The following is a 72,089-nucleotide window of genomic DNA, read 5'->3' on the forward strand; positions in this document are numbered from 1 at the left end:
TCAGCTTGGTACTTTGTGACCACCTAGAAGGGTGGGTGGGAGGGAGGGAGGGAGACGCAAGAGGGAAGAGATATGGGGATATAGGTATATGTACAGCTGATTCACTTTGTTATAAAGCAGAAAATAACATACCATTGTAAAGCAATTACACTCCAATAAAGATGTTGGAGAAAAAAAGAGAGAGAAACATCTTCTGTGCATGTGTCTTTTCAAAGTATATTACATGCAGACCAGTGTGGTGGACACATTCATTCATTGAAATAACACTGTTCTCAATCACGTACGCACTAGCATTCTTAGAAACACCTTTTGATGTCACCTTATATTTTGGGAAGGGTATAAAAAGGAAGAGAGAAAAGAGGTGAGTGGAGGACTCTGGCAGCCAGAGTGACAAAGTCTCCAATCCATGGCAGTACAGCTTAGTGTTTAAGGGTTTGGTTTCTAGACTCAAAAAGACTTCACGTTTAAACACTTCTGTTACTCTAACACTGTGACTTTGGACAACTCACAGATGCCTCATCTATAATGTGAGTATGATAATCATATCTAGCTGATAGATAATCATCCATCCCCACAAACCTGGGGGTTTTGTATAAATTTCTTGGCGTAATGTAGGTAAAGTGTACAGAGCCTGACCGATACTACGTGCTTAGTGAATATTACCTATGATGTGAACACATCTGTGACTCTGTGATGGTATGAATAAAAACAACTAGAAAGGGTAAGAAAAGTTGATGATTAAAGAAAACCTAAAAGATAAGGATGAAGATGCGGATCACGGCTTACTTCTCAAGGAATAGCCATAGACACTTTCTTTACCGATATTATCATTTAACTCACACAAATTATAGTAACAGCTGCATAACTGGACTCTCAAGATCCAGTCTCCCCCTAACTTCAGGTATCCACAATAATTTCCTACCACAGAATCTGTTGGAGTAGGGCCAAAGATATAAATAGCTGCATTTTTTAACACCTCCACAGGTAATCCTAATAACCATCCTTGTTAACAAATCACTTCCCTAATGAAAATGCATAATCATGACCTTTTCTGCTCTTATCATCCCAGTCCATCCCCACTGCCTACTTAATAAGATCAAACACATAACATTGGTAACAAAAGCCCTTTAAGATCCATTCTCAGACTACATCCTCATTGACAAAGAATGGCAGAAATAATATAAGTGGATAGGATATTTAAAATTCTCTGGTCTGCTCCTTTTTTTTAATCAGTAAAGAAACTAAATACTAGAAGATATAAGATTTGCCCCAAGTAACACACCTAGGAAATGCCAGAAATGAAAGGCAAGTCTGTGTCTGAGTACATCACCCCTACAAAAACAGCATGACTCTTTCAAAAGTACCCACGCATAGCTTCTTCCACATTGCTTACCACTTGATTTCAGTTTTAAAGATCTTACTGTATGTAACCAAGTTTCATGAAGCCTTTGCCAAGACTTCTGTCATTTCTGTGAATTCCAACAACAATTTGTTCTTATCTCCTCATGGCACCTCATGTATTGTGGCTGCTTGTGACCATCAAACCAAATGACCTCTAATAGTTCATAGCTCATTCATCTTTTTCATCCCCAGTGATTCTGAACATTCATAATCAAATCTCAGGAGAAAATACTTGCAAATATATTAAATTTAAACCCTTAATTTTTAAACAATTCTCATCTCTAAAAAACAAATTGGATAAAACTTAGTATTAGGACAAATAACAGAACTGTGTGAACAATAACATTAAGGTGGAGGAATTACTTCTGCTGATACTAAGGCCCAGTAATTTTCATTCACTATTTATTCATCTCAGAATTTTTTCATACAAACACTTCATAATAATACAGTAACATCAGAGGCAATATGATTAACTAATCAAGATTGGCCCCATTAGAATTGAACAAAATTTAACTTCACCTTATGTTCAAAACTTATTACACAATTTCTCCCAAATGAAGTACCTTAGTTTTCTGGAAACACATATTTTCCAGAAACAGGTTACTGAATATCCTTGTTTACATGAAAGCCAGACTCTACTTACAACTATTCTACTCCAACTTTACATATTCTTTGCCTAAAAGATAATTTCCATGTAATGTATTGACCTATGGAAAGCTTCTGATTTGCTATACTGTTAGGTTTCAATGTTGATCCCTGGATATTAATGCCCGTTTCAACTTTTAATATAATGTCATGAAAAGAATGAGGGTGGACATGTGCATACAGAACAAATTTCAGTTCTAAATAGCATAACACAAAGCTATGACAAAGGCCTACTTTTCTTTTGTCTTAACCTCAGTAAACTGACACATAGCCTTTTGGTTTAAGTGGCCAATTAAACACACACCTATCTTCTCACCTATTTAAGGCCCCACTCAAATGACACATATAAAAATTATATAAACTCAGATGAACAAAGAGAGTATAAAAAGGGACAAAGTAAGCAACAGTACTATGGAAAATGGAAAGCAGAGAGGGCTAATTTGCACAAGAGTCTCCCATAAAGACTGAATGCTTAGAAGTAGTAGGTAAAGAAAAGAGGGGGAGTGTGCCTGGGCAGGGGCAGAGAAAACAGGAAGTTATTTTGAAAGTCCATCTATGACACAGTACACCTCTACATTCACACCAGATGCAGAAAGCCATCAACAGACACCTACTCATCAGGGATGAGAGAAGAAGATAGATTTTTTTCTTAGAGTCATTGACTGGGAAAGACTGAGGTCTTAGATACAGGGGCAGGGCATGGCAGGGTACAGGGGTGAGGCAGGGGACTAGAAACAAGGGTATTATTTACAAACCTAATTACAGAAAAATTCATCTGCCCCTCACCCACCCTTAGAATTCTATAATCAATCAACTACCAATCTGAAACAAAGGCAAAATGAAGACATATTCAGACATGCAAGGACATGAAGTTCATCTCTCATGCTTCTTTAGAATGCTTTTGGAGGATATCCTCCAACAAAAACTACATAATAGAGACTTCCCTGGTGGTGCAGTGGTTAAGAATCCACCTGCCAATGCAGGGGACATGGGTTCGAGCCCTGGTCCAGGAAGATCTCACATGGTGCGGAGCAACTAAGCCCGTGCGCCACAACTACTGAGCCTGCACTCTAGAGCCCGTGAGACACAACTACTGAGCCCACATGCCACAACTAATGAAGTCCTCGCACATAGATCCCGTGCTCTGCAACAAGAGAGGCCACCGCAATGAGAAGCCCGCGCACTGCAACAAAGAGTAGCCCCTGCTCACCACAACTAGAGAAAGTCCGCACGTGGCAACAAAGACCCAACGTAGCCAAAAATAAATAAATAAATTTATAAAAAAACAAACAAAACCTACAGGGTAAACCAAGAGAGAAGGGTACATGGGATCCAAGAAACAATGGATCCAATCCAAGAAATTAGTGAAGAGAGCCATTACCTCCCTTGAGTGTTCTAAAATATCCCAGACCATGAGGTGCTTCACACAGGCAAATGCAAATCTTCTCTGGAAGAATTCACCTTCAACTAGGCTTCAGAATTCCTCCAATATAGTTATTCAAAGACAAGGAACAGCATAGCATCAAAAAGTAATCAGTCAAAGAGGGAAATAAAGCACCATGATAAACAACCAGCAGAAAACTATCTGGAGCAAATACTCCAGATATTGAAATTATCAGACACAAATTAAAAAATAACCTGCTACACCTTCCCAAAATCACTTTGAGCTTGGGAAATAAGCCTTTCAAACCCTCTACTAGCATTGCTTCTTTAAAAACTGCTATGTAGAAAAATCTGAACTCTATTTCCTTTATAAAAATATGAATTCTTCAACCAGGCTCCTCGTGACAGACTTAGGTTTCCTTTAAGTCCAAGGTTATTTTTTGTAGCTTTCTTTTTTCCTTTTTTATACTAAACAAAAGCTAGTGATGACTTCCCTTGAAGTATTCACATGAAAAAAAAAGACCACATTTTCAAGAAAAAATAATAAAATAACCTGCTTACTATGAAGACAAGCTTGAAAATATCATCCATGAAGGGGATCACACACAATCTAGCATTTCAAATAGAATAAAAGGTCTACATTAGCTTTGATATGTAACATTTCATTACCATCAGTTTTCTGCAGGGGTCAATGATGCATTCTGTATATAGTCCCATAAGGTCAAGTTTGTTAACCATGATTTTTTATATCATACTGACTTTTTGTCCAATGACTCAAGTTAAAAATAAAGCAAGAAAAGATAAAGGGCTAAAACCACATAGAAACAAAGACACATGGACACCCTTAAATGTGCCAAAAGCAGTGACTCTTGAGCTCCATTCAGAGATGCTCCTTAGACTAGGTTGGTTGTCAGGGAATTCAACTGTGAAAGAAAAGGATGTGTACAAAGGACTGAAACACATCCTTGAAAACTGGGTCTAAAATGTAAGACCCAGTTTTTCACTTTTTAAATCTTCATTGAAGTGAAAAACTTAAAATCTTCATCGACATTCTTCCCAGCATTAAAATCAAGTTATAAGGCTTCCCTGGTGGCGCAGTGGTTGAGAGTCCGCCTGCCGATGCAGGGGACACGGGTTCGTGCCCCGGTCTGAGAAGATCCCACATGCCGTGGAGCGGCTGGGCCCGTGAGCCATGGCCACTGAGCCTGCGCGTCCGGAGCCTGTGTTCTGCAGTGGGAGAGGCCACAACAGTGAGAGGTCCATGTACCGCAAAAAAAAAAAAAAAAAAAAAAAAAAATCAAGTTATAATTATCCTCGTAAGTAAAGTGAAGAAAGATTTTGAGATAAATTACTTCAGAAATACATAAATTTTATTGTCTGTGTTTTAAGGTCAATCTATATAAACATATATACATATATACACACATATATATCAAGCTATAATAATTCAAAGTACTGCTTCATAGATCATAGACCAATGGGACAGAATGGTCCAAAAAGACCAAAATATGTGTGAAATGTGGTAAAAGATAAAGATGACATCTTAAATCAGTGGGGGGAAATATGGCTTAATTAATAAACAATGTTGTGACATCTGGATAGCCATCTTGAAAAAATTTAAATTTGTCCTATAGTCTCACATCTTACACCAAAATTATTTCAAGGGCTCAAAGATTTTAAAGTAAAAAATAAAACTGGAAAACAGTGGACAATTTAAAAAGTAATCTTGGTGTGGATAAGTACGTTTTACCTGTGATTTAAAACTCAGAAGCCATGAAAGAAAAAATTAATCAATTGTGTTTAAAAATAAAGCTTTGTAACAAATAAAAACACCATTATGTACAAAGTTAAAAGACCAAAAACAAAACTATAAAATACATTTGCAACTCATGACAATGGGCTAATCGCCTTGTTATGGAAGAGAACCTACAAATTGATTTCTAGAAACCAACAAACCTAGAATGAGATATACAGTGGCTCTTAAGCACACGAAATGATGCCCAATCTAATTCATAGTAAGACAGCTGCACTCTCAGTTATGAGTAAGTGCCAGGATCTAATGTTCAGCATGGTGAATGAGTTAACAATACTGCATTTTACACTTGAAAGTTGCTATGAGAGTAGAGCTGTAATGTTCTCACCATACAATGAGAACAACGTGCTAATTATGTGAGGTGAATGCTGTGTTAACTAACCTTATTGTGGTAAACATTTTGCAATATATATGTGTATCAAATCATCACATTGCGCCTTTTGGCCATCTGTATGTCTTCTTTGGTGAAATGTCTATTTAGGTCTTCTGCCCATTTTTTAATTGAGTTGTTTGGGGTTTTTTTTGATATTGAGCTACATGAGCTGTTTGTATATTTTGGAGATTAATTCTTTTTCCATTGCTTCATTTGCAAATATTTTCTCCTATCCTGAGGGTTGTTTTTTCGTCTTGTTTATAGTTTCCTTTGCTGTGCAAAAGCTTTTAAGCTTAATTAGGTCCCATTTGTTTATTTTTGTTTTTATTTTCATTACTCTAAGAGGTGGGTCGAAAAAGATCTTGCTCTGGTTTATGTCAAAGAGTGATTTTCCTCTAAGAGTTTTTATAGTGTCTGGTCTTACATTTAGGTCTTTAATCCATTCTGAGTTTATTTTTGTGTATGGTGTTAGGCAGAGTTCTAATTTCATTCTTTAACATGTAGCTGTCCAGTTTTCCCAACACTACTTATTGAAGAGGCTGTCTTTTCTCCATTGTATATTCTTGCCTCCTTTGTCATAAATTAGGTGACCATATGTGTGTGGGTTTATCTCTGGGCTTTCTGTCCTGCACCATTGATCTGTATTTCTGTTTTTGTGCCAGTACAATACTGTCTTGATTACTGTAGCTTTGTAGTATAGTTTGAAGTCAGGGAGCCTGATTCCTCCAGCTTCGTTTTTCTTTCTCAAGATTGCTTTGGCTACTCAGGGTCTTTTGTGTTTCCATATAAATTGTATGGAATTAGAAAATTAGAACAAAAATTTTGGTTCTAATTCTGTGAAGAATGCCATTGGTACAGATAGACAAGAGGCACATGAAAAGATGCTCAACATCACTAATTATTAGACAAATGCAAATAAAAACTACAATGAGGTATCACCTCACACTGGTCAGAATGGCCATCATTTAAAAAATCTACAAACAATAAATGTTGGAGAGGGTGTGGAGAAAAGGGAACCCTTTTGCACTGTTGATGGGAATGTAAATTGATACAGCCACTATGGAGAACAGTATGGAGGTTCCTTAAAAAACTAAAAATAGAACTACCATATAACTCAGCAATCCCACTACTGTGCATATACCCTGAGAAAACCATAATTCAAATGGACACATGTACCCCAATGTTCATTGCAGCACTATTTACAATAACCATGACATGGAAACAACCAAAATGTCCAATGACAGATGAATGGATAAAGAAGATGTGGTACATATATACAATGGAATATTACTCAGCCATAAAAAGGAACGAAATTGAGTCATTTGTAGAGATGTGGATGGACCTAGAGTCTGTCATACAGAGTGAAGTAAGTCAGAAAGAGAAAAACAAATATCGTATATTAATGCATATATATGTGGAATCTAGAAAAATGGTACAGATGAACCTATTTTCAGGGCAGGAATAGAGATGTAGAAGTAGAGAATGGACATGTGGACACAGGATGGGAAGGGGAGGGTGGGGCGAACTGGGAGATTAAGATTGACATATATACACTACCATGCATAAAATAGCTAGTGGGAACATGCTATAAAGCACAGGAAGCTCAGTTCAGTGCTCTGTGATGACCTTGATGGGTGGGATTGGGGGTGGGGTAGGAGGGAGGTCCAAGAGGGAGGGGATATAGGTATACACATAGCTGATTCACTTCACTGTACAGCAGAAACTAACACAATATTGTAAAGAAATTATACACCACCAACAAAAAAATCATCACATCGTACACCTTAAACTTACAGAATGCTGTATATTGATTATATCTCAATCAAGCTGGAACAAAAACCCACCTTAAGACACCCTTTTTATCAGATTGGCAAAGATCAAAGAGTTAGCTATTGTTCTGTGCTGGCAAGTTGTGGGGCATGGCCCCCACCTCCCATGGCCCGTGGAATACACACAGTACAGCCTCTAAGGGGGGCTAGATGGCACTGTTTTGCTAAATTTAAAAATGCGCACACCCTTTGAACCTAGCAGCTCACTTCAGGGAGTTTTTCCACCAGAAATACTTGCATGAAATGGCACATATCTAAGAACATTAATTGCAGCATTGTTTGAAATAATGAAAGATTGAAAACAACCTCACTGCACCTCAGTTGGGAGCACTGATTTAAGTGTATTATGGTGCATCCATGTGTCGATGAGGCCAACCAATAAATAATCTATAATAGGAATAGAAAACAGTTTTATTTGAGCCAAACTGAGGACCATAGCCCAGAAGACAGCCTCTCAGATAACTCTGAGGAACTGCTCTGGAGAAGCATGGCTTTCAGCACAGTTTTATATCTTGTTAGAACAAAGAACATTAAACAAGTCAGGGATACATTCCTTCAAGTTTTCAAAAAACAGATCAGCACATACACAGTAAGTCAGTATGGCCTTGGCACCTGGGAACCGGCCTTATCATAGAAGGAGTACCAGCATTGGTGTCCTAGGAAGGGAGGCATTTAATCTTTATTTTTAATATGGACATTACTTTTGGTCAATGTGTCCTTTTCTTTAATAATTAAAGTAGATGTACAATGTATGTTTGATAGGCCACAAACAGGCTGTTTTAGTTAGCATCAAATTCAAGTTAACACATGTATAAGCCAGAATGACTTCCCCATACTTCAATATGTGAATATTTCCTTTATCACAAGCAATGGAATATTTTGCAGCCACCGGAAAGAATGAGAAAGTTCTATATGTACTACAACGAAAACATCTTTGAGATACGTTGTTAAATAAAAGCAAAACGCAGGACAACATATCTAGTATCTGCATTATAAAAAAGTTGGGGGGTGCTTCCCTGGTGGCACAGTGGTTGAGAGTCTGCCTGCCGATGCAGGGGACACGGGTTCGTGCCCCAGTCCGGGAAGATCCCACATGCCGTGGAGTGGCTGGGCCCGTGAGCCATGGCCGCTGAGCCTGGGCCTCCGGAGCCTGTGCTCCACAACAGGAGAGGCCACAACAGTGAGAGGCCCGCATACCGCAAAAAAAAAAAAAAAAAAAAAAAATTGGGGGGCTGTATATGTATAGACTATCTCTGGAAGGACACATAGAATCTGGTAACTGCTGTTGCCTCTGGGGAGAGAAACTGGGAAGGTGGAGGAATGGGAGAGAGGCAGTTGCTTTTCACTGTACAAGTTTTGAATTTGTACCACGTGCTATCAAAAAGGAAAAAAAGAAACCACATTAAATCACTTTAAAAACAGTGATATATCTACTGAATAACACTCAGAGGATAACGCAGCCACTCCTCCCACTTCCTTTCTCCTCCCCAACATTTATACACAGGGTAGCTGGCTAAGTACAGAATTTTCCCTTATAATGTAGCCCTGGGAATAGAAGTGCATTTTATAACCCATAAGCCAACTGAAGGCATTTTACTTTAAAGAGATATGTCATAAACCATACAGGCCTCAGCAAATTATTTGTTGGAAATAGTGAGGATCACCTGTTTACTAATTTAACACATATCTGTTGACACCACTATGTGCTCAATTTGAGTTGGGTTCTGGGCCCGGTTCTTAACATTAGCTCACAGCCTTCTTGGGGAACTAGACAAAGAGATGATGATAACCCAATCTGGCATGCCAGGAGCTACTGGCAGTTCCATTTTTGCAGGGTAAGGTAGGGAGATGAGGCTGGAGAGTCTACATGGATCTGGTTGTGAAGGGTCTTGAAGGCCTTGCTTTTAAGCAGGTGAGACCTCACCATCTACAGGGTGGACACATCACTGGTTGCTGGAGTGGAAGATGGACTGGAGCACACCAGAAAATTGGTCAGGAGCCTGGGGCAACTTACCAGGGGGAATCTGGCATATGCCTGCCTGAAAATATATTTATAATTCTTTATTTTTTGTATCTAAGAGCTAGAAATTATAAAATAACATCAGGTAATAATCAGGGTTGTGTCAGAGAGCAACCCTGTACGTTGGTTAAGGTGTATTGCTGAAATAAATTAGCAATTGAACTTTAGGTGGTTAAATAGTTTTTCCAACTTTGGAATTTCTTATTCATTACAAGGGAAATTAATTGGGAAAGAAAAAAATCAGAAAAATTTACAATCTTTTATGCTCTAGTAAAATTTATATATCAGTGGGAACTCTCTGTAGCTTAGAAGTTTGAAATGCAAAAGCTAAAACCTGGCAGTAGCTTCCTTTGTGTTAAACTGCCAAAGCTCATCGCACAGGCTGGTCTGGCTGTGTGGTCTCGCCTCTTCCCATCCAATCTCATCTTGCTCACATGGTTCCCAACTCTCTCTACCCACACGCCCCACTTTTAAAAAACATTTATTTATTTTTGGCTGCGTTGGGTCTTCGTTGCTGCGCAGGCTTTCTCTAGTTGCAGCGAGCAGGGGCTACTCTTCCTTGCAGTGCATGGGCTCATTGCGGTGGCTTCTCTTGTTGCAGAGCATGGTTCTAGGCGTGCGGACTCAGTAGTTGTGGCACACGGGCTCAGCAGTTGTGGTTCACAGGCTCTAGAGCTCAGGCTCAGTAGTTGTGGCACACGGGCTTACTTTCTCTGTGGCACGTGGGATCTTCCTGGATCAGGGCTTGAATGCACGTCCCCTGCATTGGCAGGCAGATTCTTAACCACTGCACCACCAGGGAAGCCCCAGACCCGTTCTTGAGATGTCATAGTCGTGGGTGTGCTGGGAAGTGTTTGTGCCAGTAGGGAGTAGTGGGGGATGTGCTGGATGTGTTAAGCACAGCACATCTAACCCTGGAGTGTCCCAAACAGTGGTCCTCATCTTCTGTCATGGTGTCTATCAGTAAAACTAGAAAAGCGAGGTGCAGAATGAACTGCTCCTCCTAGGAGGTTGGGGTAGAGAAAAGTCCCTGTCAATAATTGCTCAACTCTTGTTAGGCACAGGTAAGACAATTCATACGAATATATTTTTTATAAACTAATTCACCAATATAAGCTTAATATTATCTACATTACTTTAGACTTTTTCTATAACAAGGTATTCACGAAAAATACTATGAGATAAAGTATGTTAAAGAAATTTAAAAAAATAAATAATTGCTCAATTCTTGTCTAATACCATGCAGATCAGCTGGCAGAAGAAAAGGTGGCTGAAGGACTTTAACTCAGAGTTCTCAAAAACGCACTTTTGGGGGGTTAAGCCAAAGGTCAGACTGTCAGTGTGGAGAACCTACTTCAGATTTAAAAAGTATGAAATAGCACCCAGGCAATTTTTGGCTCACTTAGTTGAGGTGGTCATACCATAAGGTGTTAATCATATGGCATAATGTAATAAAGCCAATGCTAATGGTCTGGTCAGATGAACAGTACTATCATAAATATATCCAAGTTGACTCAGGCATTTCTAATAGGCCATTTACTTTTTGCCTCCCCAGCCAGGGGGCAGCTCAGAGGCATCTCAGAGGTCTAATTTCATGAAGACCCAAGTCTGACAGTGGTGGGCTCAGGGAAAGTGGACTGTAATCATATGGAGGGCCTTCACACTGCACTAATGCTGGTGGAAGCACAGCTGCTGGAGCTGCCACTGGGATGAGTGGCAGAAGGTCTTGGCCTTAGCCCAAATGCAAGCACATTCCAAGGGGCAGCAGCTCTCATTAAAAACAAAAGGAATGGGCTTCCCTGGTGGCGCAGTGGTTGAGAGTCCCGCCTGCCGATGCAGGGGACATGGGTTCGTGCCCCGGTCTGGGAAGATCCCACATGCCGCGGAGCAGCTGGGCCTGTGAGCCATGGCCGCTGAGCCTGTGCGTCTGGAGCGTGTGCTCCACAACGGGAGAAGCCACAACAGTGAGAGGCCTGCATACAGAAAAAAAAAGGAACAACAAAGTTAGCTGAGAAATATGTTCCTTGTGAGGGATTCAAGGCAAGGAGGTAATAGTGAGGACAAGGCGGGCCATAGGGATAGTACTGAAGGCAGATCTCTGTAGCAGTGAGCAGCTTTCCAAGTTTATTGTGGAATCTGGAGTTGCCAGCCATGTAAGGCTGCAGATGAACATGTGTGGGCCCAGGGCATGGAGAGTTTCAAGCAACCTCTTGAAATGCTGCTTCACCTGAAGCTCAATAGGGAAGAAAGGATGAGTTGCTGATCTAACAGGAGATGCCTACCCACACCGGTGGCCTTTATTAGGTGGGAGCTGAATTTAGAGAACTTGGGTATTTAAAGTTGCTGGAAGCTTCCAAGTCCATGTTCAACCTGAAGTCCTGATTCCACCATGACAGACTATCCTCTCCTGTAACTTGGAGCTGAGGTGCAGCATTCGTAGGGGCCGGCAGTTCCCCAAATTGATAGAGAGCACTTCCACAGACCAGGAACCTGTCACACTGCTTCCCAGACAACAGTTGACTTGCTCTTCCACCTTCATGCTGTAGTATGCTCCAGTCTGCAGTAGTGCAGGCTCCGCATTCTTTGTGGTGGGGAAGGGGAGGTGCCCCCAGAGGCTGTGTGTGAAGGGACACAGATGTTATTTTATCTGTGACTTCTACTGACAGCACTGAAGAATTAAAGATAGTGAAGGAACTGTACCTGCAGGACTAGAGTATTATTAAGACTTCTGGGCATGGACACTGCCCCTGCCAGAGAATGTCATGGTGCTGTTGACTACTCAACACGCTGCTCACCACTGTCAGAACGGGGTAACCTTTAAGTGGTGGAATACCCAGGTGGAGGACATGAAATGGCCACTTCCAAATGCAAAATCAGAAATTCAAAGCTCTCTGTGTTTTCTGTGAACAGAGTTGATACCTTCAGAAAAGTAGACAAAGCAGGGCAAGAACCAGGATGCAGCAGTTCAATATTCTGGGAGTAACAAATATACACTAATGCAGTGGACACAGAGGATTGCCCAGCCAAGGGAAAAAGTGGGTGAGAGCCTTTTGACAACTCCCTTGAGACTCTAACCTCCCTTGTCAGATGCACATCAGGAAATGGCAAGTCATAGAAGTAGCAGTGCCCAGAACATCTCTAGGTGGCTGGGATCATCACACCGGAAGCTGAGCATGCCCCTGACTGCCGTGTGTAGCGTAACTACAGTGCAGAACAACTGGCGGGGGGAATGTATGCACAGATTAAGCCCCTACTTTAGGGATTATCCAAGGGTCAGAGTCAAACTGAAGCCCAGAGGACCTGGGTTACTCAGGAATTTTTATCAACCTCTGCCTTCCAGATAGGGGTCCTGAGTTCTGAAAGCTGGGTTTGGAACAACATCCAGAATCATGGACTGTGTGTGAGGTCAGATAACCACAGTCTTCAAGGGCAAACTGGGTGGTAGTAACTGACGTGATGTTATCAGTTAGGAGTTGCTAAATCAAAAAGGGACACACAGTTCAAATGAATTGTCCCAGGAGAAGAATACAGGTAAGAAGCCAGTGGACACACGAACCAGGGAAATCTGACAAAAGTTGGTTTGAAGCAGAAGGTGGGAAGCATAATTTAAGTAACTCCTGGGCCAATGCACAGGTGACTGCACTTTCTTTACACTGGGTGTAAGCAGTGGGGGTGAGGAAAACAAAGGGTTCCCTTAAAGGTAGAAACCCTCCTATATAAGAGAATCAAGTACAGTAAAATACTTATAGACCATTTTCTTACTTTTTTGTTCCTGTGCTTCTCAATTTTTACAATTTTATAATTTATCTTAATGGTCAACTAATTTCTATGTTGTTAATGAAGGTCCATGTTGGTTCTGATACTTGGTAATTCAGACTATTCAACTGAGGCAGTTCTGAATTATGAGTGTTTGACATTCTTAAGTTCTCAAAACCCACACTACTGTGAACCTTGACTCTCAGTAAATAAAATGACTATCTTCATGTAAGCTTTCATGGTTATTCTGTAGAATGGAAATTCTCTTGCATTCAATAATTAATACACTTAGTCTCAAAGCTCTTCCATATCACTTTTCTCCAATATGATGTCTCTGATGCTGAATGAGGTTTGCAGTCTGGTTGAAAGCTTTCCCACATTTATTACATTTATAGGGTTTCTCTCCCGTGTGAATCCTCTGATGTTGAGTCAGGTGTGTACTTCGGATAAAGGCTTTCCCACAGATTTTACATTTATAAGGTTTTTCTCTAGTATGAATTCTCTTATGTTGAGTGAGGGCTGAATGGTCACTGAATGCTTTCTCACATATATTACATGCATAAGGTTTCTCCCCAGTATGAATTCTCTGATGCTGGGCTAGGGCTGATTGGTCCCTGAAGGCTTTCTCACACAAACCACATCTGTAAGGTTTCTCTCCAGTATGAATTTTCCGATGTCGAGCAAAGGATGAATTATCCCTGAAAGCTTTCCCACATTCGTTACACTTATAAGGTTTCTCTCCAGTATGAATTCTTTGATGTTCAGTAAGGGAAGAGTTCACCCTGAAAGCCTTCCCACATTCATTACATTCAAAAGGCTTCTCCCCAGTGTGAATTCTCTGATGCTGAAGAAAACTTGTACTCTGATTGAAGGCCTTCCCACATTCATTACATTTATAGGGTTTCTCTCCACTATGAATATTCTGGTGTTTGGTAAGATGTGCCCTGCACACAAAGGCTTTGTCACATATGTTACATTTAAAAGGTTTCTCTCCAGTATGTATTCTATGATGGTGGGCAAGGTGTATGTTTCGGATAAAAGCTTTTCCACATAAGTTGCATTCAAAAGGCTTCTCTCCAGTATGAATTTTCTGATGATAAGTAAGTGAGGAGCTCACTGAGAAGGCCTTGCCACATTCCTTACATTCATACGGCTTCTCACCAGTGTGAATTCTTTGGTGATGGATGAGGTGTGTGCTCTGGTGAAAGGCTTTTCCACATTCTCTACATTCATATCGCTTCTCTTTAATAAGAATTTTCCGATTTGCATTAAGTTTTTCAGTATGAATCTTCTGATGTTTATTGAGGGTTGAACTCTTAGTGAAGACTTTTCCACACTCATTACACTCAAAGGCTTTTTTGCTAGATTGAAATCCCTGACTCTGAGCAAAGGATGAGCTCATGGTGCAGTGCTTCCCAGATTCATCACATTTCTGATCACCAACCACAGATGAAGTTTTCTCATGAGCAAGCATCACTTGCTGCAACTTTATCTCCTGGCTTCCATGCTGCCATTCCAACAGTGTATCATATTTCCAGTGAGTATCTTTAGTGAATTTTTCCTTTATCATCCACTGACCCAATTCTCCTTCAGGAATATCTGCCTTGAGAGTTGATTTCTTACTCACAGGTGTAGTCATCCAATCTGAAAGACATCAAAAATTCAAATGTCTTTTTTATCCTAGTAAAACATCTAGTTGGGATAAGAACGTGACCTTGTTTATAATGCTAACAGAGAGGTTGTAATTTTGAAGATTTCTTGAAGTGAAGATAAAACAGGAAAAGGGAGAAGAGGTGAACAGAGGACATGGCAGGAAGGGGTTGACAACTATACAATGTATGAAGCAGGAGAGCTTGGAGCTGGCATTCAGAAGTCACAGGCCTGAGCTGGGATCCTGAGTACAATATTTATTTTCTTTGTGATTACAGAGAAGTTTCTTGAATTTTGAAGCCTCAAAAACACCTGTAAGACCACACTATGCTAACAGATAAGAAAAAAATGTACCTTATCTGTTTTAGTGATATGGTCTTTAAAATAACCTAGATGTGACCTTAAGAAACCATTGAAACTAGAGGTCAACACTTGGTAGAAAAAAAGTTCAGCTTTGGAGTAACTACTAAAACCAGCATTTATGTTTTATAGATGCATTCAGATGGAAAATAAAATTTAGGCTACTATAGAGCCTGTGAAACACTGATACCTACTAATAAAGTTAGAACCTCCTGCTACCAGTGAGGAAGCAACATCTTCAAACCTATATGAATAATGTGACATCGATATAAGGAAAATGTACGATGAGGATGTATATGTGAGCATAAAAAATTAGGAACAAAGCAGCAAATCTGCCAGGATATATCCAGTATGTCTTGGAGGCAAGGCCCTGAATTTGGGGAAAGGAGTATAATAGTCATTAGAAATGGGATTCTGCTACTGGGATCTGGGCCAAGGTCCCATGAATTGTCTGACAAAATGATTCCTCTCCCAAAAAACAAATTCCACACTTACTCAACAACAGTCTCACTTGGTCTCATGGGTATCCTGATATTAACAAGTAGAGTTCTGAATGCATACTAGTTTTCTGTACGTATTTGTGAATATCTGTCTTTTGTGTTAAGTCTATTTAAGACTTTGTACTAAGAACTGCAATGATAAGGACTTGATACTAACACAGATGATGCAAAGATTCCTGGGAAAGCCTATCAAGAACAAGCCTCCCGCAATGCTTTTTTCTCCTACTCACTCCAGAAAATCTATAAAGAGCTATAATAATAATAATAATAAAACTCCTTGTACTTACCTGGAAAAGAAAGTTAAACAGGTGCACTTTAAGGCTAAAATCCTTGTGAGCTTAGAATAATATATCCTTGCTCAAAACAAAGAATGTTTAAAGTTAAACACCAGTTTTGCCAAATCTCAAAATCTTAAGAACTGACTTTCGCTTCTGGACCTGACAAAGTAGCCTGTGGAAGACCAGATTCTTGCAAAAAACACCCGAAAAATCTGAATTGAAAAAAAAAAAATCTGTCTAAAGGCATCAGATATCACTTGAGGCCAACTTGATAGTCTAATATTTGGGATAGAAGGGAAATATAGAGGTGATTCTAACAGTGTTTTTTTTCGTCAGAGAATTTGCTGAATTCTTAAACTTCTCAGGGCAAGAGACTAAGCTAAGCAGAAATTCAGAATTCTCTATAGTCTTAGAGTACTGTTGAACCAAAAACTGGCGTTCAGGACCTTCTGGGGGGCTGTGGGGTGAACAGTGGTCAGAGTAAACATGTAAAGCTCTTGGTTGGGACTCCTGGAGGGCTACAACCTAACAGCAAGGGCAAACAAGAGATAGGTAAAGCTTCATAAACATTCAACCCAATCTCCAGCTAATGAGTACCTGGGTGGATGGATTAGGGTGGTTTGCTTGTACTCCAGCTGTCTACCAGAGGGAAGGAAAATCTTCTCTGGAGGAACATAACCTCATCCAGAGCATATTCACTCTTTCACACATGATGTCAAGGATTCAGTCAAAAAGTACCAGGAGTACTAAGAAATTATTGAATCAAGAGAAAAAACAGACAATAGAGAAAGACCCTCAGAACTCAGATACCAAAATTATCAGACATGGGGTTTGAAATAAGTGTGACTACATGTTCAATAAAACAGATAAGAGGGGCTTCCCTGGTGGCGCAGTGGTTGCGAGCCCGCCTGCCGATGCAGGGGACACGGGTTCGTGCCCCGGTCTGGGAGGATCCCATATGCTGCGGAGCGGCTGGGCCCGTGGGCCGTGGCCGCTGAGCCTGCGCATCCGGAGCCTGTGCTCCGCAACGGGAGAGGCCACGACAGTGAGAGGCCCGCGTACCGCAAAAAAAAAAAAAAAAAAAAAAAAAAAACAGATAAGAATGAGAACTTTAACAGAGAATTGGAACCAAAAAATCAAATGAAAATTCTAGAACTGAAAAATATAACTGAAATTAAGAACTCAATAGATAGCTTTAACAGTATATTGGACACTGGGACTTCCCTGATCATCCAGTGGTAAAGAATCTGCCTTCCAATGCAGGGGACAGGGGTTCGATCCCTGGTCAGGGAACTAAGATCCCACATGCCACGGAGCAACTAAGCCTGTGTGCCACAACTACTGAGCCTGTGCGCCTCAACTAGAGAGCCCGTGTGTCACAAACTACAGAGCCCATGTGCTCTGGAGCCCAAGTGTCACAACTAGAGAGAGAAAAAACACGCACGCCACAACTAGAGAGAAGCCCACGTGCCACAGCGAAGAGCCTCTGCACTGCAACAAGAAGATCCTGCATGTCACAACAAAGACCCGACACAGAGAAAAAAAATTTTTTTAATAAATAAATAAAATGAATAAATATTTTAAGAAACAGTATATCGGACATAGCAGAAGAGAGGAATAGTGAACTAAAAAAAAAATACATAGGCAGAAAATATCCATGGTAAAACCTGGAGGAAAAAATTTTAAAAGGCATATAAGACATGGTGAAAACATTTATTAACACATATGTGACTGGAGTTCTGGAATGGGAGGAGGAAAAGAATGGGGCAAAAAACACTACTTTTTTTAAAAAAATGTTGAAAAATGAATTTGAGAAGCACAACAGACTGCAAGCAGGATAAATTCAGAGAAAATCCACCTAGGTACACCATAGTCAAACTACTGAAAACATAAGACTAATTTGAAATTTCCTTGAGAGGAAAAATATATTACCTTTAAAAGAGAAAAAAATAAAACTGATAGCTCTCTTTTCAACCAAAAACAAGGGAAAACAGAAGACAATGAAATAGGAACTTCCCTGATAGCACAGTGGTTAGGAATCTGCCTGTCAATGCAGGGTACATGGGTTCAAGACCTGGTCTGGGAAGATCCCACATGCCGTGGAGCAACTAAGCCTGTGTACCACGACTACTGAGCCTGCACTATACAGCCCATGAACCACAACTACTGAGCCCTCATGCCACACCTACTGAAGCCCACACACCTTGAACCTGTGCTCTGCAAAATGAGAAGTCACGGCAACGAGAAGCCCATGCACCGTAACAAAGAGTAGCCCCTGCTCACCACAACAAGAGAAAGCCTGCATGCAGCAATGAAGACCCAACACAGACAAAAATAAATTAAATAAATTTTTAAAAATAGCTCTGTAATTGTCTAAAAAAAAAAGAGAAGACAATGAAATAGCATCTGAAGTGCTGAAAGAACATAATTGCTAAACTAGAACTCAATAGAAACAAAATGTCCCAAAAAGGTAAATATGAAATGGATATTTCTGTACAAATAAAAACAGGGATTGTGTCACCAGCAGGCCCATATTAAAAAAAAAACAATAAAAGGAGTGTTCCAGGCAGAAGAAAGATAATCCCAGGTGTAAAAGTAAGAAAAGGCAATGGAAAGAGTAAATAAAAATATTATTGCACAAAACAATAATTATAATGTCTTGAGAGGTTGAAAATATATACATAATTAAAATACATAGCAAAAATACCACAAGACATGAAAGAAAGAAAATAGTATTGTTTTAAGCTATTAGCATTGCCTGGGAATTATTTATTTTGGATAGTAATAAGCTGGTTTTACTTATTAGACTTACCAATAAAAGACTGGTTAAAGAAGATACAAGCTCATACAGTCTTTCAGACTAGTTAAAGAAGGTACAAGCTCATTGGAATATGGAACAATAAAAATAGTTGATTCAAAAGAAGACAAGAAAAAAATGGACTTAAAGCAGGTGAGTAAAATTAAAATTAAATAATGAAATAGCAGACGTCCAATCCTATACATATTAGTAATTGGTCTAAATTCTCCTATTAAAAAACTAAGGTTGGGCTTCCCTGGTGGTGCAATGGTTGAGAGTCCGCCTGCCGATGCAGGGGACACGGATTCATGCCCCGGTCCGGGAAGATCCCACATGCCGCGGAGCAGCTAGGCCCGTGAGCCATGGCCACTGAGCCTGCGCGTCCGGAGCCTGTGCTCCGCAACAGGAGAGGCCACAACAGTGAGAGGCCCATGTACTGCAAAAACAAACAAACAAACAAACAAACAAATAAAAAACTAAGGTTGTGAGGCTGGATTAAAAAAATAAAATCCAACTATGTGGCACTCAGGAGAGAAATATCAAAAATATAGATCCAGAATTAAAAGGAAAGAAAAGAATGGAAAAGGATTTATCAAGCAAGCACTAACCACAAGAAAGCTGGTATACCTATACTAATATCAGACAACTCTCATAATATTAGAGAAAACAGGCTTTAAGATAGTTCATATTGACAAAAGGTTCAATTATCTAGGAAAAGACAACAAATCTACATTTTCACATAATATAACTTCAAACTGTATAAAGTAAAAATTGAGAAAATAAAAAGGAAAAATAGAGAAACCTTAACAATGATAGTGAGATATGTTTACATACCATTCTCAATAACTCACAAATCAAACCATTAAGAATAGGGGATCTGAATAACAAGATAAACAAACTTGATCTAAATGATATACTTATAACACTATATCCAACAATGACAGAATATACATATTTAAGTGCATATAGAACATTTACCAAAACTGAACATATACTGGGATGTTAAGGAGTATGAACACATTTCACAGGACAGAGGTCATTCAGAATGTGTACTCTGAACTCAGTGGAATTATGCCAGAAGTGAATAACAAAATACCAAAAAGACGGTTAGAAAATCCATATATTTTAAAACTAGTCCATACATTTCTAAATAACTGATAAAGCAAAGAAGAAATCAAAAGAAAATTAGAAAATATTTTAAACTTAATGATAATAGAACCATGAAATGAAACTTACAAAATGCAGCTACAGCATGGTTAGAAGGAAATGTACCTCTATCTATCTGTATCAATTATCAATCTCAAGAAATCAGAAAAATAGCAAATTAAATACAAAGGAGAAGGAAAGAAATAATAAAAATAACAGAAATCGATAACTTAATAAAAAATTGATAGACCTTTATCAAGACTAATGGAGAAAGAGAGGAGGCACATATTACCACTATCAAGAATGATAAAGGTGAAATCAAGACAAATTCTAAAGAGATTTATAAGATAATAGCATAATGAGGAAACTTTATGCCAATAAACTAAAAGACTAAATTCTAGGAAGGTATAGTGTATCAAAACAGATGCAAGAAGAAACAGAATATCTGAATGGTCCTACATCTAATAAATAAATTGAATCTTCCATTTAATACCTTCTCACAAAGAAATTTCCAAGCAGAGATGGCTTCACTAGTGAATTCTTCTGAACACTTAAGGAAGTCCAGTCTGTATACAAACAGGCCAGCGGAACAGATTATAGACCCAGGATCAGACCTATGCCCATGCAGTCCCCATATGTATGACAAAGGTACACTGCAGTACAATGGGGGAAAAGATAGTCTTTTCAGTAAATGATCCTGGGTCAACTGAATACCTTTATGGAAAATAATGAAAATAAATCTTCCATGTGGACTGTAGACCTAAATATAAAAAACAAAAGAATAAAGGAAAACAAAGAAGATCTTCATGGCATTAAATGTCTTAAGTAGGACACAAAAAGCATTAACTTTAAGAAAACCCCCAATTAATTGGACTATCCTAAAAATTTAGAACCTCTGTTTACCAAATAACACCATTATTCGAAGTGTGAAATAATATTTATAATGCATTATGTATCTATATGACAGAGGATCAAATCCCAAATGTACAACCCTAAAATATATCAATAAGGAAAGATTAGACAACTAAATAGAAAATAGGGGAGAGACTTATAGATACTTTACAAAAGAGGATATTTAAATGATCAATAAAAAAATAAAAAGATGATCAACTTCATTAGTCATAAGTTAAGATACAATGAGATACTCCATATATCCTCTAGAATGGTGAAAAACAAACTTTTAATGACAATACTAAGTATATAAGAGGACATGGAACCCTCGTATCCTGCTGGTTGGAGTATAAACTGGTATAACCACTTAAAAAAACTATTTGGCGGTGTCTATTAAAGCTTGCAGGGACTTCCCTGGTGGTCCAGTGGTAAAGAATCCACCTTACAATGCACGGGACACAGGTTCGATCCCTTGTCAGGGAACTAAGATCCCACATGCTGCGGGGTAACTAAGCCTACAAGCCACAATTACTGAGCTCACATCCCTCAACTAGAGAACCTGCATGCTGCAAACTATGGAGCCCACACCACAATTACAGAGCCCACGTGCCCTGGAGCCTGTGCGCCACAACTAGAGAAGAGAAAACCTTCATACCACAACTAGAGAGAAGTCCGTGCACTGCAACTAAGACCCAACGCAGCCAAAAAAAATAAATTAAAAAAAAAAGCTTGCCTACTCATGAACATAGTACTCCTAGCTATATGCTCAAGAGAAATGTATAACGTACATTCTCTAAAAGATGTACAAGAATGTTCATAATAGTTCCAGTATTACTGATAATAGCTCCAAGTCAGAAATATACCAAATATCTAGCAACAGTAGAATGTATAAATAGTGGTAGGTTTACAGAGTGAAATATCATACTTCAATGAGAATGAACCAACTATTGCTACATAAGACAACATGGATGAATCTCAAATACACTGTGAAACCAAAGAAGCCAGACACAAAAGAGTAGACACATATGATTCCATTTATAAAAAGTTTTAAAATAGGCAAAACAAAGCTATGGTCAGGGTAGAAATTATCTCCAGGACAAAAGAAACAGAGGGGATGGGAGGGGATATCTGGTGTTCTAGGAACATTTTATTTCCTTATATAGGTGCTGGTTATACAGATGTATTTATACTGTAAAAATATGTACACTTATAATTTATGTATTTTCCTGTGTTAGTATTACTTCAATAAAAGTTTAAAAAATCTGGGAGTGGCTTTCAAAAATAATAATTTGGCTCAATAAAAACAACCAATTGCTAGCTTTCTTTTCTAGCAGCTATTAGATAGCTATGTTTATTAAAGCCTTTTCTTGATTGTGATCATAAAACGTATCACCTATATATAAGAGAAAATTGGCTTTTTAATGTTTTGTGTTACAGGAAAACACTCATCTAATTGTGTTATCAAGAGGGGGTCAAACACACCCTGGTTTCACGATGCTGAAGATGAACTGAGATGGGGAAAGACTGGATCCTCAGAGTCAGTTCTCACTGGGGCCCAGGTTACTTCATGGGGGCTGAATTAGGAGCAGTACCTGTAGCTGCATTGGGCCACACTAAAAAAAAAAGTATGGTTTTAAACTATATATCGATAACTCTAGGGTATCAAACAAGGTATGCAAGTAGTATGATCCAAACCCTATACAATGTAGTCCAGAGGTCACCCCCAGGGAGGGACCAGAAACTGACCCAATTTCCTCCAAATCATCAAAAGTTTCAAGACTTTGCACTATCAAGTACATCTGAGAGTGGGGGTGGATAAAATAAGGAGTTTTGGATTAAGGTCAGTTTATGCCTTTATGCCCTCAGATCCCTTCCTCAACTCAGAGGAGCTGGAAGGTTCCCCTCTCCCAACTGAGGAAAGCCTCTAACAAGAAAGAGATACCAAAGAGATATCAAAACAATCAAAGAGAAAATTTGAGAACACAGTGCCTATAAAGGGAGATGAAAGTGTTTTTGGAAATCATTACCTTTAGAGGTAAGATATTACAATTGTAAAACACGAATAAGAGCTTACAAATAAAACAAGAGTTTTTGGAAATTAAAAAGGATGGCAGAATTTGAAAACTCAACAGAGAATTCCCACCATAAACAATTAGAAAACCAGGGGAAAAATGAAACAACTATTTTTAGGCAATGGAAAAGTAATCCTGGAAAAGTAAACTCACAGTGACAGAAGCAGACCTGTGGTTGCCAGGGGACGGGATTAATTGCAAAGAGGTAAGAAGGCATTTTTGGTTAGAGATGACAAAAATGTTATTCCTTTGATTTGGTGATAAATTTGTCAAAACTGATCAAATATTACACTTAAAATGGTGAATTTTATTGCATGTAAATTATACTTTAATGAAGCTGATTAAAAATATTTTAAAAATCTCAGTAGATGAACTGGAAGACATAACTGAAGAAACCTGTCAAAAGTAGAACAAAAAAAATAAAGATGGAAATTTTAATAAAAAGATAAAATTAGGGCTTCCCTGGTTTTGCAGTGGTTGAGAATCTGCCTGCCAAAGCAGGGGACACGGGTTCGAGCACTGATCTGGGAAGATCCCACATGCCGCAGAGCAACTAGGCCCATGAGCCACAACTACTGAGCCTGCGCGTCTGGAGCTTGTGCTCCGCAACAACAGAGGCCGCGACAGTGAGAGGTCCATGCACCGCAATGAAGAGTGGCCCCCGCTCACCACAACTAGAGAAAGCCCTCGTACGGAAACAAAGACCCAACCCAGCCATAAATAAATAAATAAATACATTTTTTAAAAAAACAAAAAAAACTTACTGGGGACAGTAAGATTTATATATATATATATATATATATATATATATATATATATATATATATATATATATATATAAAGATAAAGTTAGAAGACCAGTCCAGGTGGTATCAGACATTCCATCAAGAGAAAATAGAGAAAACTGAAGGTGGAAATTAAAAAATGCAAGAAAATGTCCAAGATCCACAGGGCAGAAATTTAGATGGAAAGGCTCACCAATCCTCAGTGGATCCAAGTATAGGAGCACACCAGGGTACACCACTGAGAAACACTGGAGTAAATGAGGAGATCATGCAAGCTTTCAGGTCACAAGTGATGAAGAACCTGAAGATTTTGGATTTCTCAATAGCAGACTTAGGTCTAGAAAACAACAGAGCAATGTCTTCAGAATTCTGAAGAAAAAAGATTTCCAGTGTTGAATTCTATCTAGTCAAACTATCCAGAAAGTGTTAGGGCAGGAAAAAGACATTTACAGACTTGCTAGGTTACCAAAAACTTCTTCCTGTGCATCCTTTCTTAGGAAGCTACTGGAAGACATGTGCAAATGAAGAGATAAGCCAAGAAAAAGGATGATGTGGGACGTGCAGGCCGGGAAAGACGAGATTTGCAGGAGGATGACAGCTAGGCACCTGCCATTCCAGAAAGGAGCAGGTCAGATGGCTCCAGAAGAGACTTTTCCAGGAAAATGAAATTGTCAGAATGACTTCTGATCTAAAAGTCTTGAGAATCGAGATGCAGACAACTAGAGAAGGTCTGAGATTAAATTAAATTAAATTAAACTAAATGAACCCTGGGAAAGATTGCTTAGGAAAGCAAAAGCAAAAGTTGCCAGGATTTACTTCATGGATCAGCTGTGAATAGTGCTTCAGAATGTAAACAATGACTATTTCTCTGACCATTAAGTACACTATAACCCTACTGGAAGGACAGGGAATGGAAAAGGTAGTAAGACGAATAGTCGGGGAGGTGAGTTTAATCCTCACTTTTATAGAAAGAATTCAGTAAATAATGCCTAAAACTGAAAAGTCAAGAGGTAGCAATATAAACACATTCCTTGAAGACATGGAAACAAATGTACCAAATAATCAACTGAAAGAAGAGAAAATGGTTACTTCTAAAGAGGAGAGAATGGGGATAAGGGGGGATAAGAGGCCATCAGTTTTCATAATAAACATTGTAGTTTTGTTAAACTAAATGCATTATTGTGATGACATTTAATACTAAAAATAAAGAAAAAGGACAGAATAAGCGCCAAAAAATTCAAAGGAAAGAAATAATGAAGAGCAAAAATTAATGAAATAAAGATAAAATAGAAACAATCAGTAAAGTCAAAAATTATTTATTAAATTTATTAAAAAGGCAAACCTCTGATAAGATTTATACAGAAAAAAAAAGACAAAAGTAAATTATTATTAGAAAAAATTCATGATTTCATTCAACAAATACATTATGGGACCTGGTGAGCTAAGATACAAGAGTAAACATGACCAAGTCCTTCCCTCATGGAGCTAAGGGTAGAAAGCATTATTTAAACAGGACACAGAAAGCACTAAGATAAAGATCATTCAGACAAAGACTGATTACGAACTTCTGCTAGTAAAGAAAGAGAAAAGATAAGCTATAGACTGGCACACATATTAACTGATAAAGTATTCAATTCCTAATTATATATAGAAGTCTTACAAGTGAATAAGAAAAAGATAAACTATAGCAGAAAAATGGATGAAGAATAAGAATATGTCACAGAACACAAATAATCAACATATGAAGATGTTCAAGTCCACCAGTAAACAAGGAAGTGCAAATTAAAACCACAATGAGATACCATTTCTTAGGAATTTTGGTTCAGTTCCTGCTACTTGCCAAAGCAACAACAACTAACCTGCATCAACTATTAGTATAATTTGGATCAACTAATTTAATCAGCAATCTGGGACCATGTAGTAGACCTGAAGAAGCATATACTCTTAAACCCACTATTTCTACACCTATGAATACACCTAAAGAAATTGCCAAACAAGGCCCATGTGTATAAGGAAGTATGTACAAGAATATTCAGGTCTGGACTTCCTTGGTGGTGCAGTGGTTAAGAATCCGCCTGCCAATGCAAGGGACACAGGTTCAAGCCCTGGTCCAGGAAGATCCCACATGTTGTGGAGAAACTAAGGCCATGCACCACAACTACTGAGCCTGCACTCTAGAGCCCACGAGCCACAACTACTGAGCCCTCACGCCACAACTACTGAAGCCTGCATGCCTAGAGCCCATGCTCTGCAACAAGAGAAGCCACCTCAATTAGAAGCCCATGCACCACAACAAAGAGTAGCCCCCACTCACCACCACTAGAGAAAGCCCATGTGCAGCAATGAAAACCCAACGCAGCCAAAATTAAATAAATAAATTAAAAAAAAAAAGAATATTCAGGTCAACATCACTCAAAAGGCAGCAAAAAGTCTGGAAACAACCTACAGGTCTATCAGCAAGAAAATAGTTAAATAAAGGTATAGCCATTGAAGGAGTATCAGAGTGCAGTTAAAAATGACTAGAGCTACACATCTCAACAAGGATTAAAAAAAATGCAAGCTGTGGAAAGGTATCTATAGTACAATACATATATATCAACTTTAAAGTGTGCAAAGCTAAACAATATTGCTCAGAGCTATGGATAAATGTGGTAAAGAGCAAGAAGAGCAGCACAGGAGCTAATGTAAAATTCAAGCTAGTGGCTCTCTGGTATGAAAGGAGGAAGATCTGATGAGGAGGGACACATTGAATTTCACATATGCAGCTTTGTTCTCTTTCTTCAGCTGGAGAGCAGGGTATGGAGGGTGTTTGCCCATTCTTCAGGCTGTTCAAAAATGTTACATATTCTGTTCTGTAGATAGGATTACAGTATCAAAAAATATTTGCTTTAAGTAAAAAAAGGAAATGATAATGCTAAGTGTCGAAATAAAATTATAGCATGTAAGAGAAATAGGAGCTGGTTCTCTACAAAAAGTCTCAACAAATTTTAGAGGAAAAATACACAGATAAAGTTGGAAATGAGAAAGAGGATATAATATAAAATGTTAAAATTCTAGATGAACCTGGAAGAAATGGACAAATTCTTAGAAATGCACAACCTGCCAAGACTGAATCAGGAAGAAATAGAAAATATGAACAGACCAATCACAAGCACTGAAATTGAAACTGTGATTAAAAACCTTCCAACAAACAAAAGCCCAGGACCAGATGGCTTCACAGGCGAATTCTATCAAACATTTAGAGAAGAGCTAACACCTATCCTCCTCAAACTCTTCCAAAATATAGCAGAGGGAGGAAGACTCCCAAACTCATTCTAAGAGGCCACCATCACCTTGATACCAAAACCAGACAAGGATGTCACAAAGAAAGAAAACTACAGGCCAATATCACTGATGAAGATAGATGCAAAAATCCTCAACAAAATACTAGCAAACAGAATCCAACAGCACATTAAAAGGATCATACACCATGATCAAGTGGGGTTTATTCCAGGAATACAAGGATTCTTCAATATACGCAAATCAATCAACATGATACACCATATTAACTAACTGAAGGAGAAAAACCATATGATCATCTCAATAGATGCAGAGAAAACTTTCGACAAAATTCAACACCCATTTATGATAAAAACCCTGCAGAAAGTAGGCAAAGAGGGAACTTACTTCAACATAATAAAGGCCATCTATGACAAACCCACAGCCAACATCATCCTCAATGGTGAAAAACTGAAAGCATTTCCACTAAGATCAGGAACAAGACAAGGTTGCCCACTCTCACCACTCCTGTGCAACATAGTTTTGGAAGTTTTAGCCACAGCAGTCAGAGAAGAAAAGGAAATAAAAGAAATCCAAATCGGAAAAGAAGAAGTAAAGCAGTCACTGTTTGCAGATGACATTATACTATACATAGAGAATCCTAAAGATGCTACCAGAAAACTACTAGAGCTAATCAATGAATTTGGTAAAGTAGCAGGATACAAAATTAATGCACAGAAATCTCTGGCATTCCTATATACTAATGATGAAAAATCTGAAAATGAAATCAAGAAAACACTCCCATTTACCATTACAACAAAAAGAATAAAATATCTAGGAATAAACCTACCTAAGGAGACAAAAGACCTGTATGCAGAAAATTATAAGACACTGATGAAAGAAATTAAAGATGATATAAAGAGATGGAGAGATATACCATGTTCTTGGATTGGAAGAATCAACATTGTGAAAATGACTCTGCTACCCAAAGCAATCTACAGATTCAGTGCAATCCCTATCAAACTACCAATGGCATTTTTCACAGAACTAGAACAAAAAATTTCACAATTTGTATGGAAACACAAAAGACCCCGAAAAGCCAAAGCAATCTTGAGAACGAAAAACGGAGCTGGAGGAACCAGGCTCCCTGACTTCAGACTATACTAAAGAGTTACAGTAATCAAGACAGTATGGTACTGGAACAAAAACAGAAATATAGATCAATGGAACAGGATAGAAAGCCCAGAGATAAACCCACACACTTATGGTCACCTTATCTTTGATAAAGGAGGCAGGAATGTACAGTGGAGAAAGGACAGCCTCTTCAACAAGTGGTGCTGGGAAAACTGGACAGGTATATGTAAAAGTATGAGATTAGAACACTCCCTAACATCATACACAAAAATAAGCTCAAAATGGATTAAAGACCTAAATGTAAGGCCAGAAACTATCAAACTCTTAGAGGAAAACATAGGCACAACACTCTATGACATAAATCACAGAAAGATCCTTTTTGACCCACCTCCTAGAGAAATGGATATAAAAACAAAAATAAACAAATGGGACCTTATGAAACTTCAAAGATTTTGCACAGCAAAGGAAACCATAAATAAGACCAAAAGACAACCCTCAGAATGGGACACAATATTTGCAAAGGAAGCAACTGACAAAGGATCAATCTCCAAAAGTTATAAGCAGCTCATGCAGCTCAATAACAAAAAAACAAACAACCCAATCCAAAAATGGGCAGAAGACCTAAATAGACATTTCTCCAAAGAAGATATACAGACTGCCAACAGACATATGAAAGAATGCTCAACACCATTAAACATTAGAGAAATGCAAATCAAAACTACAATGAGATATGATCTCACACCTGTCAGAATGGCCATCATCAAAAAATCTAGAAACAATAACTGCTGGAGAGGGTGTGGAGAAAAGGGAACACTCTTGCACTGCTGGTGGGAATGTGAAGTGGTACAGCCGCTATGGAGAACAGTATGGAGGTTCCTTAAAAAACTACAAATAGAACTACCATATGACCCAGCAATCCCTCTACTGGGCATATACCCTGAGAAAACCATAATTCAAAAAGAGTCATGTGCCAAAATGTTCACTGCAGCTCTATTTACAATAGCCCAGAGATGGAAACAACCTAAGTGTCCATCATCGGATGAATGGATAAAGAAGATGTGGCACATATATACAATGGAATATTACTCCGCCATAAAAAGAAACGAAATTGAGTTATTTGCAATGAGGTGGATGGACCTAGAGTCTGTCATACAGAGTGAAGTAAGTCAGAAAGAGAAAGACAAATACCGTATGCTAATACATATATATATGGAATCTAAGAAAAAAAAAAGAAAAAAATTTCATGAAGAACCTGGGGGTAGGATGGGAATGGAGACGCGGACCTGCTGGGGAATGGATTGGGGATATGGGGAGGGGGAGGGGTAAGCTGTGACAGGGCGGGAGTTGTGGCATGGACATATATACACTACCAAGCGTGGAATGGATAGCTAGTGGGAAGCAGCCGCATAGCACAGGGAGATCAGCTCGGTGCTTTGTGACCACCTAGAAGGGTGGGATGGGGGGGGTCGGGGGGAAGGGAGACGCAAGAGGGAAGAGATATGGGAACATATGTATATGTATAACTGATTCACTTTGTTGTGAAGCAGAAACTGGCACACCATTGTAAAGCAATTATACTCCGATAAAGATGTTAAAAAAAATTATAGATGAATACCATGCACAGTTGTAAATGAATACATTTTATGGCTCAAGAAAAGATAATTTAAAGATAAAGGGCAAATGTACAATCGATATAACAAAAAAACTAAACAGATTAATAAGTAAGGAAGAAATGTAAAAAGTTATTAGCAATCTACTCAAATTAAGGGATCAGGTCATTTTCTTTAGGTTTACTGGGTAAACAATTTCTGTAAAATTAAAGCTATTTTGGAGAAGTGGGGGGGAATGACACCATTCGAGGGTCACACTGGTTTAACCCTCATCCTGACTTGCAACAAAATGGCAACATTAAATACATTGATATTAGTTAACCACCCTGAAGTTGAGTTTTCTGGGTTTTCTGTAGTGGGGTTAATCATATTTGCCTCACAGGTTGTAAGGTTGAAATGGGGCAGCTAACAAATCCCTGGAGATCACCCAGCACAGTGCTGATCCACAGGGGCTCAAATGTCAGCTCCCTGCCTACACTAGATCATGGCCCAGGGAAGAGAAAAATTTTAAAAGAAAGCTATCAGAAGGACTTTTTCTTACTATTATTAAAATTAAGTGTCTTTCTAAACCAAGAGTGATTGATGCAACAATGGAAAAATTCTAGATCCGATCCTTTGAAAAATCAGAGATAAACCTATTATCATTGTTCTACATGGTTTTTCAAGTCCTAGCCAGTCATTAAGAAGTGAAACAGAAATAAAAAACTATACTAAAAATGATTCAGTGAACACTTTAAGAATAAGAATTGGAGAGTGACAAGGGGAATACATATTTGGAAATGACTACCACTTCTTTACAGCAGCAATTTCCAGTTGAAAAACAAGGAGGTAGTTCTATTAAAAAACAGAACTATAATTTTAATAGGAAATTGAAGAAACAACTATAAAACTTTACTGGGGGAATTCCCTGGTGATACAGTGGTTGGGACTCTGTGCTTCCACTGTTGTGGGCCTGGGTTCAATCCCTGGTCGGGGAACTAAGGTTGGGGCACTAAGATCCCGCAAGCCGCATGGTGCAGCCAAAAACCAAAAACAAACAAACAAACAAAAAACCCACCAAACAAACAACAACAACAGCAACACAAAACCCCAAAAATTTATTGGGAAATATAAGATTTCTTTCCATGTCTGACTGGCTGACCACTAATCATCCTTCGTGAATCAGCTCACAGCTTAGGGTGTCCAGGAAACAAGAGGTGCTGGAACAGAGGATCGTGAAAGGCATCTGGGAAGGACTGAACCATGACCTCATGGTTTTTCATGTCATTACTCATACCTGACTATAAAATCCCTTCTAGGCATAAAAGTCCTCTTCATCTTCACAATCAATCCCCCCTCAGAAGTGAAATAAAGAATTAGTGTCAATGATGAATAATGGAAGAATAAATGATGTTATTAGGCCAGAGTACTGGGACAGTGGATTAATTTCTTTTAATTCCCATCCTTTGTCTTTTTTTGTTATAACACTGCTTGTATAATATAATACTGAGTGAAATATTAAAAATGCCTTAGTTTGGGTGTAATAGAACATACAAATTCAGAATGCTATTGGGGTAAGTTAAAAGATTTTTTTGATAACTGAGTTTTGGAGTTAAGACATATAAATTCCATAACAGATTAGATCCTAGACATTCCAGTAAACAGTTACTTACTGTAGGATATAAAGTCCTGCCTACTTCATTGGGCTCCTGTGAAAAATCAGTAACAAAAGGTTTTAAAAAATATTTTACAATTGGCCAAATGCTGGCAGAAAGTGAAATGTAATGTCTTGAACATGCCAATAGCTCTCTAAAATATTGGGGGGCTTAGGGAAAGGCACCCCTGCTCCCGTTCTTAAGCTACCAGATCCAATGGGTTCCTCAAAACAAGTAACAGCCCCTAAACTGTCGTGTTCTCTGTATCCCCAGGCAACAAGTCTTTGCCACTTACTAGGTGCCAAGCACTGTGCTGGGCATGAGTAATACAGCAAAACAGGCAAAACATCTGGCTGTGCTCGTATGGTGCCTACAGCCCAGTGCAGCAGCAGCGGAAGGTGGAGAATAATTAAATGCTGAATGTAGGTACACGTGGATGAACAAATATGAAGGTGCAATGTTTAGCTAGAAGAGCTGCCTCTGTAGGCATATGGTGACTGGCCCTGAGGACCAGAAGCTGCTCTGCTGTGTGTAACCTATGCTGTTCCTCCTCACTGGAGAAGTGTGAGCAGAGACTGCACGGTCAGATGCTGAAGGCAACAACAGGACACACAAGCACAGTGGGGAGCTGTCCATCTATGCCAAATAGAGAGAGAAGAAAAATCATGGGGAGGAGGAGCCAGGGAGGCACAAACTGCCACAAGAAAGGAGTGCCACATGCACGTGGGGACAAATATGGCAACAAGGTATTGAGGTGAACATGAAGGGAAAAGATGCTCGTTTCTCAGTCCACAGGCCTGGCGCACGTGCTGTGTTCCTCCCGATGCCTCCCACATGCAGCATGCTTACCAAGACAGAAGCCTCCCAAGGAGTCCTCCAGCATCCATTCTTCCCCCTTTCCCAGCTGGGAAAACATATCTGGCTTGGGTCCTAAGAGTCCTGTTTTTGAGGGGAAAAAAAAAATGGGCCATATCTGTTCATACCAGAGATAAAATCATTGCAAGGATGAGGTATGGGCCATAGAACTTCCTGGAAAAGGTGACCTGATAGGGGCCCAGGGTAGACAACAGTTCCCAGAAGGAGGAAAAGATGGTTTGGGCCTGACACAGAGAATCTGTTCCCATCTTTCTCTCTGCTGGAAGGGAGGGAGGATTTGACCTTTAGTCACCTTTGAGACATCTGCACTTAGACTCCAAAGAGCCCTGTGCCCAGGACACAAAGGATAGGCACTGAGATAACATCCTCAGAACAGCTCACTCCCAACCCCAACTTCTGTATGGAACCAGTTTACGGGTCCCAAAGAAATCTCCAAATATGAAGATGAGACTTCAGAGGCTCCCACTTACCCAGGGACACCAGGTTGCTGTAGTTCTCCAGCATTACATCCCTGTACAGGGCTCTTTGAGCAGGGCTCAACTGCACCCATTCATCCTGGGTGAAAAGCACGGCCACATCCTTGAAGGTCACTGATTCCTGTAAGGGCAAACCCATCCCCGTTGACTGGTGGCTACTCCCTCACATGACTCTCTGGGAAATGCTGTGACCGTCTGCAGGGCTGTTAGCACAGAAGGGGGATGGTGTTCTGTGACAAGGGAAGCACTTCCTCAGGGTCTCCTAGGAGTCAAGCTTTTATCAGACTTCGTTCCCCTGAAGAAAAATACCTTGTGGAGAGGACAGGCCTCCTCAGCACTGGGACTTCACACTGGCTGTTCATCTTGCCCAAAACATTTTCTCCCATCTCCATCAATCTGCACAGCCCTGCCTGTACCCCCACCCCTATGACCAATCCTACCCAGGTCTTGGCTTCAGCATTACCTCTTCAGCACCCCTCCTCAACTGCTCCCATATCACCTGTGCAGGGCCATCCAAGCACTGTCCCACTTTACTGAGTTTTGGTTTACTTTTGGTTTCCCCCACTAGACTCTTAACTCCAAGAAGCTATGGACCATTTCCACATCTCCCTTGTCTTCCCATCATGTCTTCTAGAACATGGCCCATATACCCAGCACCTGTTACAAATGTGTTACTCAGCAACTCCTGCTTTTCTTCAGCTGAACCCAACACACATACACAGTTCCCATGGAAACAGTCCTTCTGGACAATGTGACCTTGTTCCCTCTGATCACAGCTAGTACCTTCTGTGGAAACACTTGGCTGAGAGGCCAAGAGAGCTGGTGTGAACTGAGAAGGAAGAGTTAAGTAGAAGCCCAGAGAAGAAAGGCAAGGGTCCAAGAGAAAGGACTTTTAGATTATTCTAGACCCCACTTGCCTAGCTGAAGTACAGGTGCATTTTGGCCTTTGGATTTTGGGCAATACCCCAGTATCCTTCCAATGAAGACCTGCTTTTGCTTAAGGTAGTCTGAGTTAGGTTTCTGTTACCTGCACCCAGAGCCTTGCACAAAGTAGGCTGAACCAAGGAACATTTGTTGGACTGAACCCATGAACCAATCTGTCAGGGAACATTGTTCACCTTTCTATCATGGGCATAGATCTAATACCTGGCACATTTTACATCCCTAATACAGGTCTGCTGAATGGCAACCAAAATTATGGCAGCCTGTAAACACAAGATAGTTGTGTGACACCAACAATGAATTTGAGGAAAAGGCTAGGGAAGAGAAATATCACAGTGGACTGGCACCGTGAAGACAGGTTTCAAAACAAAAGTGGTGCCTGAGATGGGTTCTAAAGGACAAGCTAGAAACCAAGGAGAAGGGTGAGCAACCAGTGAGCTGGGACTGGGTTGACATGGCACTTTCAATCGGCTGCTCAGCCCTTCCAGTGATTTCTGCCACAGATTCCTGCCCTGGACAGGTTTAAGTGTGAATGAATTAGAACAAATTTACCAAATTCATCAGAATTTGTACATTCAAATGAATGTTGTCTCCTTCAAAGTGGAGTCCATACCCTTATTCTAATGAAGTTGGCACTGCTCAAAGCTTTTCAGTAATTTATTGAAATTGAAAACATACCACTTGAATGATTTCATTTGTACCCAATATTCCTCTGAAGTAAAAAGCCAAATATAATTTTTTTTAAAAGCCCAGTAAATCCCACCTTTCTAAGAAAGCATTCTAATTTCTCTCTTCTATCACTCCTATGTTAGGTACTGCCTTTACCACTTTAGACCCTTATTTTACTTGCTAGTGGAAAGAGCGCAGGTTTCCACTTTGGACCAACCTGGGTTTCACTTCCAGTTGTGTCACTTAGGTGAGCTTTAGCAAGTTCCTGAGCTCTGACACCCACCAGGATGTGCCCAAGATGGGGGGGGTGGTGGGCGGGCAGGAGCGGGTCAGGCTCCTGAGTGAGACTGGACTGGGAGAAAAGCTCCTGATCAGGGGAAAGAAACAGGCCCACCCTCCTCAACTACTACATTCAAATCTCCTAAGGCAATTTAGAGGGGGAAGCCCACAGCAATCCCTCACTCACCTGGACCACAGTTGGCAGGCACCTGACTGCCATTCCTTCTTCTCTGATGAGCCTCAGGCTGGTAACACCTTCTACTGTTTATGAGGAGAGGACTGGGTCAAAAGATACCACACAGCAGTCCAGAGTGGGTCTTTGAGCATTCACACCCTGGGAATCCTCCAATACTCCAGGTAGTGAATTCTTAGTCCCTATTTGCTCCCAATCCTCTCTCCTCCTGGAGGGTCTTTCTGATGGTCTCCCCTGTAAAGGGAATAGCTCACCTTGCAGCTACTCCCAGCACCTCCCACCAATTTTCCCCCTAGCAATTTGAGTCAGATCCTCCATATCTTCCCTTCTGTATTTAAATACTTTGACTTTTCTTGAAGAAAGCATCCTCCAGCCCATTTTCACACTTTCTACACACTCTCCAGCCTTTTACCCTTAAATTATGCTGAGAGATCTCAAGAAAAGTGTGTCTCCTGCCTGGACGGCTGCCTAATCCTGGGGCGGGGAGTGAAAGAAGTAGAGGAGGGTCGTCTTCTTTCTCCTAGAAAAGAAGCTAAGAAGGCTGGATTTTCATTGTCGAGACGTCTCTCAAGGCCATGCCGTTCTCTGGCCTCAAGCCTCTCCTTCTCTGGCGCCCAGTTTGGGAGACCTGGAGTCAAAGGTAGGAGAGAAGCTGTGTATTTGTGCGGGGTGGGGGTGGGAGTGGGCGTTGGGCGCCACGAATGTTAATCGTACAACCCACCCTCCCGCCCTCTGCCAGGTCCCCTGGGAAGCTGCTGCAGGGGCTGCGCAGCTGCTGACCCGGCCTCAGCGAGTTCCGGATACTGTGGACCACACCGGGAGCATCTACCACAGAGCGTAAATGGGTTTCCCGGAGTCGTTTCCAAAACACACGCCAGAGGCCCTGACCGCATCCTTTTCCACATGCACCCGCAGATTCGGACCCTAAACCCGAGAGCTCACACCTGGCCTTTTTGTCTTTGGAATCAAACCTTAGCCATACGTCCCGGGAAGTTTGGGGCATCAGATTACCGTCCTTCAGAACGGACCACGACCCAGACCTACTCGGTTTTCATCCGCCCTTCCCACCGGGCTCCACCACCCCAAGGCTGCTCCCGCTCTCCCGATGCGGCTTCGGCCACCGTGTCTAGTCACCACTGGGTTGCCCTTCGAGGAGCCTCTGCCCGCGGCGAGAGACCGCCACCGCCACATCGCAGGCAGAACACAATGAAGTGGAGTCTGCAGTCCGGATCCGAACTGCGCTTGCGCGTTGCCGGGAGACCCGCCGAGCCGGATTCCCTCAAGTCAGAGAGCTGCAGCGCTTCTGCTTCGCAGACTCCACTTCCCAGAGGGCGAATCGGCGGCAAGCGCCCGCACCAGCGCCGGGCGGAGAAACTGATACTTCGCGCCTGAGCAGATTAGGGCCCCGCCGCTCAACACCCCCACCCGCCACCTCACCCAGGCCAAGGGGGTTTCCTTGCATAAACTACATTTCCCAGGGACCTCGGCGGAGGCGTCACGGTTCCCTAGGCAGGTAACCACCCGCGCGCTAACCCGCACGTGAGGATTTGGTTCCGTTTGGGTCGGACTAGGGAAGGCAGAGACCAACGAAAAGTTAACAAAGGGATGAGGAAGGTCAGTCCGAGGAAGTGGAACCTGATCCGGTGAGTAGAGCTGATCCAGGACGGCCCCCAAGGACTCAGAAAGAGGCGACAAGTCGAAAAGGAGCGTTCCTGAGGGAGGACCGCGCGGAGATGACTTGAGAAGGCAGCGGGACTATGCCTCGGCCACGGGGATGCAAAAAAACCTAACAGTGTGGCTTGGCGTTCGTGGTGGGGCGTGGTTCGGGCGATGAGTGGGGCCCGGGGACCGGGAGGACGGAGGTGCGGGCAGAAGGCCTGCGGACCAGTGAGGAGGCTGCTGCGGCAGTTCAGGAGGTGGCTGGGACCAGAGTGGTGGCCAGGACCAGAGTGGTGGCCACGGGACCAAGGGCACGGCGCGAGAAACGTCGACAGGTGGAATAAACTTCGTTCTCCACGACTTATCAGGAGGAAGGAGCTGGATGCCAAGGAGTCTGTCTTGTACAACTGGGTGGTATTTATTTTTGTGGACAGTATTTTGCGGAGGCGGGCAAGGATGAGGTAAAATATAGAAAGATCCGACTGGAGATACTTAGTTGCCTTTGAATTTTCACGGAGCTCGGGAAGGAAAGATGAGAGAGTTTTAACTTTGTCGGTGGCGGAAAAAAAGCCAAGAATGGACCTCTTAGTGAGCAGTGTCAGTGACTTTACTTACGTAACACTGTGGCATTCTGTTTTGGCTTTTACTGAAGATTTCATTCTATAGACACTTTTGGAGCATTTATGTGTCAGGCATTGTTCTAGGGGCTGGAGAAATAGTGAAACCCTGAACTTATGCAGGTGGAATTCTACTAGAGGGGGTACACAATAAACAGAAAATATTGATGAGGTAGTGATGACACATTGAGGCTGTGTTACGGTTTAGAGTGTGACGGGGGTGGGGAGGTGGGAATTATTTTCAGCAGCGTTTTGAGAAGTTCTCTTTGAGGAGGTAACATTTGAGCAGAGATTTGAATGTAGTGAGGAAGGAAACCATGTGCATATCTGGGAAGAGAACAGATGCTGACCAGAGATAGAAGTGTGCTTGGTGAGCCTGTGGTTTAGCAAGGCCAGTGTGACAGGAGAGGGCATAGTGAACAAGGGAGAGTGGGAGAGGAGGTTGGAAGGGTAAGTAGAGGGCTTGAAGGACATCGTAAAAAGTTTGCATGTATTCTCTGTGTGACAGAAAACCATTGAAGGGGTTTGAGCAAAAGAGTGGCTTGGCTGAACACATTTTGACAGAATCACCGGTCCGCTGTGGGGCGAACAGGCTGTGGTGCGGCTAGAAGGAATACAGGGAAACCAGTTAGGAGGCTGTTACACCAGTGGGGGTGGGGTGGGGGGAAGAGAGAGCCTCCTACAATTATATCACCTTCCTACAAGGCATTTGCTTTGAGAGCCTAAGATAATTAAGGGTTGTGGATGCCATGCTAAGGAGTTTGGATATTGTTCTGTTTTCAGATATATAAGGATAATAATAAAATATTTATTGAGCACTAAATATGTGTTGGGCACTTTCATAAGCACTTTACGTTAGTATTGCATGTAATCCAAAGCTATGAGGTTTGCACTGTTAACAAATAAGAAAACTGAGACAGCGATATATTAAGTGCCTTGCCCAAGGTCTCATGTCTAGTAAGTGGGACCAGGAGTCCTGCTCCTGCCGATAGAGGAAAGGTGCAGAAGTTTCCTCCTGACTTGTTGCCCAGAATGGCTGAGCACTGACATACAGGGGCCCGAAGCTTCCAAAACTCCTGAAAAAGTAGTGAAACCTTCTACTGACCCATTTGTCTGACCCATTTCTCCTGCTGCTCCAAGTGTTAATATTTTACCAGTTTGGGGTTATTGCATCCATCTTAGGCTTCAATACATTTTATTCTTCCTATCCCCCTTGTCTTCTGCCTTCTTTTGAGCCTTTAATTTTGCTACTGTCTTTATAATCTTCCATCTGTTTTCTACCCATCTCTCTGCCTCCTTCTTCCCCTCCATTTCTGTCTCGAGATCAGGTGGGGAACAAGAAGATACATGAAGAGAAAGGAAGAAGCTGGATGCAAGGGAGAGACATTATTTAAAATCTTAAGTTTCTGAGGTTACAATTAATTCAGTGTTTCATTCCTCCTTAGTCCTTGCCTTTTCTAATTCCATAGAGGTCCTGTAGCCCAAAGAGACCAAACTGCTCAAATTCCAAACACTCAGAGTCCATGGGGAACCTCCTCCATTGCCACCCACAGATATCTTCTGTACCCATCGTTTCTTGATTCCCACCTCTCCCAGTGGAAAGTTTCCTTCCTCCTGTTGAAAAAAGATCCCTGCAGCCTCCACCTGTGCCCCAAATCTTATTTCCCCACTTTGAGCTGCACATCCCCTCCTTTCTGCACCTTCAGACTCTCCCATGCAGTGATAAACATGCTCAGTTCTTCTACCTTAAATCATACAGATGCTCTTGGCAGATTATTCATTGGCTAAATCACCACCTTTCTCAATCCCCCCTTTTCCTTGCCTACCTCCTCTATAGAGGCTGAAAGAGCTAAGTACTTATTTTTTTCAGCCTCCTTTGCTCCTAGCCTCCATGCAACACAGCTGTGGTCAGTGAGGTTTAGGCAGAAGTCTGCTGAGGGGCTTCTGGGAAAACCTTTTCTGATAAAAGGCACAGATGTTGCTGGTGCTACACACCCCCTTTCTTCCTGCTCTGAATGCAGATATTTTACCTGAAGCTATAGGAGCCATCATGTGACATGATGAAAAAGTTATGAAACTCAAGGCATTGAACTATTTTGTCTGAACCAATGCCAACCACCTCCAGATTTGTTATGGGAGAAAAACAAATCCCTATTTGCTTGTAAGCCATTGTTATCTGGGCTTTCTATTATTTGTAGCCAAAAGCTCTTCTGATATATACACCCTCTCTCAACCACAATCTCTCTCTAGTTATCTTCCTAAATCTCTCCTTTCTCAAACTACTAAGTCCTTTTCAACCTTTAAGTCACTCTTCAACCCACTAAAATTTACAGAGGTTATCAATAACCAAAACCAAAGGCCATTTTCTATTTTTATCTTACTTTAATCCTCTGTGGCATTTGAAAATATGAAATGTTCCTATCCCTATGCTAAAATTCTTTTTTCTATGCCACCACCTTCTCCTGATTTTTCTTTGTTTTTCATTTTTCTTTTGCCTGTTGTTTCCCCTCAGCTTCTACTGATGATGCCTTCCACTTCCTTCAAAGACAGTACTCCCAAAAAACCCTTTATCACTGCCCCTTCTACTTATTCTACTGCCTATCAGGAATCTTCACTTGGATACCCACAGACTCATAAAATACCCCCAGACCAAACTCACCATTGCCCCACAAAGTCAGTCAACATTTTGTGTTCTTAATTATGGCACCCATCCACCCAAATAAATTCAAGTGCTCACATTTAATTGATTACATTACCTAGATTCTGCCTTATTATTGCTTGAATTCTTCCCTTCCTCTCCCATCCCACTGCCAGTTTCTCGGTTCAGCCCTTAGAAAACAAAACAATCTTATGCAGTTTGATTTCCTAATCATATTTAGCACCTATTTAGCACTTATTAAATGTGTATAAAATAAATTGCCTTAACTATTCTCATAACTATAGATCTATAAAATCTTTCTCTATGATTGTTTTGAATATGTTGTGAGTAGCAAAGATTTTGTTAATATGTCAAATTTTCATGTCTGTTAGTGTTCAGCCTCTTCTGCTTTCCACTCTGATAGTTAGAGTACAACACAAAGATGTATTTGAATCCTATGTACTCAAAGACTATATTTGTTATATTGTTTTCTAAGTAATTAGCTTATTTAACAATAGTTTAATGACTGTTAATTGAGAACTTAAAACAGCATGCTATTGCATTAAGATTTGCACAATTATTCTATCATCTGGTAGCAAGCAGCCAATATTTCAGAGGAGAAAATAACAGGGAGAGGGGGAAGGACATGGAGGGATAATAGAAGTTGGTAGAGGTAGAGAGTTTTGACTCAAAACATTCAGGGAAACCAGATTATGGAATAGGAACATCTAGATAACATATATAACATGGTGAAAAATCAAGCATATTTATGTTTGTATCATTTTAGATCTTATAGGGATCTTGGAGCCTTCTAAATCTAAAATCCCTCATTTACCAAATAAGGACACTGGGACCTGGTGAAAGTAGGTGACTTGTCCAAGTTAGTGGCAGATCAGGACTACATACCAGGTCTTTGGGCTATCCAGTTAAGCACTCTCACATTTCCTCTCCAGTGTGAAGTCTCTGATGTCCAAAGGAGAATCTGCAGTATAATACAATAGAACTTATCTTCAGCATGAATCCTCATTGCTTAGAACATTAGCTACTTAAACCTGGTATAAAGTTTTACTTTCTGAATCAAGATTTCTCCACTTTTATATGGTTTCTCTGCAGTGGTCTGTATTTCTGATATGGTATATTATACTTCAACTAAAAGATTACTACAATCGTTACATTTATTAGGTTTCTACATCACATGACTGATCTGATTATCACTGAAGGGTTCACCACGGTGAAGGATCCCATGGAAGCTTCCCTCATGTATGAGTTCTCTGATGCCGTGTAAGATTTGTACTCCGACTGAAGGCTTTTCCACATTCATTACACTGATAGGGTTTCTCTCCTGTATGAGTTCTCTGATGCACTATAAGGGATGAATTCTTAATGAAGGCTTTTCCACACTGATTGCATTCATAGGGCTTCTCACCAGTATGAATTCTTTGATGCTCAATAAGGTATGCGCTCTGGCTGAAGGCCTTTCCACATTCACTGCATTCATAAGGCTTCTCTCCAGTATGAGTAACCTGATGTACAGTAAGGGATGATCGCCCAGTGAAATGTTTCCCACATATCATACACTCATAAGGTTTCTCTCCAGTATGAATTCTCCGATGCTGAGTAAGAGATGAATTCTTACTGAAAGCTTTCCCACACTGATTACATTCAAAAGGTTTTACTCCAGAATGAAGTCTCTGATGCTCTATAAGGTATGTACTTTGGCTAAAGGACTTCCCACATTTGTTACATTTGTAGGGTTTTTCTCCAGTATGATTTCGCTGATGCAGGGTAAGAGCTGAACTCTTACTAAAGGCTTTTCCACATTCACTACACTCATAGGGCTTTTCTCCAGTATGGCTTCTCTGATGTACAGTAAGATGCATACTTTGACTGAAGGCTTTTCCACATTCATTACATTCATAGGGTTTTTCTCCTGTATGAGTTCTTTGATGCACTGTGAGATTCATACTTTGGGTAAAAGCTTTACCACATTCATTACATTTGTAGGGTTTCTCTCCAGTATGAATCCTTTCATGCTGAATAAGGGATGAATTCTTGCGGAAAGCTTTTCCACACTCTTTACATTGATATGGTTTCTCTCCAGTATGAGTTCTTTGATGAACAGTAAGATTCATGCTCTGACTGAAGGTTTTCCCACATTCGTTACATTTGTAAGGTTTCTCTCCAGTATGAATTCTTTGATGTATGGTAAGCGAGGAGCGTTCAATGAAGTGCTTCCCACATACATTACAGTTATAGGGTTTCTCCCCTGTATGAGTCCTCTGGTGCTTAAGGAGGGATGAACTCTGGCTGAAGGTTTTCCCACACTCATTACATCCATAGATTTTCTTTCCTGCAAACATTCTTTGAGTTTTAATTAATTCAGCATTTTGTTTAGTGTCTTTTCCATGTGAATTCCAACTGTGAGGACTTTTCCCCACAGGAATAGTTTGTTGTGTATCAATGATTGAACCCTGACTGAAACATCTTTCAAATTCATTACCTCCACATGTCCTTCTCACAGTGAGGGTTTCCTTATGGGTAATGTGCACTTGGCCCAGATGTCTATCCTGGTTTTTCTGTTGCCCCTCTAACCAATTATCAGGTTCCCAGGTTTCCCCTAAAGAAGAATGCCAGAGACCTTCTCTTTCCATTATTACCCCATAAGATAAATCTTCAGTAATTAGGGCTTTGTAGTTGACTCTTTGGTTTCAAGTCTTATCTCCCAGTCTGAAAAAAATAAAAATTCAAATACACATTGGTTTCTGTGCTGAAAACTGTATAAGGCAGGAAGAAGAGAATGAAACTGAGAATAACTATAGGGCACATCTGAGAGCTTTCAAAGATGTCCCTATAATTAGGAAGAGAATTAGAAGGGAGGGAAAAACAGTGAGCCGTCCATAAATAACAGGGAAACTAGAAGCAGGGTAAGCAGAAGAAAGAGTGAGCCTATGCAGGAGGGATAGATACTGAAATCACTGACCACTGGACAAAACTAAATAATGAAGATGGAACTAAGGGAAGATACACAGATGAGCTGGGATTGGGAGAGGCAGATCACAAAGCCCTGGAACATTTATCTGGTACTCCTACCAGCAGTTTCTTCCCTCCCGAAGGCTGCCTATAATTCTGATACTAAATCTTCATAAAACATCACAGTGTGACACAGTGAAAAGATTGTTTACCCTAGAGTCAGACAAACGTGGGTTTAAACACTGGCTGTTAATCACTTATCATCTTAAGTAGTTGTTTCTCTGAGTCTGAGTTTTCAGAGATATAAAATGAGGATAAAATAATCTGATAAGGATTAAGTAAATTAATGTATATAAACTATGCTTAGGGAACATACTTGTCTGGAACATAAAATACCAGAACATACTTGAAACTTAAACTCTCAAGGGAGGATGGCAAAATCTAAAAGCTCCTCTGCTCCACAAGGAGCATGTGATTTTCTCACCCTCTTTAGGTAAGAGAGTCCTAAAGGGCCCTACCCTTTCCTAAATATCCATTCCTTACAGATAAGAACTGGTGGCAGAGGCAGGTAGGGGAGAATCTGTTGAACTGCTTGAGATGGGGCTGGAGGAAAGGCCTTGTAGCCACTCAGACTTTATTTTCTCAGATCCCATTTCTTATCCCAGACAAAACATCCTGGAGGCAGAGAGGCAGAGGACAGGGACTACAATCCAAGAATCACCTTGTCGGCTTGATCAAAATTATCAACACTGAACCAACAGACCAAAGGTCTGTGGGCAGGAGGTTTACTATGAAGCAAAAGATACACATGAACTGGACTTCCTCCTTCCAATCTGACCTGGTTACATAAAACAGAAAAAGTGGAAAGCCAAGCAGGCTCCACCTGTAAAACACACACACCACCAAGTAACCTCAGAGAGGACCTATCCAGTCAAGCATGAAATACCAACAGGCAACACATGAACTGGAGGCTGCCTCCTGCCCCACTTCACTCTATCATATCCAGCTATCCAACTGAAGTTCTTTGAGATCATTCCAAGTGCTACCCAGTAAACAACATAAAGGACATGGGACATCTATTAGACACACTGTTAGACAAATACAATGTCCAGACAGACAAAACTATTCAAAGATGAATGACACACAGAAAATATCAAATTTGGAAACTAGGTAGAGGTTCAAGAAAATTTTAAAATAATAAAAGCAGGAGAACAAGGGGTTGGGGGGAAAGCATTAAAGCCAAATGGGAGAATAAACATTGGAAGAATAAATGCTTCCAGTCATCAAAAGATGTGAAAAAAAAAAGATGTAAAAAAAATAAAAAGTTACATACTGGGAGAAGGGATTTGCAACACATGACCCAAAAAGAGCTCTAGAACTTAGACTTGGAAAACAATATCTGTTTAACACTAAGCCCACTAGAGAAATGGACAGAAGACTTGAATAGACACTTAAGAAAAGGAAACCTGGGGACTTCCCTGGTGGTGCAGTGGTTAAGAATCCGCCTGCCAACACAGGGCACATGGGTTTAAGCCCTGGTCTGGGAAGATCCCACATGCTGTGGAGCAACTAAGCCCGTGCACCCCAACTACTGAGCCTGCACTCTAGAGCCTGTGAGCCACAACTACTGAGCCCACATGCCACAACTATTGAAGCCTGCGCGCCTAGAGCCTGTGCTGTGAAACGAGAAGCCACCACAATGAGAAGCCCACGCACCGCAACGAAGAGGAGCCCCTGCTCGCCGCAACTAGAGAAAGCCCATGCACAGCAATGAAGGCCCAATGCAGCCAAAAATAAAAATAAATAAATGTATTTTAAAAAAAGAAAAAGAAAAGGAAACCTGAATAGTGAGTAAACATAAGCAAAGATGCCAATCCAACAGTAACCAGGAGAAGGTTGAGTAAAGCCTCAGTGAGATACTATTACCACATCCACCTGAGAAACAAAATTCAAAAATTCAAACTGACAGCCTCAGAATTTAGAAAGATGTGCAGTATGGGGAACTTCACATACTGCTGGTAGGAGTGTAATTTTGTTCAAGTATTTGAAAAACAGTTTAGCACTACCTAGAATGTAGAACAGGCACACAGACTATAAGATTTAGCAAATCCACTAGTAGGTACATACACTTAGGTAAATCTATATTGTAAAGTTTCACCATGATTCATAATTTTTAAAGTAGCATTGTGTACAGTAGCAAAAAACTGGAAACAACCCAAATGTCTACCAACAAGAGAAAGGATAACTAAATTGTCAAATACTTATACAAGAGAAATGAAAACAGTGAATGTTACGGATTTCACGTCTGCCTCTCCCCAAAATTCATATGTTGAAGCCTAATCCCCAGTGAGACAATATTAAGAAGTGGGAGTCTTTGGGTCATGAGGGTAAAGCCCTGATAAAATTAGTGCCCTGATAAGAAGTGGCACACATGAGGGAACTTGCTCTATTCTGTGAACCAGGAGGAGGGCCCTCACCAAAAACCCATCCATGCTAGCACCCTGATCTCAGACTTCCAGCGTCGGGAACTATGAGAAATAAATGTCTGATAAATTCAGTCACCTGGTCTATGGTATTATGTTATAGCAGCCTGAACTGCTTAAGACAGTAAACATTAATAAACTAAAGCCACACATATCAATATAAATGAATAATTTAAGCAAAGTCACAGAAAAATAAATACAGTAAGAGTCCATTTAGATAAAGTTTAAAAACAGACTATAAATATATTGTTCATCTGTGGATAGCAATACTATAAAGAAAAGCAAGGGAAGGGATTTATCACAGAAGTGAGAACAGTGGTTATGTCTTGGGTAGAGGAAAAGGATGGGAATGAGGAGGTGCATATAAAGCTACTAGGGTACTAGCAGTGTTCCGTTTCTGAATCTGAATCTGGGCTCTGGTGCCTGGGTGTTTTCTTTTGTTATTATTCATTCATTTTTATCATCATGAACTATAAAAAAAGCAGTACGGTTAAGACAACAACTTTGGAGCCAGACCACCTGGCTCCATCACTGTTAGCTGTGCGACCTTGGGCAGATTACTTAACCTGTCCTGTGCTCCAGTTTCCTCATCTGTTAAATGGTACCTATCTAGTGTTGATATGTGAACAATAATTAGTTGATATTTATAAAGGGCTTAGAAGACTAGGCAGGTTTTTGCTAAGTAGTACCCATATTTTACACATTCTTCTGTATATATAACATTTCAAAAAACAAATGAGAAGAACAACAAAATATTTTCTATTTTGGAAAATATTGATCATTTTAAGTTGAAACATATACTGCAGAAAACTTAATAGTAAGGGTTCAGTGTATCTTCATGGAATTTAGAGACCTAACTTAAAAAGTTACCTCTGAAGATTTGTTAAGAAAAAGAAAAAAAATAGACTGCCCTACAAATTTTTTTAAAACTGGCCTAAGTGATCTCTCCAAGAACATGGGATGGCGAAGGACAGTGGAGTCATGTCTACAAAGGATTGAGGAAAAACTGATGTGACTCAAGAATTCCACATAGCCAGTACTCTATACATGCATAGGAAAAAACAATACATGTTCTTAAATATGAAAGATTCAGAAATTGCAATACTCCTAAAGCATTCCTGAAATGTTACTTAAATGTTTATATGTTTGAACAAAGGATTTATCCAGGAATTCCAGACTGCTCACTATTAGGAATCTAGTAATATATTAATAGGTCATGGAAAAAAGGGCATATGATCAACCTGATGGATGCTTCAAAGTGTTTGATAATATCCAACATCCAATCCTGATTCAAAAACAAAAATATTAGCATTGTACCAAGCATAAAAAGAAAACACTAGAAGAATTCACACTAAAAAACAGAATCAAGGAAAGGATGCTTACTATTACTGCAACTATTTAATATTGTTCCAAAAGTGTGACCACTTTTAGACAAATGAGAGGGGAGGAAATTTCATTTTTCCCAGATTACATAACTGTCTCTGTGGAAAACATAAAATTGTTAAGGTGGCTTTACTCATATTAGTGAAGTATTGAAGCCTGGAACTGAGCACTAAATATCAAAACCATAGCTCTTTCAGGATTGGACGACATTTCCAATCCTTACCATTTTGCTCTCATTAAATAAGGACCTGTAACATGCACAGCTTTATGCTTGGCCACAATAAGGGGTCAATGATTGTTAGAGGTTATCATTATTATTTTATGTCAAACAATATACAGCTCTCTCTTCCGTTCCTTTATTCCTAAGCAGTTCTTTCAAGTGATGGCCCATACTCCCTTATAGTCTTAGAATGCCTAGTTAACTTTAGGATTTATATTAACTTTGGTACTCATCAGGACGTAAGAGTCCCCAGGACCAAGGGGTATGGGAAAGCACAGCTCTTTCAGTATTTATGGCTGGGACTGGCCATAGTAGAGGCCAAGAGCCTGCAGAGTATTTGACCAGGGGTTGGGGGCCTGGGTGAGAGACTTGGGCAGCAGGCCCTGCTCTTCCTAGAGCAAGCTGATTTCTTTCTTTTCTCCTTTTATATTTCTTCCAGCCTAACAGTTAAGTTACTCCTTCCATTCAACCAGACTATTTCAGTACTCACCTGACTGGACTTCCTACGTAACACTCTTACTACCCTAGAGTGCATTCTCCACAAAGCAGCCAGATCGATCTTCTGAACATGATAAATCATTCATTCAATAACTATTTATTGAGTGAGGCACTGTTCAAGGTGCTAGGGATACAGCAATGAACAAAAGTGCCCTGGAGGAACTTATATATTTTTTTTTTTTTTTGCGGTACGTGGGCCTCTCACTGTTGTGGCCTCTCCCGTTGCGGAGCACAGGCTCCAGACGCGCAGGCTCAGCGGCCATGGCTCACGGGCCCAGCCGCTCCGCGGCACGTGGGATCTTCCCGGACCGGGGCACGAACCCGCGTCCCCTGCATCGGCAGGCGGACTCTCAACCACTGCGCCACCAGGGAAGCCCGGAACTTATATTTTAGTGAGAGGAAGAAGGGTAATCAACATAATAAATAAGTAAAACACTTAGTATTTAAGTGGTATACCTTATGGAAAAAATAAAAGCAATAAAATGGAAATAGGGAATATGATGGGTAAGGGGAAAAGTTTGTAATTTTAGATACAATCTTCAGGAAAGGCCTCACTGACAAGGTGACATTGAAGACAAGACTTTAGGGGCCAAGGAGGGTGTCACAGGACTATCAAAGGGAGAGCATCCCAGGCAGAAGGAACCACCAGTGCTGAGAGCCTGTGCAAGGATGAACAAGCTTTTTGGATTCACCTACATTGATTACAGTCTTTTAGATTAGTTTTCCTACTGGAAGCAAAGATATGTGCCTGTACTAACCATTAATGAGGCTCATTATGAAGGTGGCATGAAGGTACATGGGGACTCGGTAAGAGCACATAAATTCTCTCCCTTTGTGTGTGCACGTGTACACACATATACATTTACTCACACAGGGAGGTAAATCAGATGATACCTGGGGAAGAGCTGAGCACAGCACTTGGTTGCCGCTTTCCCCGCTTGGTTTTGGACAGCATAATGAGACTAACTGGCAGTAACATCAAAGAAAATCTAGAAAGAACAAGATCTGGAATTTGCATATCATCATGTTTTCTGAGCTCCGTTCTCTTCCTCCACTTTTCTGTGTCTTTATTTCCTTCTCTCCAACAGGTACCTCTCTGCTCTTGTAAATACATTCAAGTCTCTATCTCAGTAAAAGACAAATCGGAGGCATTCTACATCTGACTTCTTTCAGGTCCTGCCCTTTCTTCCTTTTCCTTCAAAGTTAACTTTGTTGAAAGGATAGTCTGTACTTAAAAGTCTCTCTTTTTTGGGGAGGTGGGGGGCGGGGTGGTGGTGGTGGGACTTGTCACACGGCTTGTGGGATCTTAGTTCCGTGACCAGGGATTGAACCTAGGCTCTTGGCAGTGAGAGTGCAGAGTCCTAACCACTAGACCGCCAGGGAATTCCCCATAAAAGTCCTCGTTTACTTCTTCACTCTTCTCCCCAGGCACATGTCCTGCAGCACCAGAGTGCCTCCCTGGGTTACAGGCCACTTCCTCTACACTAAGACCAATAGCGTTTCTCATTTCTTACTTGGCACTGTTGCACTCTTCTCTGTTTTTCTCTCTTCCCTTGGCCCAGCTCTCCATAACTCTCTCCTCTCCCTCTGACCACTTTTTCTGTCACTTTTGCTAGAGCATCTTTGGCCCCCAGTCAAATGTTATTCCTCAAGATTCCATCCTTGCTGCTTTGCCCTTCTTATTTGCTCTTCCTGATAATTAAAATATTCATTGATATGAGTGTAATAAATATAATTTTCAAAGCTATAGTTTTACCTGATTACTAAAAATTCTACTTGATGTCATCTAGTATTCACTCAACAAAGATATTAAATACCTACTCTCGCAGACAACATGCTAGGCAGGGGATATAAATAAAAGTAAGCTCAATCATGACAATTCAGTGAGCCTACATACTAGTGGCTAGATAGATATTCAGAGAGACAAGAGAAATACAGTGTGAAATGTAATCATATGCAAGTGATAAATCTTTAGGATTCAGCCCAATAGAGAAGTTGGAAGGTGGGTAAAAAACTGGGAGAGGAAAATCCAGTTTGAGCAATAGCTTTGTTTGCCTTTGATGCTTCTAGAAAACCCACCAACATGACAGTGAAAGAATGAAAAAGTCATAAATAAATGCACTAAAATAATCTAGGGAGCAAAATGCTGCAAAAGAAAACCAAAACCAAAACAAAAAACCCCTACCAAAAATATAATTTATATATCCTCATACAGACAAGAGAAATTAATACATGCATTTTAAAAGATTGCTATTAAAAAAGAAGGAGCACTTAGAGATGAGAAGGCTCATAGAAATAAAAAATATGATAGTAGAAATAAATTTTTTCACAGGACTGAAAGACAAAGTTTAAAGAAATCTTCACATCTCACATTTTCCCTTCAAACAATGCCATGCAATTTACCACAAGGTCTTTGCACCTGCTGCTCCCTGTGCCCAGAATCTGCTCCCACATGACCATCACTTTGAGTATCTGTTCAGTAGTCACCTTAAAGAAGAGGCCTTCCCTGATCACCCCTATAAAACAGCACTCCTATTAACTGATTACTTCCCTTATGATGCTTTGTTTTTCTACACAGCACCTGACTCTATGAATAGTCGGTCCCTCCCTTCTTCCTTCCTTTCTTCTCCCTTCCCCTTCCCTGCCTTCTTTCTTGATTAATTTATTGTTTCCCCGACTAGACTATAAACTCCACGTGGAAACTCTGCCTGTTTTGCTCATTGCTCTACACCCAATGTTAGGAACAGGGCCCAGTGCTCAAAAAACATTTGTTTGTTATTTATGTAAGAATACAAATAGCAATAGTAATTGAATCCACAGAAATCTGTAATAAGGTTAATTAAAGCTACCTTAAGCAATCATTCTATACCTAAAAATTAGCATGAAAAGCATAAGATAATATCCAAAGTTGTACAATATGTAGCAAGAGCCAGAAAAATGTATATATCCTTTGACACAGTGACTCTTCCAGAATCCTGTTCTTTAGAAAGCTTAATGGAAACAAGCAGCGATGGTCACAAGATGATTTTTTTCCTATCAATGTTTTTTTACTGATTTCTTTTATTGCTCTGTACTTAGATAGCCATACACTATCCAGACACCAAAAAATATCTGCCTAACTCTTTAAACAGTGTATGAAAAGAAGTGATCAACACTTTCACATGAGTAGAAAAGATAAAGGTGTAAAATGCATTTTTTCAGAGAAAAGTCACGATAACATCTAATAAAGAAATTTCAGTTGTGAGGGGGATTAGTAGGCAGATAACAAAGATTACGAAGCATTAAATGCTTAGAGGAGAATGGGATTAAATGAGTAGTAGATTCAGATTAAAAATTTAGGAATGAGAAAGGAAATACATAAAATGTAAGGTTACTAGTAAAAAGAACAGGGCTAAACTCACTCGTCATTTGTTTTTAAATGAAGACTGTATAAAACACCTATATAATTCACAGGAAGAGAAATGTTAGTCTCCTTTTAAAAAGCTGACAAATGTTTAAATGAATAATGGAAAGGAAGCTATGGATATAGGTAATGGCCGAGAAGATTCACGAAAGAAAATAAAGAGAATAAAGTAGAGCGGGATAGAAAGACAGGGATTGAAAGTACAGATGAGGAAATCCCTGGTGGTCCAGTGGTTAGGACTCCATGCTCTCACTGCCAAGGGCCCGGGTTGGATACCTGGTCAGGAAACTAAGATGCCATAAGCTGTGCAGCATGGCCAAAAAAAAAAAAAAAAAAAAAGTAAAAGATGACACAAGAGGAAATAATAACTGCTGATATTTACTGAATGTTCAGTATGTTCCAGGCAATTTAAAAGAGTCACAAACGTAGTAACTCATTTAATCCTCATAAGATATTACCTCCCACTGAGGTAAGGACATACGCAAGACCTCGGCAGGATGAGTGACATCAACAATGCAGAGGCATTTGAGAAACACACAGCAAATGGTACAGGTCTCAAGAGACCCAGGGACCTCTGTAGTGGTTTCTCCCCAAGGTGACACTCATGGAACACGTTCTTGCAGCCAGATGCTTACCTGGGGAGATGCACCCTGGATGTTCTTTTGTCATCAGGCTCAGTTCTCAATCCAGCTGAGATATCACATTTGGTTTGGAAAGCTGATGCCCTGCTCGGGAGGAAAAACACTAAATTTGACTTCTGAACTGAGTATAAAAACCACTCCCAGCATATGTCTTATCCCTTCATCTTCAGGGCTTCTGTAACAAAGGAAGGTGTGGCTTCTGAGATTTCCCAGTTTTCCATTCTCTATAGAGAAGGCCTTTCACCTTGAAAGACAGGACACTAAGGAACTACCCTAAAACAATGTCCTGTACTATCAGGATTTCAAGTCCAAATTCACAAATTTCAGAGGCTGTACAAGATGTCAATAGTGGGGAAGATGGCAATAGGTAGGTCTTGAGTTACAAGGAGAAGTCCTTACCCAGCGAAACCAGGTTACTGTATCACTTTCCCATACAAGTTCCTCTGAGCAGAATTTAGATTGGACCCACTCCTCCCAGGTAAGTTCTACAGACACATCCTTGAATGTCACTGATTCCTGAAACTATAAATTTCTACTGAACAAAGGATTATGCCAATATCACCCTTTATGGAAATTAAAAAACAAAAAACAAAAAAACAAGCAGCATTAGAAGGACAGAAGAGATCTGTGAGAGAAAAATATTACCCTCCAAAAGAAACTAAACATCTGCAACAAAAACCGACATTATCGTGAAATAATCAGAGACAAATACACAAAGTGCTCTGACATTTAAGGACAGGAAGAGGAGGTATAAGGAGTCATAGGGAAAGATAGTGAAGGCTGCTCTAGATTAGCACTGGAGAAGAGTAGGTGGTGTTCTGATTGTATCCTATTCACCCCATTGATGAAGGAGGGATTCCCCACCCTAAATAGCACACGGTGACCGAATATATGACACCCAGCACTGGACAGATGAGCCTGACAGGAGTTCATTAGTCACAAGTTGGCCTCACAATCCCACGCCATGCAAGACCACTCGGGGCCTGTACTCAGGCACAGTGAACCGCAGGGGCTGTGGGAGGCAGACTTGGTACTGACAGGAGGCTGAGGTGACCCTTGGTTCCCACGGGAAGATGTGACTGGCTTGTTTGAACACTTTCGTGGGCTGCTAGGGAGGTGAAAACCATTAGGTTGAGGATTAGGAGGGATGTACCTGGCCAGGCTGACAGGGGAGCTAGTTGGGTGTGGAGCCTTTCCCAGTGGGTGGGGGCCTATCCAGGGAGAGCAGGGGAACTCACAACGAGGTCTTTGGAGCTCCCTAAGGCTCAGAGTTGTAGAAGCAGCACATGGAATTTTAGGCTTTACAATCACTGGGTGGGAATTCCAGTTAATGCGGGGAAAGCATGTGCAAACAGAATAAATCTAGACTGTGGCTGGTCTATGAGACAACCAACAAAACACCCAGCTGGACTTGAAAATGGCATTTCAAATTTATAAGCCCATTTGAGCTTTGTTTTCTAGCCCTTAGACTAGGAAATAAAACTCTGTAAGCATTCACTATCTGTTTGATGTGTATGACGGTTAATTTCATGTGTCAACTTGACTGGGCTAAGGTATGCCCAGAGAGTTGGTAAAGCATTATTTCTGGGTATTTCTGTGAGAGTTCTCCCATTTGAATCAGTAGACTGAGCAAAGAGGTGGCAGGGCGTCATCCAATCTGCTGAGGGCCCAAATAGAACAAAAAGGCTGAGGAAAGGTGAATTTGCTCTCTATGCTTGAGTTGAGATAGCCATTTTCTCCTGCCCTTAGACATAAATGCTCCTACCTCTTGAGCCTTCAGACTCAGACCAGGACTTAACACCATTGGTCCCTGGATCTCAGGCCTCCGCGTTTGGAGTGGGACTGCAGCACTGGCTTTCCTGGGCCCTACGAGTGTAGACGGCAGATCATGGGGACTCTTCGTCCTGCATAATTGTGTGAGCCAATTCCTCATAATCTCTTTCTGTATATCTACATATATCCTATTGGTTCTGTTTCTCTGGAGAACCCTAACTAATACAAGGAGGGAACACTAACTGAATGGCAGTTACCATAAATGATAACTCACATTGTACTCAGTTCTGTACTAACAGGAGGTTCGTATGCCTCAGCTCATTTAATCCAAAGGACAACCTGCTAAAGTGACAGAATTAAAGTCATCACTTTACAGATGAGGAATCTGAGGAACAAAAAGGTTAAATAACCTCTCCACGATCATACAGCTTGAACCCAAGGCCATCCAACTCCTCATGTTGTGAGAAGGCCAAGAAAAGACCCTAGCAATCCTCAGCAAGAGGAAGAGCGAGAGAAAGACAGAAAGGGAGATGGAAGGAGACTCAGGATTGAAGCTCAGGAGAAAGAGGGTTTCAAAGAGGAGGGACTAGTCAACACTATCAGAAGCTGCGTGGGTCAAACAGAATGATGATTGAAAAGGATCTGCTGATTCAAAAATTAGCTCATTTCAGAAGAGTCATGAAGGAAGAAGTCAGCTTACAGTGGAGAAGATAAGGAAGATAGGATCAGGAATCAGAAGCAGCCAGATGAAATTACTTCAAACTTTTTGTGAAGATGAGAGAGAACACTGTATGAAAAAAAGTAAGGAATAAGTCATGTAAATAAAGCAATGGAAAAGGTTTTCCTTTAAGGACAGAGAGCACTGTAATATGTGAAAAGGCAAAGGGGAGAAAGTTAGTGGAAAGAAAAGGACTGGAGAGACCAGAGATGGAATGAAATCAATTTCCAAGCAAGTTGTGTATTTTACATCCTACTGGCTATGAACTCCAGAAAAAGTGTCAACCCTGAGGCACAGAATTTATCATATATCTTTCTACCTCATTATTTTCTCCTAATACTTTTAAATCAATATATCAAAATAACAAAAATTTGTTAAAAATCACTGACAAATAGTGTCAAGAAAAGTAAAAGTAGCTACTAGCAGGATATAAATACATGGCAGAATTTTCATCTTATGAAAGGAAGAAAAGGAAACAAGAAAAATCATCAGTTCAAAAATTTAAAGCAAGGAGAAGAAAGGAAACAAGAAAGCATAATAAAGACAAATCATTAAATAACCAGAAAAAGACTTGATACATGCATAACAACAAATGTAAATGGGCTGACTTTGTCTATTAATAGACAAAACTGTAAAATTGGTTTAAAACACAATTATATGGCACATACAAGAGATACACCTAAAACACAAACCAAAAAATTGTTAAAAAGGGGTGGTGATAGAGACAAGATATAGCAAACAAAAGCAAACAAACAAAAAGGCATGGAGGAGACCATATCAATATCAGATAAGGTAGAATATATGTGGAAACAAAACATAAGCCCCTTCTTTCTGAAAAACAACAGATCAGAAATATGACACTCTTTCCAAAAATTACTCTACTTTCAATAAATTAATTACAAGGCAATCGTCTTTTTAGCTGAACATATTGGGCAAAATTAAAAGCCCAAACTCAGACTCCTATGGGCTATATGCTGGTCTTCCCCACTTCCCTAGATTCTTCTATTCCCTAGATTCCCTTAAGTGCAGAACCTACCCACCCCCAACCTCCAGCCCTCGTGCTGCAGAGCTTGTCCCTACTATGTAACGTACTATGGAGCCCTGGGTAGATTAGTACAGAAAGGCATTTTAAAAGGCTGAAGTGAAACTTAACTATCGTTCATAAAATGTATTTGTTGTTAATCCCTTAAAATGTTTTCTGCCTTTCTCCTTTCCACTTATTATGCGTTTTTTCTCCCCAGCACTACATTAAGCACGGGGTAACTTAGGGTGTTTGAAATAAGCAGCTTCATGGGTTTATCTCCTTTATGCAGAGGTTTTCTTAAACCTAAATCACAGGCTTTTTTGATATTGTTATTCTTTAAAAAGATGAATTATCAAATGGAATAAATAGGGATATTTTAATAATGAAAGTATACTTTATAAAGAAGATAAAATAGTGATGAAGTTTTAGGCACCACAACAGCAAAGTGTCTTCAAATATAATTCTTAGCAACCCAATTTCTTCTTTTTTTTATAACAAAGTCACAATCATGGATAAATCCCAATCACAGTGCAACAAAAATGAAACACCTCAGAATATACTTACTAGGAATAAGCAAGAGCCTCACGATCAAAGTTAACAAAATCCATAATGCAAGATCCAAATAAAATGAAGGGTAATTTTTTTACTCAGTAGGAAGAATAAACATTGTAAATATGGTAATCTTCCTCAAATTGATACAGATTTAATGAATCCAAATCCAAATTGCATATTTTTTCTTTTTAACTGTTTCTGTTAGAGCTTGATTATAGTTAACAAAATTTGACCCTAAGGATAAATGTATAACAGTACAGTAACCAAAATTTTGAAAAGAAAAACAAGGGGGAGGGGGGTGGATTTTCTTTATAAAATAACAAAATAAATTCTAAAAGAAATAGTGTGTTACTATAGTAGAAATAGAGCAATAGAACAGAATCCAGAAAAATAAACTCATGCATGTATGTATGTGTGTGAATATGTTATATGTGCACATCTTATATACATATATAAATTTAGTATATTTTAAAGGTAGCATTTCAAATAAATGGAGAATTAGCAGATTATTCAATAGATTATTTCAACAGATTTACAACAGTTTGAATGCTATCTCCTCAAAGGTGCCCCGTCACACTCAGCCAGGCCACCCTGCTGCGTGGCCATCACAGCACGTAACCTCGTCCTCAGCAGTATTTCTTCTTCACTGCTGCCTCCTCTGTCTAGAAGAGAAGATCCAGGAGGAAGGGGTGTTACCTGTTTCATTCACTGCTGCCTTCCTAGCACCCAGAAGGCTGCTTAGCACATGGTAGGGAGGTGCTAAAAATCTGTTAAATGAAAGGATGGGTGATGAAATGCCTCATCACACCATGTTAAATGAAGCTAGAATACAACCTCACATATATATAATAAATTCCAGATAGCTCAAGAATCTAAATTTAAAATGATAAAACTAATAAAAAATGTAGAAAAGTATTTCTATAACCTTAGGGTACAGAAAGCCTTTCACAGCAACGATCCCAAAGCCAAACAAGGGAAAAGGAAAGTTAACTGCATAGGACTTCAAAACTTATTTGTAGAAGATTATAAAAAATTTTAGAAGAAAAATGACAGAGAACAAGAATGACAATTTATGGGAAAGGACTAATAGCCACATTATATAAAAGGCTTCTTTTATATATAAACAACTCAATATAAAAAGGGGCAAAGGATATAAAAAGCTATCTTAAAGGCTAGAAGAATGTATATCCATAGTTATTTTTGAGGATTTGAGACCTAGAAATATATCTTATGGCCTTAATTTTTTCTTAGAACTATATGCCTAATATTTATATTCAGAAAAGGAAGATAAAATTTAAAGGCAAACACAAGTCATACTCGGGCAATTCACAGGCACATCACTGGCCAATGTAGGAAAGATGAAAATATTAGTAAAGATGACAAAAGGAATACAGCTCTAATGCTGCACTGATACCTCCTAAATCAATCACTATACTCTTCGAAAGTGTCAAAAGTCATCAAAGACAAAGACCGAGAACTGTTCCAGGTTAAGGGAGACTAAGAGACAGGACAGCTAAATGCCAGATGTGACCTGGATTAGTTCCTGGACCAGATAAAGGACATTTGTGGCAAATTAGGAGTAAGGTCTGTAGATTAGTTAACAGTAGTGTATCAGAGTAAGTTTCCTCATTTTGATAATTATATTTTGGTTATGTAAAACAGGGTCCTTTGCTCAGCAAATGCCTTTTGGCTAAACTATTAAATATTTGTCAAGTTAATAATAGCCAATACATTCTCCACTGCATTCCCTGGGTGGGGCTCAGCACAGCCCTTACACTATATATATTTTTACTGCAGGCCTCAAGCTATCACCATTCCCACCCTCTGACACTATGACAGCCCTTTTGCTGGTGGGTCATGCCCCTCTCCCAGGAATGACCTTGCTTTGCTTATGCCTGAGTGAAAAATAAACATGTACCTTTTTTTACAAAAAAAAACCAGGGTCCTTATTTTTAGGAAACACATACTGAAGTATTCAGAAATCAAACCAGTGGTTGCCTGGGATGGGGATCGTGGACAGGAAGGGTATGGATACTTTCTGGGGTGATAAAAATGTTCTATAACTTGACTGGGGTGGTGATGATGTTGGTGCATAAATTTGTCAAAGCTCAATGAATTATATGCTTTAAGTGGGTTATTTTATGTAAATTATACCTGAAAAATAAAGCTGATTTAAAAATTTAGTTAGTGCTATTTTAACTAAATAAAATAAAATCAAGGCTATTGACAACCATACCACAACCTACATCAACCAAAATCTTCTGAGTGCTCCCCTCTTAAAGCTTCCCCTCTTCCAGAAACTCCCTCTCTCTGATACCTATTTTTGTGAGTTATGTTGCCTTTTAAAACTGAGCTTGATAACACTGAGAAGAGAAAGTAGTACAAATAGAAATCACAACAGTTGGACTTCCCTGGTGGTACAGTGGTTAAGAATCCACCTGCCAATGCAGGCGACACAGGTTCAAGCCCTGGTCTGGGAAGATTACACATCTTGATAACACTGAGAAGAGAAAGTAGTACAAATAGAAATCACAACAGTTGGACTTCCCTGGTGGTACAGTGGTTAAGAATCCACCTGCCAATGCAGGCGACACAGGTTCAAGCCCTGGTCTGGGAAGATTACACATGTCACGGAGCAACTAAGCCCGTGTGCCACAACTACTGAGCCTGTGTGCCTAAAGCCTGTGCTCCTCAACAAGAGAAGCCACTGTAATGAGAAGCCCACACACCACACGAAGAGTAGCCCCCTCTCAAAACTAGAGAAAAGCCCGCACACAGCAACGAAGACCCAATGCAGCCAAAAATAAATAAATTAATTAATTTAAAAAAAATCACAACAGTTAGTGCTTGTCTTCATGAAGGCTTTAAACTGGTTCCTCTTGTAAATAACCAAGTGACATATTTAAGAGAATCCTAACATATGATCTTATGAATTAAAAAAAACCACAAGTCCTTTGGGATGGCAGACAAAGTTAAGTAAACCTAATCCTAAAAACAAAAACAACCCAAGAACTTAAGGTTTCCTGGGTAAAGTGCCCCGATGTCTTATTTCCTTTTCCAGAGAAGGAACAACTCCAGGTTCTAGCAAAAACTAGCAGGTTCCATTTTCAAGCAATCTCACAGGGCAAAAAAAGCCTAGGCTCCTTACTCACTTATTTTCCTCTATGATTTCCTCTAGCTGACGACACTGCTTTTTCTTCTTTTTTTTTTTTTTTTTTTTTTGGTTATGCGGGGTCTTTGCTGCAGCATGCGGGCTTTCTCTAGTTGCGGTGAGTGGAGTGCGGGTTTCTCATCACAGTGGCTTCTCTTGTTGCAGAGCACGGGCTCTAGGCACGTGGGCTTCAGTAGTTGCAGCAGGCAGGCTCAGAAGTTGTGGTGCTCGGGTTCGGTAGTTGTCGCTCACGGGCTCTAGAGGGTAGGCTCAGTAGTTGTGGTGCACAGGCTTAGTTGCTCCGCAGCATGTGGGATCTTCCTGGACAAGGCATTGAACCCATGTCCCCTGCACTGGCAGGCAGATTCTCAACCACTGTGCCACCAGGGAGGTCTAACACTTCTTAGAAAAGCTCTTATCATGGCAACTCCCTTATTTAAATTCCTCTGACTCCTCCTCTACTCCCATGCCTTCCACCCCACCAAACACACAAACTCCTCCTCCCTGGTACTTGACCCCAAACTGTATCTGATTCCCTCTCCCTTCCAGTCCCTTCTACCTTCACTCCACCTCTAAAACTTGTCTCCTACAAATTGGCACTTGCCATCTACCCCTACAAGGATCAAATTACGAGCCACTACAGCTGCTGACTTTCAACATCCCCTGAAAGGAGTTCAGGGTGGAGATCAGCACTCTGCTCTGGGAAAAACTGTTAGTACAGGTCTTCAGATAGATATTTTCAAAAGACAATTTTATGAGCCCAATTCTTATATCTCCTCACATCTAGAAAAGCACTAAAATCCTTCATGGTGACGTCTGCTCCTCGTGACTAGCAGTAACCTTCACGAGACTAGCAGAAACCTTCTACAAAAAAAAAATATGTGCTTGATTGCATGCACCTCCCCCACCTCACCAAAATCACATATATACTGACCTTCCCCCCTGCTTCTTTGGAGCAGTTTCTCAGAGCTATCTGAAATGCTGTCTCCCAGGCTATAGTCCTCAATTTGCCCCAAATAAAACTTAACTCACAACCCTCATGTTGTGCTTTTTTTTTTCAGTCGACAAACTCTAAAACACCAAGTTAGTGGCTGGAATCACGCTAAGAATGCCTACCACTGAGCTAGTACCTTCAACATTCCAGGAACCAAAGCTGGGCTCTTTTTACTTACATTACTTATTTCATTTAATAATACCTACTTCATAAGTTTGTTGAAAGTTCAAATGAAATAAGTCCGGTGAAATTCTTATCAATGTCAAGTATGTGGCAAACACTCAGTTAATGCTGTTATTTCTATCATCACATGAGGAACAGATGCTTCAAGGGAAGTCAAGTCACTCGCCCAAGACAGTGCAGCTATTAAGTGGTAGTCGGAATTTAAACTTGGGACACTCTGACTCCATTACAGCAAATCCTCTCCAGGTATCCCTACCCAACCCTACTTCTGGCCACCACACTGATCTTCTCTCTTTCCAGATCTTGGAACACTGACAATGTGGGTACTTAACCATACTTGTTCTTATTATCATATACATGTGCAATCATCATGACTGTTCCTTGTAGAGATGTGACCTCTTTTATGTTCCCTGAAAGTCCATAGCCCTATAAGCACCAGGACCATCTCTCACATGATTTTTGTTCCTTTTCTGACACTTGGACAATACCAACAGCTCAGCAGGCCAAGGCATCCTGCTGAATAAGGAACTGGAAGCTGAGAACCTAGCTGAGGGATGCTGAGGGGGAGTCTTGTGGAAAACATCCAACATTCAGAGATCTCCATGGCCTTGTTTTCTGTGGTGAGGCCCACCTACAGTACAGGAACAAGGAGTAAGGGAGAGGTTTAAGAGAGAAAAATGAGCTCACCTGAACTCCCAATAGTAGAGGCCCAGCAGCCATTTCCTTCTCCTTCCTTCCTGTGGTGTCCTTCCCAGGCGGTGGGCAGGATCAGAGGAGGCAGAGCTGAGGGAAGGAAAAGATGTGAGAAACAAGACTCCAGCAACAACAAAAAATATTGAGAAATGGAATACTGCCTTTATCAGTAAACAAAGGATGTCACAGTCATCAGCGATTGCAGCCACCACCAGTGAGCTGGTGAGCCCTGAGGGAACTTAGAAAGGAAGAGAATACCTGTCGTCTAGCAGCCATCAGACTGCAGCCACTCCCCACAGTGAGCCCTGAGGAAACTCAGGATGTGAAAACACAGGATACTGGCCCCACATAGCTGAGGTACATATCAAAGGAATGATTTCAGTGAACCCAGACTCTTACATCTTCCCATACATAGAAAAGTGCTAAATTCCTCAACTTGAGATATCTGGTTTTCTTTAATTAACCATAATCCTCTGACATTCAGACTACCTGCCCTTTGTTGCAAAACTCCTATATATCCTGCCCCCGCCCCAGCCCCCACCCACCCCTCGCCTCCTTGGGGTAGTTCTCTCAGGGTTACTTGAGATGCTGCCTCCTGGGCTTGAAGTCCTAAAAATTCCTGCCGAATAAAACATAACTCTCAACTTTTAGGTTGTGAATATCTTTTCTCATCGACAATATAATACCTACAGATAAGCCAAATAAGAAGTGTATAGTATTAATGTAGAGAAAACTATACTTTTTATTTATTAAGCTTATTTAGATATATAAAGTAAGCTGAACAGAGAGAGACATACCATACTCCTGGATAGGATGTCACAGTATCCTAAGTTGTCACTTCTTTGAAATTAATTTATAAACTTAACATATTCCCAACCAAGTTACAGCTAAATAATAATCTTGTAAAGTTAATTATGGAAAAAATGATTTTTTTAAAAAGTTAATTGTGTTGTATAACAACGGATGTGAGAACTTGCCCTCCAGATATTATAAAGCTATGATAATTAGAACATAGTGTTACTGTATAGTGTCACTCATTCACCAGATATATTATTGACCACCTACTGTGTACCAGGCACCATTCTTAGGGCAAGGGATGAATACAGCTGTAAACAAAATAGATAAACTCTCTACCCTCGCAGATGTTATAGTCTACCAGGGAAAAGGGTGAATAGAACAAATTAAAATCCTACCAACACAATCAGTTCAGAAAGAAAATTTATATATAAGAATTCAGGATATGAAAAAAGTTGCATTTCACATCAATGAAGAAAGGATGAATGATTCAGTAACTTGGAACAAGGACTTACCATTTGGAAAAGAATAAAAATTTACATATAAAGTGAAACTAAAGTACTACAAGAAAATGAAGATGAACATTTTGTGACATATGGAATAGAAGACCCCTAACAATGATGTCAAAGACCCAAACATGAAGGGAAGGTTTGCACATCTGAACATATGAAAATGTAACATTTCTGCATAGAAATTGGAAATATACTTGTGTATCAGACACAATTTAAAAACACAATGCAAACTGCATAAAAATATTCACTAGTTTTCAATAAGCAAATCTAAACAACCCTATTGTTTGCACCTCTCAGAAAGTTAGAGAATAGTAACACTCAGACTTGCTGTGAGTCAATCAGGCACCCTTACCTTGCAATGTTTATTAAACTACTACTTTTCTAGAGAGAATAGGACAGGAGGTATCAAAAGCCTTACAGTATGATCTAGAAATTTCACTTGAAGAGATTTATAGAATGAGACAAGAATGCAAAGATATATGTAGCCAGATGGCCTATATTGTTTATAATACTAAACAAACAAAAAACCCCACAACAGCCCTGAGAAAGAACACAAAGGCCTAAAGAGAGGATTAAATATGGCACAGACATACTTTTCCTCATGTTCATTAACAAGCAGACTTAGCTGTTCTTAAAAATTGGTATAAGTAGATAGTTTCAAAACTTACAAAAGTTTATTCTGCATCTTAAGTGGTACTACACAGATTAAAATATTTATTAAAAAATCACGGAGCTTAAGACTTGTGCACTCATTTTTAAAGTAAATGGAGAAAAGAATACTAATATCCATATATTTGCTTAAAAACAAAGCGTTTCTGTGTTTATACGTATATGCATGCCGACATGCAGATTCTGACAGTTTTCAAATGATTTTTTCCTTTTTGCTCCTCTGAATCTTCTAGTTGTCCTACAGTGAACTTTTTTTTTGGTAAGAGAAAAACTGCTTTAAATAAATAAATAAATAAAGGAAGAAAAGAAAGAAAAGGATTCCCTGAAGCAGAAATCTGCACAGGGTTGGCCTCCCCATGCTTACAGAGAGATGAGTTAAGGGGAGCCCACGCCATCACCCTTAGGAATCGTAAATCACTGAGGGCGGTCCCCGAGATGCGGTTTACACAAAGGGCAGGTGCTGGAGCCCGGAGACCCGCACCCTGGTCCAGCATCCCCCGAGACTTTCGAGGTGGGTCCGGGGGACAGCCCGCGACGGGGAGGAACCCAGGGTCCGAGAGACTTCCAGAGCCTTCGGTCCCTCACTTGCCCCTGGGACCCGGGGCCGCCGCGTCGGGTCCCCTGCCCTCGCCACTCGGGGGACAGGTGGTGGAAGGACCGCGTCCGGCGCCTCAGCTCTCGGTGTTCCCAACCCGGCTGGGCCCCCGGGGCGAGAGGAGGAACATCTGGAGCTAGAAGCCCGGCGCTGCGCAGGGTCCGAGAGGTCGCGGCCCATCTGCAGCCCGCCCCGCCCCTAAGGGGCCTGCCCGGCTGTACCGGACTCCTCCCGCCAGGCCCTCCGACGCCCTCCAGACCCGGTGCCTCCCGCCGTGGCCCCGCACTCACCCTCTCCCAGCAGGAGCCAGAGCAACCAGCGGACCAATGCCGCCCCTCCCAGCATCTCCACCCCGGGGAGCCGGACTACATTTCCCACAAAGCTGCGGGGGCGCGGCGCGGGCGTCAGGAGTGCGCAGGCGCGGGCCTCGGATGGTGGGGGGAGGGGCGGTTCCAGCGGGACGGAAGGTGGTGGCTTCCCGAATGGCTACCTCCTTTTGGTGGGGTTGTGGCTTGCCAAGCCAGGAGTTGACTGCGCGGTAACCTTACCCCGGCAACCCTAAAGAAGCCTCTCATTAGAACCTGTGGGTTCCTAACCCATGGGTAAGGAAGAAGGGGCAGACAGCCTTGGCTAAGCCTCACTTTCCTCCTCTGAAATAAAGGGAGCCTAGAGGAGTCCCTTGCAAAGTTGTTAGAAGACTGAGTAGATGTGGTAGTTAACATACCAGATGCAGAGTGAGCACTCCATGAATGGTGGCTACTGTACCTCCTTTCCTAGCTCAGTGTCAGGTGCTGCCGTATTTGCTTCAGAATTATCACTGTATAGAGTGCAGACAAGGGCTTCGCTGGTGGCGCAGTGGTTAAGAATCCACCTGCCAATGCAGGGCACACAGGTTCGAGCCCTGGTCCGGGAAGATCCCACATGCGGCAGAGCAACTAAGCCCGTGTGCCATAACTACTGAGCTTGCGTGCTGCAACTACTGAAGCCCATGCGTCTAGAGCCTGTGCTCTGCAGCAAGAGAAGCCACTGCAATGAGAAGCCTGAGCACCACAACAAAGAGTAGCCCCCTGATCACCACAAACTAGAGAAAGCCCGCGCGCAGCAAAGAAGGCCCAATGAAGCCAAAAATAAATTAATTTTTTTAAAAAGAGGAATGCAGACAAAATCTCTAATTAAATGTGTGGCCAGAGCTGTCATTTACAGCTGGGTCTGCCGCTGGAATTTGGAGAAGTACATGACATTTGGGGCAGATCTATATGGTAGCTTGGATTGTAATATTTGTTTTTCTAAAAATAACCGGTAGCTTCATCTGCCTCTTTCTGTTGATGTGACAAAGACTCCACCTTTGACTAAACTTTAGGAAGGTTCCTATGAGACTTCTTTTCTACTAGGTCTCCTCCTTGAGCCCTGTCCTTGGCTTGTGGAGCCCAGTTTTAGCAAGAATACTGCTAAGTCAGTTTAGGTAGAATCCCACATTATTAATATCTGATCAAATTCCTCATCCCCTACTCTTGATGTCTAAGTCCTTGGCCAGCCTTTGGCAAGGATCCCCCCAAATTTGCTGTCTCCTTTTTAGTAATTTTCCATCCACTGACCCCCTTTACCCTGCTTGTTGGAGCTGTAAATCCCCAGCTGTCTTTGCTCTACTGGGACTTGAGTTCAGTTTTACTGAAGCCCCTATTGCAATAGTACTGAATAAAATATGTCTTTACTCTGTTAAACTAGTGTCCAACTCTGTTTCTTTTTGAGAGATGTTTGAACTATTTCAAAATATTGAAAAACATGAAAATCTTCACAGTTCGTTTAATCAAGTGAAGGTAACCCAGATAGCAACAAACAAACAAAGTAAAAATCTACCACTGTATTTTTCGATTCAAATACCTTGAATCAGACAGTTGTTCCAGGACTACAAGGTCATTCGTACATCAGAAACTGCATGAACATATTCATCATGGTTTGGGGAGAAATGGCCCTTGATAAAATTCACAACATAAGAGTGTGCAATTTCCCAACAAGTAGGCAGAGAATGTAGAATAGGGAGAGGGAGAAGGACCAAAAGAAACCAACACCCCCCCCCCCACAACGCAACAACCTGCAAACAAAACTCAGGTAAATAAAAAATATGCAAGAAGATGATAGCAGTAATGCCAAGTCTATTAGTAATCACTACACATGCACATGAACCGAACTTTCCAATTGAAAGAAAAATACTGGCAGACTACATTTTTATAAATCTAAGCTATATGCTAAAACATAAGGATACACAAACCTTGAAAGCGGAAAACTGGCAAAAGATAAACCTGGCAAATATTAACCCCAGAAAGTTAATGTAGCTACTAACACACACACACACACACACACACATTAAAGCAAAAAATATTGCTAGAGGTGGAAAAGGTAATTACATAACAATAAAAGTTAATTCACCAAGAAAAGAAAATATTCATAAACTTTTATGTATTTAATAATGGAGTTTCAAAATATATAAAGCAAAAATTGACAGAAGAGAACTGACAAATCTACTGAGTTATTTTTAAACTATTTTTCTCAGAAATTGACACAAAAATCTCACCAAAAAAATCACTAAAGATATAGAATATCTGAAGAGCAAAATTAACAAGTTTTACTTAATGGACAAACACATAGAATATTGCATCCCCAAATTAATGAAAATAAGTTTTAATCCTATGGTTATAAAAAATGACCTTATGCTAGGTTATAAAAGTAGTCTCAACACATTTCAAAGAACTGGTATCATAAGTACCACATTCTTTGACAACAATACAATTAGACATTTTTAAAAGTACCAGAAAAGTTTTTAAAAATTTAGGTGAACGGAATATTTAGAGATTAGGCTGGTCACACTCTAATCAGGCTCCTCTGAGCTCTTTTTCAACTAGGCCTCAAGAGTTGGGTTCTCATTTTTGTTTCTGCATTGTCAAATTTTAGCAAGAATATTACTAAATCAGTTTAGCCAGAATACCCCATCCTCCATATCTTATCACTCTTGATATCTGGTAATTCCTCCTCCACCATGCCTCAGGTGATGTCTGTTTTCAGCAAGTATTCTGTTAGTTTGGTCCCCCCTCACCCCTGATGTTTCCTCGTAGTAATTATCTATTCTCTGACCACCCCCACCTGGCTCATTGGCTATAAATTCCTACTTGCTTATGCTGTATTTGGAATTGATCCCAGTCCCTCTTCCCAACTGCAAGATTCCATTGCAGTGGTCCCTATACCCAATCACAATGGCCCCCCTTGAATAAACTCTGCCTTACTGTTCTTTAACAAATATCATGAACAATTTTTTTTAACAGGTAGGATAATACTTTTTGCTCTAACAATACATCAAATTTTGTTCCCTTCCAAAACCTAGTAAAGCCAAAATTAAGGTATTATTTGAAAAGTTAACTCACAAGTTCAGGAAAAATCAGGCAAGGACACACCAGCAACATTTTGGACCTGAAAAGTAGACGGATGTTATTTTCTTGGCAAACCTGAAAAATGCCAAATCCCCAGACAGCTATAAAAAGAGCTGAAAGCCAGTTTGACTTTATATCTCAGAAACCTCAAACAGGAGTGGTAATACCAGATACTTCTGGAAGTGGGACTGAAGGTGGAGGCTAAAACAAAAAAAAGATAAAGAGGGCAAGGAGAAAACTCTTTGAGGCAAATCTTTAGATCTCCTTTCCCAATCAACATTACAGTCAATTTCCCCTGCCCCACCAAGTAGACATCTGGATAGTTAGTCTCTGGAGAGGGAATTGGGAAGAGGGAAGTAAGACAGAGGCCAACCATGTGGCAAGAGGTTGAAGCTTTAAAGAAAGCTGGTCAGTGCGGAAGTCCCAGGAATTTAAAGTAGCCCTGGGGAACACCTGAGAAAGCTGATGCATGGTTTACAGAACTCTCTATTTTCCTTTATTTAATTTTATTTTTTAATAAACTTTTTTAACATGGAAGTATAATATACAGACTGACAACTCTTAAGTTATGTAAAAGACTGTGAAATGGACCAAAAGGATTATTTGGTGTCTGCAGGAGAAAACTATGTGTCTAGAGCATGCCCTTCCAGGTTATCTGATTCTATAAGGTATGAACATTTCATTATCTTTGAGCTATTTTAAAAGTTTGTAAGTTTAAATATCAGTAGACAGCTGAAAACAATACAAATTATTCTTTTCTGTACATTGGCAAATAAACTGTCTGGTGGAGCGACAACTGATTTCCCTCCGGCACCCCCCCCACACACACACACAAAAACAGTTCTGTATCTGTTTATAAATTCATTTCACGTCTTTTGCACCATTTGTAACTTTTTGTTTGTTCCCTCACTAGGTAACTTAAAATCTGTTCATTTCACACCTATATGACAGTCATAATTTTACCTTAAAAAAAGAAGCCCTATTCTTTAATAGCATACTGCTTAATGGTCATCACAAGTTAACACTGCTATATAACTGTAACCAAGCAGGACCCTATGGGACCTTCCTGGGACAGACCCCTCCCCTATATCCTCTGCTGTAGCTCCTCTCTGAAGTACCTATATAATAGTATCTGATGCACATTTCCTGAGTTGTTTTGCAAATGCTAAAACCCCTCTAAATGGAAGAAATTAACTACCTGATGACCATGAGCATGTTGCCACCAGGCCTACTGGTGGCTGGGGATTGGTAACGTTAACCCCAGTGATACCACCCTATTACCTCACCATCAACCAATCAGAAAATTGTGCATGAACTGATCACAGACCTGGGACTCCTCCTCCCTCACCTTGCCTTTAAAAATGTTTTGCTGAAACCCATCTGAGAGTTTGGGCTTTTTGAGCACTAGCTGTCCCAGACTCCTTGTCTGGTGCCTTACAGTAGATGCCACACTTTCCTTCACCACAACCCAGTAGAGTAGATTGGTTTACTGCCTGCAGGCTAGCAGACCAAAGTTTGGTTCCATAACACAACCACCATCCAGCTATATAACTGCCATCCAGGGAAATAGAATGTTTTCAGTACTCCAAATACTCCCCTCATGCCCTCCCAACAACTACCTCATCCCTTCTACCCAAAGGTAACTGTTACTAGACACTATTGGTCCCTCCTTGGGGTGCATAGCCAATGAACACACCAAGTACTTTCCATTAAAACAGAGGCATTTATTAGTTTTGACAAGTAAGGAGACAGGGACATAACGCTCCATGAACAGCTGGACAGGGGACGTTTTAAGCCTGCGGGTATCACACGTATTCATGAAAGGGTAGGCATGATCCTTATAATGAGGCAAAGGTTATGCTAGGTTGCCAAAAACTGCAAGCAAGCAGGTTCTTGGTTGGTTGTTAGCACTGTGGTATCTTGACTGGAATGCACTGTAACTTTTTTGGAACATGGTGTGTTTCTGCCATTTAACTGATAGTTTCTGCAAAACAAATCACTTTGGTTTAACTCTATCCTTTCCCTACCGCTGCCTAACTAACATGACCACTATCTTGACTTCTAACACTGTAGATTATTTTTGTGTTTTAAAAACTTCAAATAACTACAGTATACAGTATATATTCTCTTGTGTCTGGCTTCTTTCATTCAACATTATATTTGGAGATAGACTCATATTGTTGTATATTGCAGCCCATTACTCTGTTATGTGAATACATCATACTTTATTTATCCCTTCAAACATCTGGGTTGTTTCCAGTTGTTGGATATTAAGAAGAATGCCGCTATGAATATTCTTTCACTTGCCTTTTCGTGTATATATATCTAAAAAATAAAACTTGATCCTTTCCTTATCTTATTCACAAACTTAATAGTGTTGTTGAACCCTAGTTAGTGTGCTCAAAACACAATGAGCCCAAACCAAAACATCGGAGTTTGGAGCAGAGAAAGGTTTACTGTAAGGGCCAAGCAAGGAGAACAAGTGACTTGTGCTCAAAAAGACCAAACTCCCCAATAGTTTTCAAGGAAGAGTTTTTACAGGAAAAAGTTGAGGGAAGGGCTGCAGGGTGTGTAACCTTCCTGATTTGGTTGGTGGTGAGGTAACGGGGTGGGGTTCCAAGAATCTCAATCATCAGCCTCCTGGTTCCTACCAGTCTGCGCCCAGGTGCTTGTGCTCAGCCTGAAGTTACCATCCTCCACCTGGTGGTGGGGAGGCTAGTTCCTGTAGAAGAACGCAGAGACATTGTTATGTATATTCCTTGAGGAGGAACCAGGACCCTGCCCCATGCTGTACTCCTGTTTCTTTCTGTATTCTTTCCCTGCCCTAATTAGTAACTATTTGATAATGCTCTTCGGAACTCAGGTAAGGTCTAGGAGGCTGAAAACCTTTTTCCTACAAACCAGAAACGGGGACACAAAAAGTGTTTTGGGCCCAAGAGGGCCCCACAGGGGCCTGCTCAGTTTCAACCCCCGCCCCCCACCTTTTCTTTGATACTCTTCAATCTTGAGGGGAACAGGTGTTGAACAAGAAAGAGAATAACATTTTGGAGAGAGAGGTTAATCATAAATTTGTCAGCGGAACTTGATTTTAGGAGGACTCAGTTTCAATAGTATGTGGATTATAGATCTAAAGGTGAATGGTAAAGAAATGTAGATTCTAAATCAGTGCTGTTCAATAAAACTTTCTGTAATAGACATATCTTACACCTGCACTTGTTACCAAGTCCAAGCTTGCTCTGCTCGCCGCAGACAGGCCAATGCATCGGAGACGAGGTGTTGATGTTGCCGAAATATCGGCTTCCCTGTGCACCGATGCCGAACGGAAACACGGAGGCAGAGATTTTGGAGGAAGAGAGAGATGGCTTTATTTTTCTGCCAAGCAGAAGGGAAGACACAGCAGGCTAGCGCCGCAAGAACTGTGCCCTCCTGTCCCGGGGAATCACAGGGTGTCTTATAGGTGGAACTCGCAGTCCAGGATAAGTGATAAGGATCAAAGTGGTGAAGGTCTTGCATTCTTCTTCTTCTTGCAGTATTTTAAAACAGTCACTGCTGGCAACCTGGTAATTGGGTCTGTTTATCACTGGGTTATGGCCTGAGTAAACAGTTACGAGGGGTGATTTGCTACAAGAGAATGCAGCGAGGGTAAATGCTAGAGGCAGGGAACAATTCATATGGAATCAGAGTAATCAGAGTAATTAGCTTTGTTTAGCTTTGTGAAGTACAAGTCTAGTTACAAGTGTTCATTAGTAGTAACAGCTGAAGAATAACCAAGATTGCTTAACTCTTTCAGGCCTGTTTATGCTGTTTTCCCAGCCTGTTCACTGTTGCTTGTTTTCCTTGTTTATCAGAAAAGTCTCATTTCTATTTTTGCTGCAACAAATTCCCCACTGCTAGTTCATTCCCTCCATATCAATGGAGGAAGGGAAACGGCGCCCTTCTTGTCTGACTGAGGACAAAACTTCAGTTTTGCTCCATTTGACAAACACCAGCTGTCCAGCCCAGAGGCCAATCTATCTTCCATTTCAAATCCCCCCTGAGACATGAACCCCAAGAAATCTTTATTGGGAGGATGAGGGACTACGGTCTGTCTTCTGTAGCTTCATCAGGCTGGCAAGGGGCTCATAGACCCCACCTAGTTGGGGTCATGGAGCTCTTGCCCTGTTTTATAAAGGGGCCCCACGGTGACTTCTGCTGTTATTTTGGCAGGATCTGTTCTTAGAGATAGCTGGAATCTTTGCATCATCATCTTGATGTGAACCTGTTGTACTCTGGAGGAGACAGAATTTAACAAGTAGTTCAAAAAAAAAAAAGAGGCCAAAGATTAGTAAAAGAATTATTGTAACCAGGGGCCCAAGCAAGAGTAAGAGCCATGTTTCGTTTGGTAGTAATTTTGATCCTAGTCCAGATAAAGTCAGCACTTGGGTTACCCTGTCCAAAGGAATGGAGCCATTTGGCATGATCATGTACATTTTTTTTTTTTTTGTGGTACGCAGGCCTCTCACTGTTGTGGCCTCTCCCATTGCAGAGCATAGGCTCCGGACGCGCAGGCCCAGCGACCCCATGGGGCCCAGCCGCTCCGCGGCACGTGGGATCTTCCCGGACCGGGGCACAAACACATGTCCACTGCGCCATCAGGGAAGCCCAATTTTTGATGTCCTTTTTATTAACCCAGTGTGACTGATGTCGGTGTAACAGACTCAGAAGTAGTTGGAGGAGTGACAACCTGAACATTTATAGACAAAATAGATCTTATCTCTTTTTAGGAGAATAAGCCTGAATCCCAGTCGAGACTTGGTACTTTGAGAACTGTAAGCAGGTAGCCAGTTGGCTAGGTTTATCCAAGTAGGTTTTAATCTTTGATGTGGTATTAACACAAAAAACAAAGCAGTTGTCACCATTAACAATTTTTTATGCTTCCCTAGGTATGAGAAGATGCAAGATTTGGGGCTCATAAAATCTTTTCCTGAAAATATCTAACCATCTGAAGGACTGTTCTGTTTTTCCCAGAGCACAGAGTGCCTCATTCCTGATCTCCACCCTGAATTCCTTTGAAGGAATCAGTGCTGGTCAATAAAACAGCACTGATTTTGAACAGGGGGTGTTGAAGGTCACCAGCTACAGCAGCTCATGATTTAAGCCTTGTAGAAGTAGATGGCAAGTGTCAGTTTTTAGTCAGCAGGGCCCCTTTATGGTCATAAGCTCAACCATGGTTTGGTGCATTTCATGACCAGTTTTTGTCCCATGGTTCTAGGAATGCTTGTTCCCAGGTCTGGCAAAGATTTGATAGGGCACTCCATGTGCTATTACTGGATTAGGCCTTTACTGTATCCAAAAGTCTCTGGACCTGTCTTCCTAGTCTTTCATGGTCCAGGAAAATAATCCCTCTTGTTGCTTTTCCCCATATCTAGAGTTAGACTACTGCAATCATTGATCTCATATGGAACTATATATCACCATTTTATCAGAGGATCAGTCACACATTTGGTAACATAAGAAACAACAATTTTCTTTTGAAATAGGCAAAATACAAACAACATAGCTAGCCGGATTAGTAAAGTCATAAGTAAGAATTAAGCCAAGAACTTCCATTAGGTGCAGCCCAGTATATCCCACGTCATCTAACTTATTAGTGTCTTCTGTACCAATCCTTATCTTTCAGGGAAACTACATATTAGCACTGTCCATAAGGCATCCAGTCCAGTTTCGTAGCGTTACTAGACTGATTA

General features: G+C 40.6%; 2 protein-coding genes across 2 annotated transcripts; both read right to left on the reverse strand.

The window, feature by feature from the left end:
* Nucleotides 1-13,530: 13,530 nt before the first annotated feature.
* On the reverse strand, nt 13,531-34,797 carry ZNF454 (zinc finger protein 454). Its single transcript, XM_065874896.1, has 4 exons — nt 34,765-34,797; nt 32,682-32,808; nt 32,185-32,274; nt 13,531-14,864 (listed from the first exon to the last, which is right to left on the reverse strand). Exons 1-4 carry the CDS (start codon nt 34,795-34,797, stop codon nt 13,531-13,533), a joined length of 1,584 nt encoding a protein of 527 aa, XP_065730968.1.
* Nucleotides 34,798-40,940: 6,143 nt separating this feature from the next.
* Nucleotides 40,941-42,335, reverse strand: ZFP2 (ZFP2 zinc finger protein). The gene has a single exon (XM_065874897.1). It carries the CDS (start codon nt 42,333-42,335, stop codon nt 40,941-40,943), a length of 1,395 nt encoding a protein of 464 aa, XP_065730969.1.
* Nucleotides 42,336-72,089: the final 29,754 nt, after the last annotated feature.

This window comes from Phocoena phocoena, chromosome 3 (assembly GCF_963924675.1).
Source record: "Phocoena phocoena chromosome 3, mPhoPho1.1, whole genome shotgun sequence".
Classification (NCBI taxonomy): Eukaryota; Metazoa; Chordata; class Mammalia; order Artiodactyla; family Phocoenidae; genus Phocoena; species Phocoena phocoena.

Bases quoted from the DNA above. Each gene is read 5' to 3' on its own strand.
- ZNF454 (XM_065874896.1), bottom strand. From the start codon at position 34,797: ATGGCAGTCAGGTGCCTGCCAACTGTGGTCCAG. The intron at 32,809-34,764 runs GTGAGTGAGGGA...TTGCCCTTACAG, and splicing joins GCCTGCCAACTGTGGTCCAG to GAATCAGTGACCTTCAAGGA. The intron at 32,275-32,681 runs GTAAGTGGGAGC...CCTCAAAAACAG, and splicing joins CAGCAACCTGGTGTCCCTGG to GACTCTTAGGACCCAAGCCA.
- ZFP2 (XM_065874897.1), bottom strand. From the start codon at position 42,335: ATGGAAAGAGAAGGTCTCTGGCATTCTTCTTTAGGGGAAACCTGGGAA.